Below are 68875 nucleotides of genomic sequence, written 5' to 3'. Positions count from 1 at the left end.
CGAGGAGTGACAAATGACAAAGTCAAGAATTTAACGAAGAGTGTAAAATTTTTTCTTTTCGGTTACAAAATTTGTACGTATCACGTGTGGTACAAAATTTTCAATAATTATAGGATACTACGAATTGAATTGTGCATGGCCAATAAGCCTAAATTCATGTGAAGTTATTAATGAACGCTTCTCTGGCAAGAAATGATTTTTGCTAAAGCCATTTATTATTTTTGGCTCGTGCTTTCTCTAGAACGTTAAGGAAATAATTAAGAAATTAATTGATGTCGACTTTTATTTCAATAATTCTGATACAGTTGCTATCTCAAATTTATAATTAATTATTTCTGTTGGTTTTATTTAATCCTATCACGTCAATTAAACGGTTGCAAATAGCATGCGTCCAAAAAATTTGTTGGAAATATTTTAGTGGAGGAATTTGACAGTTATAACTATAGTATCTTATTATGATGTCATATATTTTCTTGTTATTTATTCTTTAATAAATCTGTCCTTTTTATTTTTAATAGTAACAACTAACATGCGTTGTTTCTATTCTGTAGATAGGTAATGCAGAAGCAAAAATTGAATTAAAATTACATTTATTAAATTTTTGTGGTATGTTTTTGTGTTGATTTTTACAAGTAGTACATTACAATCTCTCCATTTCTTTTTATAGATATGATGATGTTTAAGGATTTACAAATCAAATTATCAATTAAATAAAGCATTTGATAGCATTAATCATACAAATTATTTTCCGGTTCTTGAATTGAATGTCTCACCAGACGATTTCAGATTTGAATCCCGAGTCAGCAAAAAAGAAAGACCACCAAAAGTAACAATCACCAAGATAATCCTCGAAGAAAGAAGTCATTTTTACGGTATTTTCGCTTCTAGTCATGTTGTGTTTTTCAAGAATCAATTTGACTAATTTTTAAAGCTAAATTACATTACATTCATTCGATATTTTAAAATTATTTAAATTTTAGATATTAAAAAATTATATGAAAAGTACTATAACTTGCAACTTTTCATATCAATATGATGAAAAAATATATCTTAAAGTGTTAATCAAAATTCATATAGTTTAAGTATCTTTATCTCTTCCTTAAATAAGTAAGTAATTATGAGTAGTTAATTAATACATATATACCTTCGTTAGAGTAGTAAAGTTGAAATAAAAATAAAGTCAAGATATTTATGTGATAAAGTTCGAATATGCTAGGATTTAATAAGGATTTTTATAGTTATATGTTCTTATGAAATTTATGTTATTAAAAAAAGTAGAGATTGTGGCCAAAGAATTTTTCCTTTTAAGTATTCAATAATATTTGTTAGGGTTATAAATTATTATTCTTTTTTAATAAATATGGAATTTAAATTTAACTATTAATAAACGGATAAATAAGAACAGAGCGACTACCAAAAAGTGGTAATGGTATTTATGTAATTTATTGGCGAAGGAGTGGCAATGATAAAAGCTTCCATTACTTAAACCCCCAAAACGCGTTGCTCTCTCCGTTATATTAGCACGGAACAGATTTAACGATTATCTCCCTCCGTTCCACCGGAAACTCAAATTCTTCTTCTCTTAGAAAGCAATTCCGATGGGTTCTCGTTCAAAATTAAGCTCCGGTAGCTTATCTATGAGAAGAACAAGAAGATCTACCACTCACAAAAAAACATGCAAATCTCAAAATCTTGTTGACGTTGACGGCGGTTCCGTTTCTGAAAAATTGGAGGCTTTGAAGCAGTTAATTCCAGCCAACAATGGTGAAATCAAAGCTGACCAGTTGTTCAAAGAAACTGCTGATTACATTGTTCTTCTCAGAACTCAGGTCTTCGTTTTACAGAAACTCGTCGATTTTTATGGATCAAATACCGATCAAAATCCTGTATAGTAACATTTAGCAGTTTTACCTCCCAAAAACTGAAAAACAGAAAGCAAAAATAAAAAAATTGCTTCAATTTTCTTCTTTCTTTTCCGTTTGAGTTAAATTATTTTTCTCTTCTTTTAATTAGATTCAAGCTATGTAAGGGTTAGGTGTGTTGCTGAATTTCAGGATTAAATAGTTATTACTAGTATATCACAAAAGTCTTAATTAACCTTTCTATATTAGTAGTTCAATTTTTAACATTTTGTTACTATTCAGCTCTGTTATAGCCTTAATTAATTGGGAAATTATGAATACCCAAAGGATTTGCATTGTTGTTTAGACATGAATAGTGTACTAATTCTTCAATTCTTTCATTTACTCCAAGTAGTAATTATACTTTATATTAAAAAAACAACACAGTTAACTTTTTAATTTGTCAATTTATATTTAGGTAGAAGTTTTAGTCACGAAAATATTTGTCTTTTTGTCATATATAGAATTAGAATGCAGACAAAAAATCTGAAGTCTTTCCATCAGAAGCCACGCCTTAGCTTCAGACCTGCTCACTGAATGTGAGAGCTGACAACAGATCAGCTAACTTAAATTTCAGATTTGATGAATTCAATATTTTATTATTATCAAAATTACTAAATTCAATTGATACGATAGAACATAATTTTTATACACTAAGTTAACGAATTAAATTAAAGAAAATGTGGTACCGGAAAATATGGCGGAAGTGGGGTGTAATTTTCTGAGTGTTTTCACATGATATCTCAGTGAAACAGACAGCTCTGCTCTTTCATGTTATGGCCTCACATGCTATGTTATGGACATCAGTGACAACTAGTACTACCAGTAGTAATACTATCGCTTTAAGGAACATGTGCACAACTCACAATCCCTACAATTTTTTTAAAACAAACAAAATAACAAGTGCAATTTTGGATTTCTTTCGTCTTTGAACTATCAAGAAGATTAAAGGGAATTTAACTAGAAGAGCCTAGTAACAGACAAATTGCAACTATTGTGATTCTAAATTAAAATTAAAAAAATAAGATCTCACTAGGTCTGTGTATCGGTCGGTTCGGTTTTGAAGTTAATTGGTTATCGGTTTGCAGAGATGCTAATAGAACCATTAAGGTATTGGCTTATTGGTTATTGGTTTATCGATTATTGATCGTTATCGGTTTAACCGTTAAGATTTGACACAAAAAAACATTTAAAATCACTTAAAACTAAGGTGACAAACCAAATGAACCATGCACATGAGTTCACAAGTTACATCTTGCTCAAAAGCAAACACTTTTATATACAAAATGGTATAAATATAATTATTTAATTTACTATCGGGTTATCGGTTAACCCGTTAAGAAAAAACTTCAAACTGTTAAGAATCGATAACCCGATAACAAAAAAATTCAAAACCGTTATCAAAACCGTTAAACCAATAATCCAATAACTTTTTTTGATTCAGATTATCAATTTTAATTCGATTTTAAACAAACTCTATCCTTCCAGATCTCATATTACAGTGTAGACGGTATAAATAAAAGTAGAAAAAACAATCATTTTAACCAGCCATGACTATATATCGTCTTCTTTTACTTTTTTCATGTATTTTTCTGTAATGGGATTTTCAGGGATTGAGCAGTTATGGAAGAGCAATAGCGATAACAGATTACACATAATTGGACATTTTTTTCTTTTTATTTTTTATTTTTGATCTTGTGGAACAAAGGGACCAAGTAGGTTCTTTTCTCAGAGAGATACCATAATGTTTTGTTTGATGAAATTGCAAACGTACCGTACCGACTCAACAAGAAGCTTCGTCTAGTATGGAGTCGGCTCGAAGCTCTTGAGCNAATCACTTAAAAACAAGGTGACAAATCAAATGAACCATGCACATGAGTTCACAAGTTACATCTTGCTCAAAAGCAAACACTTTTATATACAAAATGGTATAAATATAATTATTTAATTTACTATGGAGTTATCGGTTAACCCGTTAAGAAAAAACTTCAAATTGTTAAGAACTGATAACCTGATAACAAAAAAGTGTAAAACCGTTGTCAAAACCACTAATCCAATAATCCATTATTAATAAATTAATAACTTTTTTCGATTTAGATTTTCGATTTTAAACAAACTCTATCCTTCCAGATCTCATATTACAGTGTAGACGGTATAAATAAAAGTAGAAAAGGCAATCATTTTAACCTGCCATGACTATATATCGTCTTCTTTTACTTTTTTCGTGTATTTTTCTGTAATGGGATTTTCAGGGATTGAACAGTTATGGAAGAGCAATAGCGATAACAGATTACACATAATTGGACATTTTTTATTTTTGATCTTGTGGAACAAAGGGACCAAGTAGGTTCTTTTCTCAGAGAGATACCATAATGTTTTGTTTGATGAAATTGCAAACGTACCGTACCGACTCAACAAGAAGCTTCGTCTAGTATGGAGTCGGCTCGAAGCTCTTGAGCCGTGGCTTCTTTGTAGGAAAGGTCTTGGCTTGACATAGTATTTGAAAAATCGAAAAAGTATATATAAAAAAAATACTCTTAATACGAAATTGTATAAAATGTGAGTTAATAATTTGGTCTAAAAATGAGTTTGCCGCCTATACTTTGGTCCCGTTAATGTATGATTATCCAAGTCTGAGTGAGGCTTTAGGACTAATATGCCTACCAATTCCTTAATATTTTTGGATTGAATGATCAAATTTTTTCGCATATTTGTCTAATCACACAGGAGATTTTCTCTCAGAAAAAAAAAGAAGAGGAAACAGAAACAAAATTAACTTGTTGATACAACTTTTTTAAACTTGGACGTATCACAGAAATGAAAATTTTCTCATGGGGACATTGATTGAACCAAAAACTAAAGGAAATAAAAAAGTTCACAAGTTAAACAAGTACTAAAAATCGTCCATATTGTATTCTTGAGAGTTATCGTCCCTGATTTTCCCAATTAAATTGAACCTCTTTGAGTCTTGATCCAGTCAATAAATTTACCAAACATCTTGTTTGAATTCCCTCCTTCTTTGACACTAGAATTAACCTTTGCTTGAAGATCTAAAGCCCTTTTTTTAAATGTTTCATCTCCAAATAACTTGTCCATCTTATTTTTGAATTCTTCTTTTCCAATAACTCCAAATTCATTTTTGTTAAATCCCAATCCAACTTTCCAAACATCACAAATGTAACTCTGATTGAACAATTGGTCAGCAAAATAAGGCCAACACAAGAAAGGCACCCCATTGCTTACACTCTCCACAGTCGAATTCCATCCACAATGACTCAAAAAACAAGCAATAGAAGGATGTGCTAGCACTTTTTGTTGAGGTGCCCATTTCACTATATGGCCTCTAGCACCTACTCTGTCTTTGAAACCTTTGGGATAAGCACTATCGTCCCCATCCAAAATTAAATCTTCTCGAACCACCCATAGGAATCGTCGTTTGGATGATTCTAACCCCAGTGCTAGCTCCTGGAATTGAGTTAAATCCAAGATTGTAAAGCTACCAAACGCTACGTATATGACAGAGTTATGTGGCTGTTGATCAAGCCATTTTAGACAATTCGAGTCTTCGGGCCAGAAACTCCCTGCTGATGATCCTAATCTGTTGCTTGCCAAAAGAGGCCCTATTGGTGACACTTGAGGAAACATGGCAAATGCTCCAGGCTCCAGTTCCTTTGCTGAGTTACAAATGATCCAATCTGCGAATTTCACTCTTTCATTGTTGTCTGCTACGAGATCCATTATCATTTTCCTCATTGCTGGATCAGGGAATGTAGCCCATGTAAAGTCTGATGGATTCATCATGGGCATGTTTGGTGATAGCTTAATCCCCTCTGCCCTCAATATAGCTCCTGAAATGCAAATTTTGTTAAAGATCATACAACTAAATTAGATAGATACTCACAACTTCCTTCCGTGCACAAATATAGATTCATTCTTCGTCATTTGTAATTATTCAAACATACTTCGATTAATTATAAACAGAATATCCCGCAACAAACGTCTAATTATAGGCTTTCGTGATGTAAAGTATTAAAGTGCGATGAAAAAACTTAAGCTGTTAGAGAAAGGACGTAGCTCACCATCTTTATCTATGATTCCATCATCAATGAGTTTCGACACGCTAAATAAAGACGCTAGCGTAGCAGCAGCAGCAGGCCAGAATGCAGCGCTTCTAATGTTCAATTTTGCAGCAACTTCCAATGCCCATCCCATATTCTCATCAGCTATAACACATGAAATTTGTGAGTCATTACTATTAATCATATTAATGACTTCCATAAGTTTCCCAGGCATAACTTCATTAATTGATTCTGTTAACTTTTTAAGGTCTGTTCTGTCTTCATGAGGTTCTAATCCATCTGGGATTGAAATTAAACTTATCTTGTCTTGTACGTTATCGTTTTCGGATAATGACTTGATCACTCTTTTATGATTGAATTCAGAGTTAACAAAAGTGATTTTGCAACCAAGCTCTTTGATTAACCATAAGGAAAGTTCCATTAATGGAAGAACATGGCCTTGTGCTGGATAAGGTATAGCTACAATATGTGGAATAAATTGCACCATTTTTTTGGTTTTGTTCTTTCCTTAATTCTCTGAAGATATTAAACATCTAACTAGTTGGTGCTTTATATAAGGGACCCTAGAATCAAGAAATAAGTTTTTTTAATAGAATTCAACTTTATATTACAACAATAATATATTCAGTGTAATCCAACAAAGCAAGTTTGAGAAGAATAAATTGTACGCAGACCTTATCCCTACTTTGGAAGTTGAGAGATTGTTTTCGATAGACCATCGGCTCAAGGAAAAAATAATCCAAAGGAGGGAAATAACGGAAGTGAAGAAGTCATGATAAAATACAATAGAAAGCATGATAAATCATTCTGACTAGTAGTAATTACAACAAAATAATGTTATAGTCGAAGTACAAAAAACAACAAACTGTAATTGGAGTTGAATGCAATGAAACTACAAGAGTTATGCTACGACTACTAGTATGGAAGGATAAACAAGACAATGCTCTACTAGACTACTACATACTAATCTTCTACCCTAATCCGTGCCCTTCACAACCTCTTATCTACGCTCACGTCTCTGGTAAACTAAAATTACATCATGTACAATCTAATCATCTCTTTGTAATACTTCTTCGATCTGCCTCTACCCATCTTGAAACTATCCATAACATTTTATATAACATGTTGTAGTAAGTAATTCACTGCGTGCTTTATTTTTTAAGTTACTGATTCAACATTTTATGTATTATGGATGGTCACATACACAACAGAAGTCAGGAGCCACCAATATTTGATACTTATGAGTTCTGAACTTATCATCAAATTCATAGCTCATCTTAGTTATTGATATGTTCGCTTAAGTATTTGTACATATTTAATTATTGAATTTCCTAATACAAATACATATGGTACTTTAAGCAAAAGCTATTGCATCTACCTCCATCCCTGCACGTATATGTTACGTTGCTATTTTTTAGGTAATTTGATAGTATATATTAATATGGAGAATATGCTGTTTGCGCAGTTGCGCACCTGATGTATTAAAAAGATTGTATTTTGTTCTTGGAATATTAATGTTTACTTATTGTATTTTTCCAAGAGTACACAGACTTAGTGAATTACTAACGCTATTGGATAATAATATAATAGAGATATATAATAATTTGCTGATGTTGTTTTCCCAAATGTTTGATACAAAGCATGTCAATTGGCGTTATCAGAATGCCCCTATGTCTGTGCTTTGAAGTGAATGTTCTCATCGACTAAGCTCAAAAACTTCAATTTCATCGATCACTTGTTACTTCCTCTTGTTTTCTTCTTAGAGCACTGTTTGGTATATTATAAGCAGATATTTTTCGTCTGGTGTTTGTTTGGTTAGAATAAACAAGCAATATGAATTTAAAAATTAAGATTATTACTAGTACAATGAAATCTCATTTTCCCCCTTTTGATTTTTCCGTCATATCAAACATCAGAAAATAATTTCCTCTTAAATATAGTCTATGACATACCAAGTACACATTTTTATTTTTGTGTTGCATGTACATCTTACTGCGTGAAGTAATTGAAGTCGGCCAGTGACTAAGGGTGTGTTCGGTACGAAGGAAATTGTTTTCTGCTTTCATCTTGTATCCAATTAGATAGACGCCAAAATGTACCATGCCAAATATAGAATCTTTAAACAAACGTTGGATCTTTGTCAGATTATTCTTCGTAGGACGGAAAATAAACCAAATACTTGCATCACAATTTCAGTCGAATTTTTTTACTTCCAACAACAAGAGAAACTTGTTTTGGTGCGGAACTAAGAGTTTGAAGTTTTATATACTGTAATAATAAATAATCTTTTAAACAATTAGGTCATCATCCAAATGATATCTACCGTCTAAAACAAGTTAGTATGATTTTCAGTTTAATGTCACTGATGTGAGTTATTGTTCTGGTAGGAACTAAAACAAAAACATTAATTCATTAGCTTGAAATGTGAATTAGAATCGGACAAGTCCAGCTTTGTTCACTATGTGTGTCAACCTTGTCATGATAATCTCAAACCAACTGTATCCTAGATAATTAAAAGAGTACAAACTGATCTAACTGGATGGGAAACTAATCCATGGTTGCAAAATATACCATAGCTTTTTCAGCTCACTATCTATCATACCTATAACAACGTGAATTCATTATAAGATGTCAGTTCTCAACCAAATAGCTCTACAATGTCCTAGGAGCGTCACCGTCTCCTTTATTTTCAAAACAGAAAAGCTAGCCTTTGAGCTGGTTAATGCATGCTCAGTAACCATGAACCTCCCAATCACCAAATGCAGATTCTGTTACAAAGTCATGACCTGTTAGCTCCCAATCTTTGTTGCAAAAATACAATCAACGGATCTGTACAAGCACACAAAAGATAGGTAAGCTTTAGTAAGAAAGAAGGGCATTTCCTTCTCTGTCCCAAAACAAGAATGATAAATTGTTACTTAATACAAAAAAAAAGACAAAATTATGTCATCTCATCTTCAAATAGAGAGAGGTGAAGATGACACAATTCCATTCCATCTCATACAGTTTGAGATAGATGAAGGTTAAACCTCCAAGGGACTACATATCGTAGTATTAAGTATCTACAGTTTGCAGGTTAGTAGATGTTATTCACAACAAGCAGATACATAAATAACTAATTACGAGATAATTAAACCTTTCACATAGCGCTCTCCTAAAGAAAAGATATAACTTTTGTTGACCAAATCAAATTATATAGACACTGACAAATTAATACTAGTAAAGATCAGCTACATGCTGGGTAAAACTAATCAAACAGAAGTACTACCTTTTTGGTTATAGAAGATCAAACAAGGGAAAATGCACAGTGAAGTCAATAGTCACTTAAATTCTCCCACAACTCTGTATAGAAGATGCAGATCAAATTATAGAATTAATAGGGAGCTTGTAATTTTGGTTAGGGCCGTAAATTTTTGAAGGTGGCCAGCATGTCCTTAATGCTGAAGAATACAACTTTACCAATGTTCAAAAAAAAAAAATTCTCCCACTTGGAAAACTGAGAACATTTTCCCATTCATTTCTATTCTGCCAGTCCCCTTCAACAATTTTTTTTTTTTTGTGAAGGTAACATTTGTGTACATAGGTTGTACTGAAAACCATATTCACAATATGTCGAATCCACTTCAACTATTTTACCCTACAATTTATCAGAGAATCAGTATGTAATAAAGAAGCTTTTCATAGTCTTCAAGATGGGCTGGAGGAACATACAGGAAATATATGTGTCAACAGAGCTTCAAAGTGAAGGATAGCCTTGGTGCAACATTAAGAGTTGCCGTCATGTGACCAGGAGGTCTATTGGTACAAGCGGTGCAAAGAGCCATTTGCAGAAGTGCTAGTAGGTAAAGATGCATACAATCAACCCAATCTGTTCCGACCCACCACCGGACTCTATGCATAGTGAAAGCTTAGTGCACTGGGCCCCTTATTTTTTCAAACAACTCAAACTCTGAAACCAGCCTTCTAAACTTTGAGAGACATTACAAAATGTAGATCATAGCAAATCCACTAATCTTCGATCAGGCAGCATATTATGCCACGGAAGATCCGCAATTCATGCATAAAGTACTAAAAAGAAAAGACGACACACACCTAGTAAACTCAACCTTCCCTCACCCTAAAACAATTCATTTGCACCTAAAACCTAGTATCATATACAAGAAAGATTCAGCATTTCCAACTTATGCTTCTACAGAGGTTTGTACAATTGTACCTTGTACTAGAATTTTAAACTAATTCATAAGATACATTAGAATACTGAAAATACAAGCAAACCACGCAGTGCACTAACTATATTTTGGTGTGGGATGCTATTAAGATGTTGAAGGACATGCTTCAAAATTGTTATCGAAGAAAGTGCATCAATTGACCAACAAATGAGAAAACAGATATATGTTGCATATGAGACCAGGACATAAAATAATTATGAGTGTACTGCAAGACAACACAACCAAATTAGAAACCAAGATCTGTCTAGCTTCAGAAGGCATAACAATTATCCATATATTTGTAGAGAAAAAAACTAAACTACTGGTACAGTACATCTATTCACCTTGGCGCTTTCCCTATTACAAGAACTACATCCCATGATTCAAATTCATTAGCAGGATTTTGATTAAAATGGCATGAACAATTACCTCACTCCATAGTGACTTTGGCTCCAACCGCTTTCATCTTCTCAATAATTTTCTCAGCCTCCTCTTTCGTAACCCCTTTCTTCAAACTAGCTGGAGCCTTTTCCACCAAATCCTTAGCCTCCTTGAGTCCCAGATCAGTAAAAGATCTCACTTCCTTGATAATCTTAATCTTTGCCCCGGCATCGAATCCCCCTTCAAGCTTCAAATCAAACACAGTCTTCTCCGCCTTCTCTTCCGTCTTTCCCGCAGCTCCTGCACCCTTTCCCTTCATCCCTCCAGCACTAAATCCCATTCCGGGCATCATCATTGCCATTACAGGCATCTCTTCAATACCCATTTTCTTCCTTAGGACCTCCCCCAAATCCGATACTTCCAGCAACGTTAGACCCGAAATCTCATCGACTATCGCAGATACTCTCTCGGATGGAACCGGCTTCGACTCCTGAGCTGATGTTGTGAAATTTGAACTAATTAACGGTTTAGTGAAGCTGTAGAAATGGGTTTTGGATAAATTTTGAATCTTGGACTGTGGAATTCGTGAATGCACATAAGGTGTTTGACATGTGGAAATAGTTCTAGAACGGCGAGACAGCGAATGATTGATAAATCGATTAAAGCACCTCATGATTACAGAATCTTATAGCATAAGAACTTCTGCCTGGACTTTGTAACGGCGCCGGAGACGGTGATTACGGCGGGGGGTTTAAACGGTCTGGGAGAAATACCAAGGTTGGGGAAGTGAGGTTTTAGGCCTACTAGCATACACTTGGGCCCCTTAGGTTATGGAAACGCTATTCATGACTTAAAAACAACGGAAAATGATCAAAAATATTCTTAAACGATTCGAAATAGCTCAAATTTATCCTTAAACTATATTTCGGCTCAAAACTACTCTTCCGTCAAACTATTGGTTCAAAAATACCCTTCTTATTAACGAAAGTTGTTAGATACTATGTGGATGCCACATTGCATGTCAATACTAATTACTTTTTTTTTTCATTGCCAGATAGACTAAATCCCTAAATTTTAATTACTCTTTTTCCCCTTCATTTAATTATTTTCCAGAAACGATTTCACCCCTTCTCCCTCATTGAAGTATGTTATTGAACAAGTAAAGTTTATCACCGCTAACCAGAAAACATTCAGCAATAAAACACCAACAATCATAACTTGATAAACCAATTAGCAAAATGAGGAACTTTAACAGTGGAAGCAAATATTTGAACTTCACACAAAACATGTTGAGCACAAAACACACTACTCCAAATACAAAACCCACCACTAGCTTGTTGTTAGTTAAAAACCAGCAGAGTTGGTCAATAGCTGGAAATAAACTAAGTAAAGAACTAATGAAGAAATAGAGAAACTGAAAATAAACTTCACAAAAGCTGGACATAAACTAAGTAAAGAACTAATAAAGAAATGCATTACCAAACATTAAGTAAAATCTGGAAATAAACATCACAAAATTTGGACAAAAACGAAACTTCAATGAGGGAGAAGGGGTGCAATCGTTTCTGAAAAATAATGAAATGAGGCAAAAAAAAATAGTAATTAGGATTTAGGAATTTAGTCTATGTGGCAGTGGAAAAAAGAGTAATTAATATTGGCATGCAATGTGGCATCCACATGGCATTTAACAACTTCCGTTAATAAGAAGGGTACTTTTGACCCAATAGTTTGATGGGAAGGGAAGTTTTGAGCCGAAATATAATTTAAGGATAAATATGAGCTATTTCGGATAATTTAAGGGTATTTTTGACCCTTTTCCGTAAAAACAATGTATTTTCTTCCCGTGTTTTTGCTTTTACATTTATATTCAAAAGTAAATACTGTTTTGACTTGACGTGAAATTTAAGGAAGTTTAGAAAATTTTTACACAATCAAGAAAATATAGTCTAGAATGATTTTGTTGTACGTGATAGGTAGAAAGATCCCTATGGTATAAAATGAATAACTTAACCTCGTCTCAACTTACAAAGTGTAAAAAGAATGTTTTACGCAATCCTTCTTCGAAGAGCCAGGAATAGTTTAAATGATAACACATGTCCTTGACCTTTTCACATTAATTTCTTCAAGTTGGTAAAGCATGTATCGTTACTTCTGTCAATTCCAATATAATAACAGTTCAAACAAAATCACATTTGAGAACTGGCAATTATATATTTGAAGCTGAACTGAAAGCACCCTGTTATACTCAGAATTGGGCTGTCATTTATTCCTCAAGACACTTCTTCTTTCAAAAAATTGGCAGCATGTACAATGCAACTAGAACATTTTTTCCTCAGCCCAAAATTACAGAGCATCAATATTGCTATCGCAAATAAGAACAAAGATTAATCGAGAGAGGAAAAACGTTGATACATTTCTTCCACTCAAACCTTTCAAACAACCAACATGCATTTCAGTAACAAGGTTTACATACAGTATTATTAGGTGTCGAAGCATAGCTTCCATCAATTAATTCTTGCTACAGCAGCAGTTTAAACTTTCGTGAGTACTTGAACAAAGTCTCAAAAGATTATTTCTTTTCTCATAAATTACAAAGACTAGAAATATAGTACAATTACACCACACCAGCCATTAAATTGTCTCCTGTTCACATTCTCCTAAATGGCATCTTGTTTCTATTTGTACTCCTGTCAAATCTGTGAGTATACTTTTTCCAAAAATAGTTTCAATAGTGTAGAATCCTAATTGCTACAACAAGAAATGGGAGGCAAAAAGGATGGAAAAGAACTAATACTCTCTCCTAGACATTTTTAGCAGGTTTAGGACATTCTCATAGACAATGAAGGTAATCGAAGCTGCAGGGGCATTTTTCAGCACGTTTGCTGTGATACCTCTGTAGAAGCCTCGTATGCCCTCAAACCTGTAAGCTCAACAAGAAAAAGAAAACGAAATAAGAGGATAAAATTAAGGGGTAGTTTTACCAATAAGGGGGTTCTACTACCATTTTGATGACTTCTATTGTATGTATNACATAAACACAATGTATTTTCTTCATGGGTTTTTGCTTTTACATTACTATTTTGATTTGACGTGAAATTTAAGGAAGTTTTGAAATTCTTTACACAAACAAGAAAATATAGTCTAGAATGATTTTGTGGTATGCGATAGGTAGTACTAGTTCTGAAGGATCCTTTGGTATATAATGAATAACTTAACCTCGTCTCAACTCACCAGTGTAAAAAGAAATGTTTTACACAATCCTTCTTTGAAGAGCCAGGAATGTTGCTGTGATGCAATTACCTCATATCATATACGTAACTTTTTTTGATAGGTTAGTTTGATGTCTATTCTTTTACCACAGTTTAAACGATAAACACATGTCCTTGACCTTTTCACATTAATTTCTTCAAGATGCTAAAGCATGCATCGTTACTTCTGTCAATTCCAATATAATAACAGTTCAAATAAAATCAACATTTGAGAACTGGCAATTATACTCCTCAAGACACTTTTTCTTTCACAAAATTGGCAGCATGTACAATGCAACTAGAACATTTTATCCTCAGCCCAAAATTACAGAGCATCAATATTGCTATCACAAATAAGAACAAAAATTAATCGAGAGAGGAAAAACGTTGATACATTTCTTCCACTCAACCTTTCAAACAACTAACATGCATTTCAGTAACAAGGTTTACATACAGTATTATTCGGTGTCGAAGCATAGCTTCCATCCATTAATCTTGCTACAGCAGCAGTTAAAACTTTCGTGAGTACTTGAACAAAGTCTCAAACGATTATTTCGTTTCTGATAAATTACAAAGACCAGAAATATTGTACAATTACACCACTCCAGCCATTAAATTGTCTCCTGTTCACATTCTCCTAAATGGCATCTTGTTTCCATTTGTACTCCTGTCAAATCTGTGAGTATACTTTTTCCAAAAATAGTTTCAATAGTGTAGAATCCTAATTGCTACAACAAGAAATGGGAGGCAAAAAGGATGGAAAAGAACTAATACTCTCTCCTAGACATTTTTAGCAGGTTTAGGACATTCTCATAGACAATGAAGGTAATCGAAGCTGCAGGGGCATTTTTCAGCACGTTTGCTGTGATACCTCTGTAGAAGCCTCGTATGCCCTCAAACCTGTAAGCTCAACAAGAAAAAGAAAACGAAATAAGAGGATAAAATTAAGGGGTAGTTTTACCAATAAGGGGGTTCTACTACCATTTTGATGACTTCTATTGTATGTATTAGATGATGGATGGAGGCAGGATGGAAGAAATTTAGGATTGAGAGAAGACTTGGAAAATTTGAAACATACAATTTGCTTCCCCCGCGTATCCTTTTAAGTTGAAGTCTGCTTTTAAAGAGTTCAATAATCAACCAGAAACCTTTTTCTAAACTTAATGATCTTAAAAAAGAATTTTGAATTTCTTCAGCTTTTGTTTGTTAGTTTGATTCCCTGATACTGAAAGCCAGCGTTGCAATCGATGAACTTGCATTTAGATTCTGAAAACATTTCAAATATAAAGCAACTTAATGTTTGGCGTTCATGTATATTTAATCAAGTGCATAGGCTGTAAAGAAGGCTGAAATTCATCCTGACCTTGCAGTTTCCTTCACAACATGCCAGCTATCCATGTATCTTGGAACTCCAGTTGTACTTGGTCGTTGCTGTTAGAGAGAAGATAGGCCTTTAACTACTCTACAGAAAACTAAAATCACCACTAGATGCTTGTCTACTGAGAAGAGTTGTATCAAGTGTCACGTAAGGCAGTAATATGAAAGGCAGTTACCTGCAATCGGGATCGCACAACCTGAAAAGGTTTCATATAAATACATAATTAGTTAAAGAGAAAAGTGACGGAGCACAGGGTAAAAGATTGTTAGAACAAATTGGCACATGGAGATGAGTACTGCATAATGCTCAAAACTCTCCGAACCCATATTCCCAACAATAGAGTAAGAACAAACTTATCACACCCCTAACATACCTGAAATGGGTATGTTGTAAGAATGGCTGCCAACTTAGAAGAAGCTCCTAGTGTTGCATAGTCAACTGAATCCTGTGAAAGAAATGCAAGAGCAAATACTGAGGCGTAATGTTCCCTCTTATTGGGAACTGAAAAGGTCAACTTTCTACAACAAAGTATTCATATGAAAGAAACTAATCATGACAGCAACCACAATATCATTTGCATCTGATAGTGTTCTTGAGTAATGATCAACCTCCAGACATGGTACAACCAAATTCTTTTCCATTTACCTTGAGAGCCTTAATGAAACCTTGCTTTTCAGACTAAAAAAGAAAATACAGTAAATCACCATTTAGCAGCACACGGGTTTTCATAAATTGATCAATGANCATATGAAAGAAACTAATCATAACAGCAACCACAATATCATTTACATCTGATAGTGTTCTTGAGTAATGATCAACCTCCAGACATGGTACAACCAAATTCTTTTCCATTTACCTTGAGAGCCTTAATGAAATCTTCTTGCTTTTCAGATAAAAAAAGAAAATACAGTAAATCACCATTTAGCAGCACACGGGTTTTCATAAATTGATCAATGAGTGGCAGTTCACTGGTTCATAATAAATCACCTCTCACCACATAAAACAATACCAAGAACCTTATAGTCAGTTTGGAAAATAATTGAATCATTCTTCACTCGGATCTGCTTATCTAAGAAAAATATCCCCTTTTACTTTTACTCAAGTAGTTTTTTCTCTTTTCCTTTTTTCTTATTATATTTATTTTTTAATGGGGAGGGGAAGGAATTGGACAGGCCAGTGCCACTTTGATGCAGTAAATAAGGAAGATACAGTTGTTAAGGGACTGAAAAAGAAACCTTATGTGCCTTAGGATAATCATTGACATGATATACAAATAATATCTTAGTTGCTCAAGGAGAAAGGTTTGAAAAGTTTCCGCTTCCAAGATTTCCTAAGACACCTACTTAATGTTGTTAGCATGATTGGACAGATTCTAAATATCTGTACATATCTATGTTATAACTCTAAATATTTGTGTAATGATGATAGGAGATAACATAGATTAATGTAGCATATTTTCAGAGATATTATAATTAGGAATAGCATATATTTAGGGATATATAGCAGATTTTTAGGCATGGAAATCAGAATTCTTTCTATTTAATGGAAGAACTCTCATTTGAGAGAAATCATTCAGCAAAATTGACAAATGTTTCTGCACAAGTAACATGACGAAACAACAAGGAATGAGAGCGCATAATACAAGAGTTGGACAGCATATTCTCATCTGTGCCATTTGCCCACTAACTTAAAAAATCCTGCCTAACCTGTACTCATTCTTACTCGTCTAAGCACATCTGAATTCCAATATCTAATAATACATAAAAGGATCAATTTTGCTGGTCATCAAAAGATTAAAACAGCTATGGAATCGATTGCATACAAAGAAAGCAATACACATTGGTTCTAGAGCCTCACCAACAAGTCAGCAGCTGTGGCAAGAGGGTTTTCATTCTCCTGAGCTTTCGAACTAAGGATGACTTTGCGAAATTCCTCATATGCCGTGAACTGAATAGCACCATGTGTAATCTGCTTAAGCAACAACAGACCAGCATGTTTCATGAATGAATGGTGACACTTCAGCATTAAATTTGTTGTGTATTGTATAGATAATCTATCCAAAAAGTTAGATATACTATGATGGTTAACTTCAAAAAATTTATGTCAAGATAAGATCAAATTCATTTACAGGATGAGATTATGGGGAAGAATGGAAGAGAATGCAATTCTAACCAGAAATAGGCTTGGCATAAGCCCCTTGTAAAGTGCCCTCCATCCTTCTTCTTTGATTATGGTTCTTAAAGCATCTGATATCCATATACAAAAAAGTTCCTATGAAGTTAATAAGTAGGATAGTAAATACAAAAGAGGCTAGTCAGAAAACTGAATGTGCATGCACATACAAAAGAGAGCAGAAGTTGCAATAGAACCTCAGTAAACAAAAAGAGGATACACAACTATAGAACCTCAAAATTGCAGAAATAAAGGTAGGATTCTCATATAAAATTAAGATGGAAAGAAGTAGTCCTAGAGTGCTCAAAGTTAGATGAAAGCACAATGAAACAAGATGTTGACAAGTTAATACGAGAGTGAAGCAGACCATGAAATCCGGTGTATGGACGAATCTGATTAGGAGTCTGAAGTTGCAATCTTGTTTTCACAAGCCAAATAGGGTTGGTGCAAAAACAGACCTGAATTCCAACAAACACACCTTTTAAGATATGACATAGTCTGCAATATTAGAGGGATGTGCTTAAAGTTACTAAAATAAGCAAGCCACATATTTTTTCCACCTAAATAATAAGTCATCAATCTGTTGTCATCAGAACTGATAAAGCGGGGAAAAGGTTGTCCACAAAAAGCTCAACACAATCAAATTTGTTTGTCTATAAGGTTCTCCAGTTCCTATATTTAACTAACACCTAATGTGTGGTTTGCCAATGATGGGAATCAATAACTATTTTTTTTATGTTGGAGTCCAAAACAATAAGTTTATTACTCGACCTTGCCTTCCATTGAAAAAAGAAAGATTTCACTTTGGTCACACTTTTAAGTTTTATCAACAGTAAAAGTAAGGGATTCGTCACCAGCAAGCCAACTACAATTGCACTCCTACAAGGACTACGACAACAAATAAAGAATCACATACAACTATCTATATTTGACACTCCTGCCAAAAGCTGGTCAATTGAATGCTGAACATTTGAACACGTGAAGTACATTGTTATTTCATTAAAGCATCAGAAATTTGATTACTGACCAGCGCTCCTGCTTCTGCAGCTGAAGCAAGGTGAAGGCCTGGACTCAGCTCCTCCCTGTTTCTTAGATACCTTTGCTTAGCCTTGCTATAGCTACGAAAAGGAAATTCCAAAAAAGATGTTACAGTTAGAGAAAGATGTCTCTCAAGCTAGAAATGTAAGAAGCATCGAAGTGAAAGCAACCTAATATGTTGGTTGCTTCTTACAGGGAGACATTGTTTCTTACAAACAATCCCAACAACAACAACAAACCCAATGTAAGCCTGTGCTATAAAAAACAAAAAGCTCTAAGGTCTGTTGGGGCTTTAAGCGCAAACAAAGTGTGGGCTTTAATGAGAAAAGGTGCAAATGTAGAAAAAATACAAAAAATAAATGTTTAGTCCAACACTAATAATTATAAGCATGAATGACAAATATATGAACAAAGAAATTGAAAAAATTACAATAAAATGAAATATCAATTGTTAAATATAGCCTCTTCAGAAGAGGCTCATTGGCAAGAGAAAAACCCTAATGACAACATTGAAGCACACATTAAGCCCAGCGAAGTGCTCAACACATTTTGAGCCTCGCTTCAGGACTTAAGCGCGCCTTAGATAATACTAGTGTAATCCCACAAGTGGGGTCTGGAGAGGATAGTGTGTGTGCAAACCTTACCCCTACCTTGTGAAGGTAGAGAGGTTGTTTCCATTCGACCCCCTGGCTCAAATAAAGAAAAGATAAAGAAAGGAAAAGAAAAGAAAATAGAGAAAGGGAAAGCATTCCAAAGCAGTTATGAACACATAAAATACGAAAGTGAAGAAGCTGGTGGCAAATAATAGGAAAGCATTACATAGAATTCTGAATTAAAGGAACAGTAACCACAGCTAAATAACACTCTAACCCAGAACAAAAAACAACAAATAATAACAAAAATCGACAATCAAAAGCAACGAGAATAATACTAATACTACTGGTATGAAAGGAGACGTGGATACGGTGCTCCAAATTACCACCAAGTCTATCCCACCGGAAAGTGAGACAATACTCAACTACTAACTAATCGTCACCCTAATCCACGACCCTCCATATCCCCCCTCTATCTAAGGTCATGTTCTCGGTAAGCTGAAGATGTCTCATGGCAAAAGATGCTACTTACCAGAGCTTTGTCAACAAAAGAAAAAGATGTTACTTACAAGAAAAAATATAAACCCCATGAAATAGTTGACCCAAGAACAGCAGGGTAAAAGCCAGCATAAAGTCCTCTAAAACCCTGATAAGACAACATTATAGCTAAATAAATAAGTCATCTTGGTGGAAACGTGAGAACATATACGAGCAATAAGGCAAACATTCAACAGTCTGCAGCATAAAAACTCAATAGGGGGCAGCAAGTAAAGGAGTTTCATCTTCAAAACCATATGACAGTGGTATGTTTGATTGTGACTGACAAAGTGTGATGGAATTTCTCACTATGATTATGTCATGAGGCTGACTGAATAAACTCTACCTGTGAGAACAGGTGAATGAAACAAGAAAGGACTCAATCAAGATTTGAAGTAAATCGACGTGTCCAAGAAGACACCTCACTCAACTGTTGACATTCAAATTAAGGACTTAAACCATATTTATAAGAAAACAAAGGACCTCTCAAAGCTTTCCAGTTGGAGTAGCCATATACAAACTCTACTAGGACACGATTCCTCTCAAAGGTTCCAAAAAGATTCTTGAGGGAGTGAATGGATATTGTTACCGACTAACCGTGGATTGAATATCGTAACATAGAGAATATGATAGCAACCATAAAACTCCACAGTTATCAGTTGTACTAGCGCCAAGACGAACATGGTCTCATTTCTTCTTAGAAGGATTCTTACTGAAAACATCCATTTAGATACATGATACATCAAAGTAAGGGCATCCACTCAACAATAAACCATGTGTCGTTTCCTAATCGAGGATAGAACGTATTTGTTTAAACAGTGTTGCATATACATATTTCCTGAAGTTGATATTACCTATTTGAGAAACCAAAAATTTGTGAAACAAGCATCCTTAACACATTATATGATTTGTCTTTCACCAGAACTACCAACTATTTGAATTGAAAAATCAACTTCTTTTTCGAATCATGAACTAAAAGGTGAGTTTTGGAATAGTAGCAATGCATATGTAGATAAGCTTCAATATTTGAAGAAATTGGAAAGATTCAGAAAACACAAACCTCACTTCGAGCAATGGCAAACAAAGCGTGAGGAGTGTTCCGATAGGCCGGGACATTGGAGATTCTTCCATCGTAAACTATGATTAACATATACAACAAATCAAGCTCCAAAGAAACAACAGGAGATCATTCATTTGCTATAGCAGGAAAGCATAACACTTACCCTGGAACCGGGTACGAACAACATCAAGGGGATGAGAGAATGTGACAGTAGCAAGGCCCGCAGCAGCACCGGCGGTGGCATTTTCCCATTCCCAGTCTGCCGATGGCAAAGCTGCCATCTTTTTCATGGCTCTGTCAACCGTTGGCTTCCCTTTCCCCCTGGTTCCCAACGCTTTTCTTTTTGCCGTCTATGCAAAATGAAATGAGGTGGACCTTCCTACGCAGACGAAACGGTGTTGTATTGACCTACTGGTCCAACATGTCAACAGCTTGCGCCTGATCAGTTATTGTGGAAATTTTGAAACAAACAAGAAGTGTCAATTACAACTAGCATTATTATTAGAGTAAATTACATTAAACACTATCAGTTAGTACAACATACATTTTGTATTTAAAAGAAAAAAAATACATGAACGGACATTTAAATTTACCTGTAAAATTATTCACACATTGATTTTTTTTTTTATTATTATTTTTTTGATGACCGTGGTGTCCGGATATCTTCTACTCCCATATTTGTGTGGAATGGAACAAATACTCCTAATGAGAGAAATCCACATCCATGTTATTATCGACAATAAACACTACTCTCTCCATTCCCTTTTAAGTGCTTTTTTTTGGAATATAACACATCAGTGAAAAAGTCATTTAATAGAAACCCCACAGCAATACTTTCGGATGTTTCTATCATAATACTGTACTGTTAGTTTAACCACGGTTTATGAGGTGTTTTTCTAATTTCTTAAGCAGACCTTGACCCTTAGATCAATTGTGTACTGGTGTAATAAGATTAGGACTGCACTGGACAAACTGGTCTCAAAGTCTACTGGAGGGGAGCCATGTCCATAATTACACAAAACCTCTATAATAATTAATGCCTATTTATAAACTGATAAAATTGTAATCAATCTGCTATAATCAGTTGAATTACATTTACTCGTTTAAGATAAAAACTGTACACTATCAAGTACTCAACGCACTGCATGATTTTTCATAGCTTAGCATAGTGACTCACAACAAATTAGCATTTCCTTTGCCACTTCGAATGTACAGTCCAGGTTTAAATCCACTGCAACAGAATACAAAATACTTAGCCAATTTGACTATGAAGCCTATAACGTCAACGATGCCTTTGTCCTGTCATTAGAGAACAAATTCAAGCTCCTGAACTTGGCCAGCCAACTTAAGTTGCCCGTCTAATCCATCTAGTAAGGAATAGATCTCCTGTGAAGAATGGTGATAATTATCACAAGCTGCAAACTGATGGATCTTTTTCTCTAATTCAATCCAACTGGAACCTGGTTGTTCTTTTCCTACTCCTAGCTCTCTCAAGAATGCTCTGATCCGGGCGACTTCACTCCATCTATTTGCATTAGCATACATATTCACTAGGAGGGTGTAATAGCCACTGTTGTTTGGCTCCAAAACGCTCAACTTTTTGACTGCAACTTGAGCAATTTCCAAGTTCTTCTGAAGCTTGCAACCACCAAGTAAAGCACCCCAAATAACAGCATTTGGCTCCACTCTCATGCTTCTTATAATCTGGAGTGCTTCCTCTAGCAAACCGGCTTTACACAATAGATCAACCATGCACCCGTAGTGCTCCATTTCAGGAACGATGCCATAATCTTGAGTCATACTTAGGAAATTCTTTCGACTCTTCTCAACAAGCCCTGCATGAGTACAAGCTGTAAGAACACTGACGAAGGTAATACCATTAGGCTTTACCTTTTCTTTCTCCATCCTGCTAAAAAGAGCTAATGCTTCTTCTGCATAACCATGAACAGCCAATCCATCAATAACAGAATTCCAACAGAAAAGGTTTTTCTCCCTCAATTTATAGAATACCAAGAGTGATCTCTCCAAACTCCCACATTTTGCATACATGTCAATTAATGCAGACCCGATATGCACACCAAGATCAAAACCTTTTTGCATAACATAAAGATGCATCTCCTTTCCTTGATCCAGGACGCCGAGATGTGCACAAGCAGAAATAACAGTTGTCATTGTTACTTCATCAGGAGTGATGAAGTTACTCTTCATGTCATAAAAAACCTCTATAGCCAGACCATACTTCCTGTTCTGAGAGTAGCAGTTAATCATCGTCGTCCATGCAATCAAATCCTTCCTTGACATTTCCTTAAACAACAGCTCAGCCGACTCGACATCCCCTGTTTTTGCATACCCATTGATCATAGCATTACAAGCAACAGTAATTTTTTCAGGTATCTCATCAAATAATTTTCTAGCGGAACCCAAATCACCAGCGCGGGCATGGGCTGAAACCATTGCAGCCCAAGCAAAATTATCTCTTTCAGACATTTCATCAAACACTAATCTCGCTAAATCAACTCTACCCAAATTAGAATAAAAATCAATTAGACCAGTTTGAACAAAAACATGGGTTCCAAACCCATATTCCCAAATCTGCCCATGTATACATTCCCCTAATCTTAGACCACACGTCAATGTACAACCCTTAACTACTGACGAAAATGTATAGCTACTTGGAATATTTTGAGTTCTTAACATGTCTATAAACAACAGTAATGCTTTATGTGGATTGTGACAATGAACAAAAGTTCTTATTAGTGCGTTGTAAACGAACACATTGGGATTTTCCATCTGGGAAAATGCAAAGGATGCAAAATCTGGGTTATTAAGTGCAGAACATGTAGCAATGAACTGGTTCATCAAGAAACAGTCTTTGGTTGCACCATTCTTTAGCATCAAAGAGTAAAGGGATTCCAGCTGCTTTCTACTTGAACATACTTTCAGTTGGTTCACAATAGAAAGGATACTGTTCTTTGTTAACATTGATATTCCTGCTGTAGTTTCCCGTATAATTGTATAACCTCTGGTCTGTAGAGAAATGAGTATACTTAGAAAAGGTGTCATGAAGAATCTGGATTTGAAGCTTATAGATGCGGGATTCTTATATTTGGACTAAATGAATAATTTACACAAATTCAATAAATTTCTGGAAATAAAAACAGAGTTTCGACAAAACTATTGGATTCAACTGCACCCCTCGGTGGCAAGAGATATCATATATCCATCCAATAACAAAGGTTATTGGTGTATCAAAAGGAACGAATGGAAGGAGATGTATGTGCACTCAATCTTGATTCTTGACATATTTTTTTCAGTAGGCATGGTGGAGTCCGACATTAACATTCTATTTTTACAATAAAGGGATTACTTTTTTCTGAAATCCCAAAATAGCACAGCACAGCAAACACCAAACTATTGAAGGAATCAGAATACAAGAACAGTTAAGTTCCTAAATAGTCAATAAATCCAGCTTTTCGCAAAAACCCTAGTTTTCTAAAAAAGAAAACGAAGACATAATCGATCATCATCATCAAATATCAAAACACACAAGAAATTCAAGATTTTAAAATATATGCGGGGGGAAATGACTGACTTACTATAATAATCTCTTTCGCGTCTCCATATATATAATATGGTTGTTGGAGTCGCGTATCAAATTGTACTATCACTGTTTATAATGATTTAATCATTCGTGTGCTTTTCTAATCCAGTATCTACGGTTATTAACCCGGCTAGCTGTGCTTGTCAAACCACTTATGTTATATTCGAGAGTCTGTTGAAAACAACATCTTTACCTTCAAAAGGCAGGAATAAAGCTACATATACATCACCCTCCCACTTATGTGGTTGTATCGAATATGTTATTATTGTATTGAATGGCTAAGATTTGATTTTGGAGTCTGTTCCGAATTGAGACTGACTTCTCAATACTTGATTCTCAATGGCTGAAATCATTGAGTTCACTTTGATTAGACCACGGTAATAATTTTGCTTTGGCATTTTCTTAGGGACGGATTTTGAACAATTAGGATCTTATGCTAAACCTTGTTGCAATTATAACGATTACTCCCTAATTATTTTTTCAGACGAGCAAGTGTTTTTCTCCCCTGGCAAAAAGATCCATAAAATATACTCGAGTTGCATACTTTCTTCGGCGTAAACAATGCACATTATTGTTTTGCACCATTTCGGAATGGTACATACAACCAAATCCACTCAACGTATACGATGCCAATTGCAATACACAATATAAGTTGTAAGCCTTGGTAGTTCATACTGGTAGTAGCAGTAGTAGTTCCTTGCAATTTCTGAATAAATCGAGCTGGCTGCATATTTGAGAAACTCGAACCTTCCTAAGAAATATAAAAGAAAGGCCTTACTGCTTTCATATGTACTGTACATATCTGTTTTGGTAATAAAACTTACCTTCATTGCAAAAAAAGAAAAGAAAGAAGTGTGTTAAAACTAACCATTTTCACACAACTCAGGACTGTTTGAGGCACCTTTCAAAAGGAAAGGCGAAAAAATGGGCGTGAATAGTAACAGCTTGAATCTCTCAAATAAAATTTCGATAATCATATAGTTACTTCCAGATAAATTGGTACGAATGGTTGCTGAAATAAAATACAGTTCTAGGTGACCGTATAAGATCCTTTGAAAATTCTCTTAGGATATATATTTGTATTGCAAACTCACTAGGCACCCAAAAAAATGAGCTTCAAATCATTTTAGCCTCGCAGGAATATATAATACAAACCATTTCCAACTCTCCAGCTTGACCCAACCGATTCTCCCTAGGCAAAATTGCATCATCTTTTGGAGCACAATATCGGTAACAGGGGAGAATCTGTCCTGATAGAACAAAAGTTCTAATCATATACTTGGCCAATTCCTGTTCGCACAAACTACCTTGTCACCCGTGCCAAAAATACAACTTCTGCCAAATGAACAATTGTCACAATTACCATCAGGTCAATCAAATGATAGAGTGCTTCAAAGTATGCAAAACACATCAAGCTTTACTCTCTCTGCATACAATGTTACCTTGTCCTATCATAACTTTGATACACACAAAACTCAACCGTACATGGGTTATATTCCTTTTTTTCCTAATAACTTGTGTTCTACTCCACCTAACTAGGCTGTGAAAGAAATTTCCTCTTCAAACTCTACTACAAAAAGAGAGTAATTTACCTCTAATCACAACACACAAACATCGGAAGAGATGCAAAGCTTCGAGTCAGCCCCACCACTGATTACACTTTCACCTTTCCACCAATCCGCACACAAAACCTGTATTGACAGACTAATGTTTAGCAAATTCTAATGTGATAGAACAAATACTGTAAAACCAGTTCTTAGAAGGCAAACATTAGCACCTTGTCCTTGTGAGTATCAATGACAGCAAGGGGCCACTGCAATACAAATTGTTTTACCCATGAATGGAAAATGTAAGTGTTCATAAAAACATACTAATCATTATAGAGACATAAGAGGTATAGCACTAACCGCAGTTCTTAAGTCCCATAACATTACTTTCCCATCATAAGATGCAGAAACCAAGTGAAACCATGACTTTTCATGCCATTTGCAGGCGGATATCCAAGAACTGTGTGATGAGAACTGATAGACAGGAGCCGAAGAACCTGAAGTGATAAATGAAGGAGTTTTTTTCATATATCATTGTCTCATGTAAGGTCATCAGTTGCTTGAACAATATAAACAGAGAAAAGATATTTAAGCACAGAGAGACAGGGATTAAAGTTCAAGGGTGTGTTTAAAGTGATCTGCAAGTTGGACAGAAAAAGAAAGAAACCTGGTTTGCGAGGATCCCATATCCTAAGAACAGGGTCAGAACCACCAGCAGCAATGAGGGAAGAACCTTCACCTCCAACATCAAGGCAATTAACAACTTTGTCGCAATACTGTTGAAGAGGAAGGCGGTCATTATCCATACTTTTAGGACTAAACAGTTTCAAGCTCTCAACAAATAGACTAAAAAAAGCTATATGTCTTGGCATTAAAAAGGTTCAAAACCGGTTACTTAACATGATGAGGTAATTTTTAAAAATATGATTGTTGACCGCCAAAGAGAAATGTTATCTCTGACAGAAAGTGAAAGCAATATCACTAGGAAAAGAATATGTACGTGCTACACCTTCCACAAAATTTTCATAATTTCATATTCTGCAAGTGGGAAATTTGTTTCGCCCCCCTCTACAATCCATATGAATATAGTTTTAGGAAATACTAGCCTACGTGCACAGGACAGTAGAGATATGACTGAAAGAAAGGGAGAAAAGAGACAGCATGTCACCAGGTTCAATGAATCCTTGCCCATCTCAACATCCCATCTTCTTATAGTGTGATCCCATGATGCTGAATAAATTGTTTCATCTTGTGACCACACCACAGACGACACACATTGTGTATGTCCTACGAGTGTAGATTTAGCCTCCTCCTGTGATCATAAGATGTGATAGAACTTTTTGAGTACAAGATTATGATAACAAACATTACAAAAAAAGAAAGAGAAAACAATAGAAAAGGAAGAGGCAAAGAAAGAGAGAGAACATAGATAAAGCAACTTAGAGTGATATAATAAGAGATAACACCTCTCCTCCTAGTCAAAGACTTGACATATTTCAAAAATCAATTTCAAAATTATTTTGACCCTTCAATTGCATGATGAACATTGTCACTTGAGGAAATCAGAACGTTTCTTGTCATTCACCAAAACGTACACAAGATTTCGCTAATCGATATCAATTGTTAATGAGATACAACATAGAAAGTCAGAGACATATTTGCCTGGCACAAAATTGTTGCTGAAACAACATTGAAAAGAAGAATATAATGGCAACAAAGGTGGTAAATAAGGAACAAGGGAGGAAGTTAGGGATCAGAGAGGGATAGCAGGGAGGGGAAAGGAAGAAGAACAAATACTCCCTGTAGTTCCAGTTAAATGACGGTATGTTTAAGGCAACAAGTTTCAAAAAACTCAGCAGTTATGTCATATTTTAAACCACAAGTTCCTAAAGTCTTCATTTTTTTCTTAAACTGCATGCCAGTTCAAACTATGTCAATAATTTGGAACGGAGGAAGTATCAACACAAAGTTGGAGGCGCTGCAGGAAGAAGGTTGGGACAATTGAATGGGTGCAGCATATAAGAGGTAGGATGGAAAAGGATGTGAACTAGTATTCAGGGATGAAGAGGATTTGTAAAAAAGTAAAAGTAGATAGTTTTCTACGTGTATGTCTTGCACTGGAAAGTTTTTGATATCAAAATAGTAACTGCAGCCATGAACTGTTCTTTCCTCCTTTTTCACTGTTTTTGGGAACCTGACACATTATCTTTTTTCTGGATAAGGTAGAAGTTAGAACAGACATGTTATCCTTGTTAAACAGATGATGGATTTTTATACACTATGTGGAATGAAATAGATGTATCCTTCTGTCTTTAACCTAGAAGAAATGTAGTCATACTTCTGCTTGAGGATCCTCCTCATCAGCATTCTTCTTCCTTTTCTTGACTGAAACGATGTCACCTGTATCTGAGCCACTTGCTTGCCACAAAGCTATTTGAGAATCCCAGGACCCTGAACACACCTGTCAATGCAATAAATACTGGGATTCAGTAAGAGTTCTTAAAATCAATTTCATAATCAAAAGCTTTAAATGATCAATTAAGTGAAGAGATGCACGACCATATCTCCAGCAGGATTTGCTGCAACACTCTGGACAGAAGCATTATGTCCATGTAAAATCTTAAAGGCTCTAATCCTCTTTATCTGATCTGAAGACTCATCTGCATCAAACTTTTAAGCCAAACAATACTAATTAGGGGAAGATCACAAATTAGACAGTGAGTTATAAGTAGCACAGGCACATCATTTACCTTCCAGAGACGCAGTGTCCTATCCTTGGAAGCCGTAGCGACTATTTGATCAGAACCATTTTGAGCCACTACAGAAAATAAAAGGTATAAGCATGATAAACACAGACAGAATTCCAGAAGAAATGAAGCACAGAGAAGAAGATATCCAGGAGAAATTCAAACCATATCTCCATACTGATTGTAATGCTTGTAAAAGTTTTTGGTATCCAGTGTATTTTAGGCAAGTTAATAGAATGGATATCAACAAGAAATATTAAACCAGAAAAAGAAATATCAAGAGCAAGTGATGTGGAGTATGAACATGGTGTCAAGGTAAATAATAATGGCAGCAGACGATAAGGCATAATGCTAGACAATGAGCAACTGAGATATCCCACTGACACCTCTTGGTTTGACAACACAAACAGAAGTAATTGCATCAGTATGGCCCTCCAGTAGATGTGTACAAGATCCGGCAGCCTTCCATATTCTGATTAGCACTATCAAATGTTAGGTTGATACAATAACCAAAAAATGCAATTAGCATAAGAATAAACACTCAGTAGATTACCTTCCAAAACCATCATAACATCCAGTCAAAACAAACCTGTCAGATCACAAATATGCACATCTTGTCAATTAAGGCAATAGGTTGATTGTATGCAAAGAAGACCTTTAATTACATTATTAACAGTCACCATCCAATATTTTAGGGGGAAAAGCACATGGAGGATGAAATTCACCTTCAATCACAGGGGACAAAAGCAGCATCATGTAATTATATAAAAAATGTTGTCCTTATTAATGTAGTGAGTAAAGAGATATCTATGAGTGAAGTGAATGCACAACACCTGTAGTATAAGGTACAGAGAAACAATAACCAGAGAAATGCAACCATTCTATTTAGTTATATTATGCTGGCTCTATTTTTTTTTTGGTTGGGATAAACCAATATTGTCTTTCAGTAAAGAAGTTATGTTACAAGCATACACCCACCAAATCTTAAATATATTAAACAAAGAATGATATACAAGGCGGTAAAAATTACAAGGATCAAACTGAGATTCTAGAAAAACAAATTTCACACTCATGCTTACTTGGAATTAGAACCATCAACTGCACTGACCCAATCGTCATGCAAAGATGGCTCTTCTTCTTTCCTCGGAGCCACAGCTCTAATGTACTCAATCTCCAATATTTTCTCCTGTAAAAGATGTAGAAAACAGTTGGAAAAAAGATGAGTAGAAGAACCACTGAATAAACATATAGTAACATTAGTGAAATATATTGTCAAAAATCTCAATGATTTGTGACTCTGAAAATAAGCCACTTCTGGCTAGTGAATAAGAACATAAGAAAAACAACTAGGAGGGAACTAGAATTACAGAGTAACAGCACTTCTAGAACCTTCAGGTGTGTATATCTTTTTGCAATACGTACAATTATTTCAAACACCTCGTAAGTATAGCTCGGTTATCTAATGATTTCCAGAAAGAAAATGTTTTGTCATTAAACTACACTGACTACAATTTTTTGCATTTACGGTTACTACACTACCTACAATTTTAAAACAGAGCTGTTAATACTTTAGATTTTTCTACAACTTTGAAACTCCAATATGAGATACAATTGCAAGCATAAAAAGAATTAAAACCTACTAAATAATGCAAACAATCAAACTAGCAGCGGCCAGTAGATAGTTTGTGGAATTAGAAAGAAATCCAAGTAAGGAGGGTCAAAATTTGAGCTAATCCAACTGTTGGTACAAGTTCACCTCGAGCTTGGGCCACTAACATCAACCTTATCACTGGCTGGCTATTCATTATTTTCTAGAGCTTATTATTATCATCATCCATCAATCGTTTTGCTCAAACAAATTGAAGCAACAAACTTTAAAAAGAATGTGATTACACATTAATGGACCACACAACAAAAATTACACTTCTGTTTTCGTGTATAAAATCAAAGTTTACACGAATGTACAGAGTTCATTTTACGTTGTTTTTATTTTTTGGGAAACAAGATTAACCACTTTCCTAAGTATCTTTTTCTTTGAGTTGGTCTGAAGAGACAAAACAGTCCATTCTATAAGTTTTCTGGAAACAAGATTAACCAGCTTCCATAAGCATTTTTTTATTTTTGAAGCAACAAACTTTAAAAAGAATGTGATTACACATTAATGGACCACACAACAAAAATTACACTTCTGTTTTCGTGTATAAAATCAAAGATTACACGAACGTACAGAGTTCATTTTACGTTGTTTTTTTTTTTTGGAAACAAGATTAACCACCTTCCTTAAGTATCTTTTTCTTTGAGTTGGTCTGAAGAGACAAAACAGTCCATTCTATAAGTTTTCTGGAAACAAGATTAACCAGCTTCCATAAGCATTTTTTGATTTTTAAGTTGGTCTAAAGAAACAAAACAGTACAACTGGAACTCTGGTCACTCAAGCAGTCAAGAAGTGATTTCAGGAAAGAAACTTACAGCTGAAATGCCCTTGGCAAGGAGAAACTCTTCAAGTGACATGCGGACCAGTTCCCCATCAATGAGAAAATCAAAAGGCTCGGGAATCCAATCATCCTTTCCTAATAAAATCAAATGACATACAGGTAAGCATAATAGTAAAAACACAAATAGCAAAATCACTGGGCAGACAATACAGTGCTTGTCCATTATACATAAGATCAGGTCCTTTATTTAATTAAATATGAAACCCCCTCTTCTATATCTGATCAAATTTAGACACAATATACATTTTGATAGAGTAATTTCTAAGTTACTCAATTATGGCACCGTTAACCCATAATAACAAATCTCTTGTACCACAACCAACAACCTATTCAACTTGTCAATGTAGCTTAACAAATACTCATTTATAGCAATTTACTAGCTCGTAGCTTAAACAAGTGAGTTAAACCAATCAATTAAGCCAAATTGACAATTAACATTGAATCATTATTACCCACAATTCACAAACATCTATTCCAGTTTCAACAACCATATCACTGTAATTATAATTAACTTATCTAAAACAAAAAATTAATCCACTTCCATATAAACTCAAAACTAAATGACACTTCCATATGCACATTCCACTTAACAAAATCAGTTAGAATTAAAAGTTACCGGCTTTAAGGAGGTTGTTGACGATGGAAGAGAGGCCCAATCGGGTGAGATTAGAGGGAATAGCAATGGAACTAAGCGGAGCCTTAAAGGGGGCTTTCAACTTCGTAACGAACCGGACCTGTACACGCCTTGCAGCCTCTTCAACGTTCCCATCAATATCCATACCCGCCATTAAAAGAAAATATCACAGTTACAACGAATGTGTAGAGAGAAAAGGGATGGAGTGTATGAGGTAGACGTTCACGGGCAAATTCGTTGCGGGTGGAATTAGGGTTTAAGGTTTCATCGACGGGTCGAACTAGGGTTTAAGATTTTGGTTGGGTGGGTGGGTTAATTGTTGTCCATGAATGGAGCAAAACCAAAAGAAAAACGCTAGAAGGAGGGCTTGAACCTCCGACCTTGTGGTTAACAGCCACACGCTCTAACCAACTGAGCTATTCCAGCTTGATGATTATCTAATATTTTATCTCTTTATATATATGGAAAACACCCGCGGGGATGAACTGTCAATTTTTATTTTTTCGCTTATTATTAACGCTAGGTATTATTTTTTCGCTTACTGTTAACGCTAGGACTTAGGAGTACAACATACATATCCACTTGCTAGATTATGATGAAATTAATTAAAATTTTCACATTTTATCCCTGTAATATAAATAAATACTTTTTGGAAGTCTAAATAAATTTAAAAGTTCCAAAAATAATTATTATTTCAAGAGTTTATTATTACTCCCTCCGTCTCATATTAGTCGATCATCATACTAAATATAATTACTTGATCACCTTACTAAATCAAAAAAAGTTAACGAATCTTTTTTTCTATATTATTCTTGCAATTAATTTTTTTGAAAAGTATTCACATTTGTTTGTAAAATTTCCAAGAAGTTTTTTAAGGAATGAATTAGTAAAATCATCTTCTTATTTGTGATTTCTTAAGCACGATGAAAAATGGAAAGTGGTCAACTAATATGGAACGGAGGCAGTACTTTCAACTTTGTATCTATTTCAATGATATCTATTCATGTCTTATGCTATTAAGCGTATTTACAAATGATATCTATTCATATGTCTTATACTATTTTCATAAATTATCTTTATATTACCAACATGAATAAAGGGTATTTGACCATCTTATATTCTTATTTATGATTTTTTTAAGTATAGTAACGTACAAGAGGCAGATTAATATGTTCAACTTCAAATAGTTTTCTTACAGAGAATTGATTTTCTAACCTTTTACAACAACCAAAAAAAAAAAGCAATTTTCCAATTTTATGACCTTTTTACCAGAGATTTCATTCTTACATAGATTTGCAAAGACAACTTTTTTTCTTCTATTCAAATTGTGAGAGAGTAAGAGGTCTCATTTTCTCTTTTCTGGCAATTTCTGTATCTTTCGTTCTTTCTGCATTTTGTAACATACTTACGAAGGATGTCACTTTTCTTTAATCAATTTAACATCCTCAAATGAAAAAACAAATGCACTTTTTATGCAAATATTGCTAATAGTAATTACTAATACACATATTGCCAGTACAATTGAAAATGGGAATGACCAATTCAAAATTCCACCATAAAAATAAACCAGAGTATAATTGATACCGAAAGCAAAAATATCAATAGTACAGAATCACTAATCTTATTCACGCATGACTCAAACATATGTCCTAGACATTCTCTTGAAACCAAACATTTCTTCAGCCCCTGGTGTTGGCATAATCTTTTGGTTCGTCATCGTTATCCCTGTAGTTTCCTTCTGGTGTCTCCTGTCCAAGATGTTCATTTATAGATTGAGTTCCTTGATCTGCACTAACCTGTTCTTGGCTTCCATTATATGATGCTTCAGAGCTCCCACCAAATCCCGTGTTAGCGAAGCTATTATTGTTACTAGGAGCTCCAACAAAGTCATTCCCACTGTTGCCACCGCCATAACCACCTGAAAAACTACTGCCTTGACCAGAATAATTGATGTTTGGAGTGCTGCTTCCGTAGTTACCACCCTCAACAGGGGAACTGTTGTTCCCATAGTTGCTACTACCACCTCCATAGCTACCGTATCCTCCAGCAGAACTGTTACCACTAGAAAATCCAGTCCCTCCACCACCGTAATTGTTGGTTGGGTAACCTCCAGAACCTGCAACATTTCCACCTTCCCCACCATAGTTATAGCCACTACTGCTACCGTAGCCACCTCCTCCAGCAGAATTGTAGCCACCTCCTCCAGAAGAATTGTAACCACCAGAAAATCCACCGCCTCCACCTCCATAATTACTGGCTGCATAACCTCCACCACCTGCAAAGTTTCCACCTTCTCCACCATAGTTACCGCCACCATAGCCACCTCCAAAACCATCACGACGTTTTTCTGTGGCATAATTCACCTTTATGCGTCTTCCATGAAGATCCTGAAGAAGTTGTGAAGCATAAATCACTTAAGCGCCATTCTAAAAGAAATCCAAAATTGACCACTGATAGCATTAAGTTGCTAGGAAATATCACATTAATCAGCCAACCCATGATGGAACCGGTTGGAGGTTTGGTGGGACAGGTGCTAAAGGTAAGCTATACAGATATTTAAGTGAGTGGTATTACAAGAGATAGGATTATCTAAAAGATTCTCACACTCTGCAAATAGTTTTACTCTGTGAAGTGATAATGATAATTACTTCATGAAATGAATAAACAAACTAAAACGTGTCTATTGTTCAATGTCAACCTTTGCTTGAGAAAATGTTGGGGAGAATCAAATCATGGACAACTAAGTTTCTGTCATATGCAGGTAGAACCCAACTGATAAAATCCGTGTTGTTCTCTATTCAAGTATTCTGGGCACAAGTGTTTGTATTACCTAAGAAGGTGATCCAGATTATTGAGGCCACTTGCAGAACCTTCTTGTGGACGGGAGTTACTGAACTATCAAAAAGAGCATTACTTGCCTGGGATAAAGTATGCTATCCAAAAGTTGCCGGAGGTATGAATATTCTAGATGTGGCCACATGGAATAAAGCTGCAATTAGTAAGCTCTTATGGAACATATGCACGAAGAAAGATACGTTGTGGGTAAAGTGGACTCACTCCTATTATGGGAACATAGATTTGCTGATGGACATTCCCAACCAGGCATCGTGGATCATTCAAAGGATCCTTAAGGCGACTAAATACTTTTCTCAAGCAGGATATAGTGTGGATGACATATTAACTATGCCTAACTTCTCAATCAAGCAATTCTATGTAAAGCTGAGAGGACAGTTTCAGAAGGTGTCATGGAGAAGACTGGTTTGTAATAATAGTGGCCTTCCTAGATGGATTTTTATTTTGAGACTGGCTGCACTTGGAAGGTTAAACACTCGAGATAGATTAGTCAAGTGGGGTGTAACTACAAATCAGATGTGCCCTCTGTGTGAGAACAAGCCTGAATGCTTGAACCATTTATTTTTTGTATGTGAGGTATCTACTGAAGTTTGGAAGCAATTACTGAAGTGGATTGGCATAACGAAGGTCCCTGCTCAATTGTCAGAAGAACTGAAATGGGCTGAAGTGCATGCTAAAGGAAGGAACCCAAAAGATGAGGTTTACAGAATGATGTTGGCTGCTGCAGTATACTATCTCTGGAGGGAAAGGAATACTCGAGTTTTCAAAACAAAAGGCAGACTCCTCAGGCTATGATCAAGCTCATCATACAGGACATTCATGCTAGAGGCGCAAACCAGAATAAACTTGCAGCATGGCTGAACAATTACAATTTTTATCCTACCTAATTCTTAGACATTGATGTAATTAGGTTTTGACTGAGTCTTTTCGGCCATTTGTATCAAACGATCCTTAGTAAAGATAACTGTGGGGGCTATGTCCAACAGTTGATCTTCTTATATGCTTTGTAATGTTTACTTTTGGTAATAAGAATGATTAGTTACCAAAAAAAAAAAACTAAAACGTGTCACTGTTCTTCTTTGCAGATACAAAGTGTCATTACAAAGGAATTTGGTAGTAAGGTTCTGGGTGAAACATTGTCCTCTGAACTATGTGTTACAAGTAAAGATGTCCTTTCCAATGAAATCCATATTAGTCTATTCAAGCTCTTTCTTTTTCAGATATTGATAAAATATGTGTAGTTTGTGTTCACAAGGATACCTTCCAGCTAGAAATAACATCATACCTGGCCATCCATGGCCTGCATGGCACTTGTTGCTTCTTCACTTGATGGAAAACTAATAAAACCAAACCCTCTGGACCTCCCAGTTTCACGATCCAGAATGACTCTAGCTGCAAATGGGGAGGAAATAGTTTATTTCAAAGTTGAGTTAAACAACACACAGCAAAAGAAGCTGGCCTCAGAGAAATCTCCAGAGAGACCCCGCACATAGATCTGTCTCACAGATCATTAGAATTGAGACTTTTCACCAAGAACTAAATTGATAAGGGAACATGTCCAATTCAAACCAAATACGTCTTGTTTCATTAATAGGACAGAAATGAATTTGAACTCCAACTTTATAACTAATTCAAAACCACGGACAAACTACATATTCACTGGAGACCTGCTAGCTTGTTTCTATTGGTAATCACGGCAGACTTGATATTAGCTAATGCTGCTGCAACTACACAGTGATTCATCCCTTTTAAATGAAATGCATTGCTAAATTTTAAATCTACAGATGCCAAATAGTAACCCAGGTACCTTCAATAACTTCACCATATTGAGAGAATGTCTCTTTCAGAGAACTTTCATCAGTGCCATACGAGAGACCTGCAGTAGACAATACACAATTATAGAGTAAACAAACGAAGTGAAAAACTAACAAGAACTCCATACACAGGAAAGATCTTCTCACCCCCAACGAAAAGCTTAGACGAAGACATGCTTCTTATAGTCTGGAAAAGTGAACCATTTGAGGCAGAAAGTTCCAAGTTTGTGTTTTTACCTACTCCATGTTTAAGAATATTCCCAATTTTATTGAGAAAAGCCATCTTTAAACCTAGTAAACCAGGACAGAAAAGAGTCAGTTTCACACATTCAATGTAAAAATAAACAGTAAGGAGGAAAATTCAGAAGATACCCATTTCCTTTGGCGAAAATCCATACTAGCATATTAGTCAAAGGAAAAACTAAAGGAAGTCATCAACAACAGGGCATAAATAAACGGATTTGAAACTAGTTGGGATATGCAGTATGGATAATCAATAGATTCCGGTCTTATTCAGGTCCATATTACAATGAGAATTCATCACAGTCTGGGTATGTCACAACCATCAATCTCACTCCTTTACCCAAAAACCATTGAGATCATGCAACACATATCGAAAATGGTAAAACCCTAATCTTGAAAAAGCTTTAAAAAAAAAATGCAACTAATACACAAATAAAAAATCTGAACAACTCCTTTATTATATGAAGAAGAAACTTACCTTTGGTGGAATGATGCACTGAAGAAGAACACTTGTTTCCTCGTTATACCCTAGAAGGGTTTTAGAAGGAGGAGGCCATCTCTCATTAATATCTCAAAATAAATGTCGGCCTTGCGATTACAACTTAATCATTCTTGGCCGTTGGATCAAAATGAGGCGGTCGGTCACAACCTTCTCATTTTTTCTTTTTCATTTTAACCAAAAAAAAATTTTATGAGGGGGGGTTTAAAAAAACATCGCCTATTTTAACCACTTAAATTTTAAAAATTTATGCAAAATATGTGTATAATCGAGTATAATTACTATTCATATTTTATATATATATGCTAAAAAAAAAAGAAGTAAACACACGAGATGTAAAAATTTTGTTATATTTTGTCATTTATTTATAATTTGATTTTGTTCCGAGGTTAGTGCACATTGTCCTTTAATAATTATAATCCTCCCTTTTATGTAATATCTTTTAAATATTATATGATATTTTCACCTTGGTGCTTTACTTACAATTTATGTTATATCTTATTCTAACTGTAATCTGAAGTTCAAATTTACAATCATTTCTTGATGTTTGTTTAATGAAAAGGGATCTTAAACATTATATTATGGTACAGTTTAGATAATTTGAACTCATGGTTTACTACCTTCTTATGCAATGTTGTATTTGTATCTTTTAAGCAAAAGAGGTGGTTGAAAACCATAATTATACAAAAATAAATGTGATGAGCAAAAGGAGAAGCACTAATTTCATTTATGACCCAATGAATATGACAACAATCCAATCCACACATGGACTCTGATTTAAGGATGGTGGTCTCTATCAGACATAATATCTGTGAACAAGGTGATCCCATTTGTTTAAAAAGAATGTTGGCATGTTAATCAAGATTCAAGATATCAAATCTCCAAGCACAAGTAGATTTTTCCAGGACCCAACTAGGCCTAGAGCTAACAAAAAGCTACTAACATTCTCCTAGGTGACAGCCTTAAGCAAACTGGTTTTGATGATGACAATGAGGTTAGCAGGGAAATTAAGTAACAAACAGCTAACAAATACACTATTAAGGGATCTATGCATTTCAAAAGTACATGGCATTGACCTTTTTGCACACAACACCAAATTTCTACATTCAAGAAGTTATGAATTCATTTAGATTACAAAAATAGATATATCTAAATGTAAACCAGTATGATGATTGAGGATTAAGAATCTTGATTTCCTTGGGAAGAAATCCCTGATTAGCATATGAAGCTCACTTCCTGTGGGAACCATGTACAGATCTTGGAGATCCCTCAAACAGATCCAAAAGGAAGTTCTCCAAATCGTCCGCAGAATACTTTATGTGCTTGTCGCTTATATGGTTGGTGTGTCTTCCAACAAATGTCCTGTATCCCTGGATAACCTTGAGTGATGTTGAGATTCGAAGATCTTCACGAAGTTGACTATCTGGGATAGACCATCCTGTCTGGCTCTTGTAGACATCCTCAAATGAGAGATAAAAGTTGTTTAGTCTCTCCTTGAGAAGAGTTCTCGAGATAGAATTTGAGCCTGGATTATATAGCCCTTCATCTCTGAGGAACGAGAGGATAGAGCTCCAAGTAGCTCTCTCATAGCTCATTGCATGATGTTGGAATTTCCAATTATGTTTTCGGATCCAACCATCACCTAGTATTGTTCTTAGATTGGAATTTTTGACCTTTTCAGCCATGTAATGAATATTATTCATTAAGAAAAGGTGACCTAGTGACTCATCCTTGTATAACCTGGCCTTATCCTCAAGGTTGCATTCCAAAATTGAAGTGAAGGATCGAAAATGTTGAGCCAGCGGAGAAATGTAACAGCGTCTGTCTGTGTTATCTTCTTCTCTATCAGGTGTCATGTCTGGTAAAATGGTCACTGAATCTTCCTTCTCATGGCCCTTCAGAAGCTCATCAAGTGTCTTGCTATAATCAATAAGAGTTTTCATGTAGTTCATGACATACCTCGTGAGATGGTGTATCCCGCCACCAGGAAAAGGATTGGCAGATATGCTGGAAGCAACAGCATTTTCAAATTCCAGAAAGGTTGCCTTTGCACAATCACCCAAGCTTCTAAGAATGTCTTGGCACTCTCTTCTAACGCATAACCCCACCTCATCAGAGTACATAGCATCAATATCTGGGATAAGATCTGCAAGCACCTCATACATGTCAAGAATCCGAATCAATTTCTCCGGTTGATGAGGGCCAATAGCTATGGCTTCACCAAAGTTCAGAAGCTGCAAGATTGAAGCTTTCGAGGCCTCAGCAAAGCAAACTGAACCAACTGCTTCCAGCTCACTAAAAATCTGATCACTTAGCCATTTTTCACTGGCAAGATAAATGCGCACAAAGATCTTCATAGCCCGTATCCACCTCCTGATTTTGGAGTTCAACGAGTTCCATTCCAGCTTCAATACATCCTCGATGCTCAACTTCTCTACTTCAAGAATGAAGAGGCAATCATCCAAGCCATCTTTTCTGACATTGATAAATGCTTGAGAACATTCCCGGCCATAATTTGAATCAAACATCAAATTGGCAATGCATCTTAGGTCAGGAATAACATCTGGATGCACCAGTTCAATGATGTACTCCCCTGAACTCCTACTCATGCTATCTCTTTGAACCACATCCTCAATCGAGTCATCCCCAAACGACACAATTGAGCCATCATCCAACGTATCATCTTCACTGGAACGAAAAGACATATGCTCCGGCTCAAAAGGCTGCCTGTTCTGAACAAGCAAATGCGTAAACTCCTCCTCAAGACGATTCATTGCAGTTTGCAGAAGATCATGAGCCCTACGCAGAAGCTCATCTTCTTTACCACCTTTAACCAAGTTCAAACTCTCCAATCTCTCAATCAATTTTCGACCTTGATCCACATATCTCAAATACTCATATGCTTCTTCCTGGCCACAATCCCATATCATTGACTTACCCACCTCCCAGTTCATGACTTTACTCTGCACTAAATTAAGCTCCTCCTCCAGCTCAATAAGCTGCTCCTCAATTTCACCAGCTCCCTCATCTTCAGGTTCACTCACTCTAGTTATAGAAGACAATTGGGAGCCTAGATCAGCCAAAATTTTCCTAGCATCATCCGTTAAAGTCCTATTGGACCCCAACGCTTTCACAATGTTCTGTGCAGCAGCTATCAGGTTTTCTTCTTCTTCCATTAGGGGGGCTGAAGATTCACAGTCTCCCATATAAATTCAAGAACCAAAAAACTAGCTCAAGGTTAATCCCAAACAGGTAAAGATTGCAACTTTTTAACTTCTATGAAGTACCCAAGAAATTACAATCAAGAAAGAACTTCACCAAGAAAGATTATCTGTCACCTGCAAAGATCAACTACTGTAAGAGTTAACCCAAATCCCATTTGAGGGCAATCTAAAAAATAAAAAAAGAGGCGGCGGGGTATAAGATAAGAAGACAAAAGCAGCAAACTTTAGGTTAACTAAAGTGGGAGATTTGAGGATCAAGAAAACATTGGTCAGAAGTCAGAAGTAGAAGCAAGAAACAGAGGAAAGTGAAAATGCACAAACCTCAAAGCTCAAATCTTGAATATGCAGAAAGAGAACAAATCAGCAAACAAGATCCATATATGAAGCAGAGAGGAACTGACCCTTTTTAGCAGAGTGGCAATAATTGAACAAAGAATGAAAAAAGAAAGGGGTGTTTTCTTGGAGAAATGAAGCTCAAAATTAGTGCAGAAAACCGACCATCCAAAAGTATATGTGCATCATGGGAGTTGCTCCTTCCTATTGGAATAAGCGGCTTTCCTTTTTTTTTTCTTTTTTATTTTGGTTATGAATTGAATAGCTTTGGCCTTGGAGAATGACCAGGGCTGGTTTGACCTTCAAGTCTTCGAGAAATATCTTGGCAAATTTACCTGACAATGGGCCTTGCGTGTATTGTATTCCGTATTAGTTTACCACTTTTTTTTCATTAGTATATTATGAAAATAATAAAAGATATATATTAATTTATTCCTCAAAAAAAAAATTGAAAATTTTACAGACAAAAATAAATATTTTAAAAAAGTATTTATTGCAAGGATAATATAAGAAATTTACCTGACCCTGGCTGTAAAACTTTTGATTTACAAAAATTTACTCAATTACAAGTAAAATATTTAATACGCCACCGCTCACTTTGTAGGAGATAATAATGGTCATTGAGTTGAAAAATAAAATAATGTTTTTTTCTATTGGCTAGTTAAAACTTAAATACATACGATATATTAAAATATTGCGATCTTGAATATGGTGTGTTATTCCAATAAAATGGGAGAAGTGATTTTGTAGCGTTTTATGAGTTTTTTTTTAAAAAAAAAAAATATGCCTTTTTTATATGCAAGTTTTTTATTTTTACACATAAATTATTTTAAAATGTCATTTTCTCTATTCAAATTGTAATTGTAAGAGGATAAAAGATCACATTTTCTTGTATAAAATTATGTGAGTGTGATAATATTAAAGTTTACAATAAAAATATTTCTAGTAAAATCTTACCGAGTGTGGTCTGGAGAAGGTAGATTGTACGCAGATCTTATCACTGCCTCATGGAGGTAGAAAGATTGGTTTCAAAAGATCCATGGCTCAAGACTCAAGTGCATCAAACTCAAATAAAAGAAGAAGAAAACATAACAGTTAATAAGAAAAGCAGTGTAAAGTCTACTTGAAACGATAATAATAGCAAAATAGTGTGACACTCGAAACACAATAAACAACATGTGGCAAGAACTACAAAGATACAACAGACTATTTAAGTTTAAAAAATTCTAATACAAAACTGTTACGATATTTTAATTGAAGCATAAATTAACGAGTATGGTATAAAATGGAACTCAAATGGTACAAATACTCATGCACCAAAGAAAAATAACATGACAAAGATTGAGTTTTATGCGCTAACAATATCAAGAATTTTTACACAGTTACTTTTTTTCTAGGAATCAATAACGTAATATTAGGTAACTTTAAAAGGACAGTATATAATTTCAGGCTTCAACAATCAATAAATTATTATTATTTTTAAAAAGTTTATCAAGGTTGATAACTTCAATTCATGATGAATTCAGCTAGGACTTTAGGACGATGGTTTAAAATTAGGGAAATCTTATTAGTTATCTTGGTCACGTTGATTGCTTCTAGATTAATTAATGCAACAGATTAAAATGGTGAAAAATTTTGGCTTTTAATGTAGTAAAATGGACAGATGGAAGATAAGGGGAAGAAATTAAAAAGCGCAACTTTGATTTATTTATTTTTCTTTTTAGACAAGTACTTTTATTTTTGACAAGGCATAAAAGGGAAGAAAAGTCTTAAAGAGTCCAAGACCAACACTTTATCGTAAATAATTGAGATTTCATAATTTGTAAAAAAAAAAAATCTTTCATCTTACAAGTTCAAGAACTATAAAAATATATTTAACTAACTTGGAACTTTGTACTTTAATATTTTTTTGCCAAAAGAGGTGTTTAACTTTTATTATATGCAAGACTGTTATGTATTAGTATTATTTTTTAATATAGAATTGAAATTATAAGGGTTTTGACAATATTATCCACTTAATATGTTAATTCCCTATAATTTTCGTATTATTTCAATATAATAAGATAAATCAACTATCTATAGGTGTAAAAAAAAGGTAATTGAAATTTATGTCATGGCGTATAACAAAATTAAACGAGGGAAGGTGTTGGGTGACAACAATCTTAAATGTTTAAAATATAGATCAAATGGATGTGGTAAAATTATTTAAAATAGTTATAAGAAATCAAGTTGTTTGTTTTTTAAAAATTAATAAATACATTACTGGAATAAAGGTTTTTCCAGTCACAAATCAGTAATTTTGTGCTATAAAACATGATTATTTTTTCACTCATTTTTCGTCGAATCAGCTAAAAAATGCATGATGAAAAATACTCTCACTTAAATAGTAAGAATTTTTTTAATTATTTTCCTATGAAAATATTATTAATTTTTCTTTTTCACGTATTCAATCAAAATATTTATGTGAAAATAGTCATTACACATATTTTTTTAATATACATAATACATGAATGAGTGTGACTTGTGAGGGTGAGTCACTATGTTGCCAACCTATAGTGTGAACGTTCTTGGCAGCTTCATAACAGTTTTATTTTCCGTATAATTAGCAGCCACGAAAATACTGTTGTGCGTGTCAAATTTGAATTTGATAGTTAGACATATCAAAACAAGACACACATAGATTAACTGATTGAAGACAAGTTAGACATGGCTCAGTAATGCGACATTAGTCCCAACACATGATAAGTTTTGTAAATTGCAGCAAATGTGATAATTCGTCCGTTAACAAATTTCTATGAGCCCGAATTTAGTTAATTCTTTCGAACTAACAAATCCAACTTGGATTCCATATTAGTTTAATTAATCTTAAACTACATTTTAAAATACCTAATATTATCTTGGTATAAAGTATAGTACAAATAATTATAAGGCTAAACACATATGCAAATCCTTAAACTTGTCCTTAAATTTCATTTTGGCACTTCTTTCTAAAGAATCAACAAAGTGGGATGTGTGTACTTCACATGCCATCATTGTGTTAAAAAATAATGGATGAACATCACTTTTAAAAAAAAAAAATTTTTTAGAGTTTTTGTACATTATTGTGTGAAAAAATAATCGGCGAAAGTGTGTTGGTTTTTTTTAAAAAAACAATTAGTTAATCTAAATAACATCACATATATTTTTTTTCATATCTAGTCTACTTGGACTAACTCAAATATCAGTTTTCTAATTTTTTTTCATTCAACTAAATACAAGTAAAAAAAAATTCATGTTCATTGCTAATTAATAACACTACAAAAAAATGTTGAAACTCAATAGACTTCGTTGGATTGTCATTGATTTTTTTAAGAAAGAAAATCGTGCACTTTCATCGGTTATTTTTCACGCGAAAAACTCTTAAAAAGATATTGTTACTTTTTTTATAAAAAAAAAACAATGATAATCCGTCAGTTTTAATTTTTTACAATAATTAACAGATGATCGTCGATTTTTAAAATGCAAAATTGCAGTTAAATAACATATATAGAAATAAAGAAATCATAAAATTAGTGTTTTGTGTTAAATGGTACATAAAAGAAATAGAGTTGAAGGGTAATCTTTTTATTATTTTTTAAAAAATACTTTTTTTTATTTTTTTTAAAAATATATTTTTTTTGTCTTTCACTTTCTTAGAGAATGTGTGGTGCACACCCTCTGCCACATCAGTTAGAAGTGCCAAAATGAAACATAAAAATTAGAGTTAAAGGGTTAAAATGGAACAAAGTTGAGTTGGAGTGTCAAAATGAAATTTAGGAACAAGTTTAAGGGTCTGCATATGTGCTTGGCCTAATTATAATAATAATGAGCCCACGTTGTTGGTCCAAAATAGATTAGATGAAGGACGACATAAATGTTGATCAATTCTGTCCTCTTCCCTAGTTTGTTAAAATGTCTCTTTCGTTTGATCAAGAAAATACAATAAAGATCTCCATGTTTCCATGATCCAATTCGACCAATTAAACACTAAAATTCTTTCTTTCTTTCTTTCCTTTTTTTTTTTTTAATTTTCTTCTCATGGATGATGGATGGCAGATATTTAACAATTTTTTTTTTTACTAAGTTCGATTTAGAAATTCTCAAAGTACCTTTTTGATATCACAATAATAATTAATTAGCATAAAAGTATTAAAGCAAAAAAAAAACAATTCTGGTAAAGTAGACATTAAATTTGGGCTTCAAAGGAAAGTCAACAAAGAAGACAGAATTTTGGTAGCCCAAAAGTAGGCACTAAAATAGTCATGTGCTTTGACTTTTCACATTCAAATTCCTAATTTGAAGACCGAACATAAACAATTTTGTTTTAATAATTCCTTACCATAATTTTTGTGCCTTGTTCATAGAAATTATTTGTTTGGTTATTTTGTGGATTAAATTTCACCCTACAAAGGAATTGAATCAAATTTATTACTACTTTTTTTTTATTGAAGGTCAATTTAATTAAATTGTTGAAAATAAATTAAATTAATTCAATATTTAAAAATCAAAAAACTATATGAAAAATACTAAGTTCTTGGTGTCAATATTGTATGCCAAAAGAAGAAGATTTCAATAGTATCCCATTATTTAGTGGAGATAGAATTTATTTTAGTGGCCTTTAAAAAAGGACCATTTGTGCAAATATTCGAATTCATGATGGGTCCACATTGTGATGAATACACAAAGAAGTTTTAATACGGCAATCGCTGAAGACCCAAATTCAATACTGTCTTTATAGTTGGATTTGAATAATTAAGAGATTATTTATTATTTTATATTAAGTAATTTAAAATCGAATATAAATAAGTAAAGAATATTTCAAATCGAATATAAATGAGTAAAGATGGATTGAAGAGATTATACTACGAATAAGAATTCAACCCCTTTTTATTGAAATACGAAACATAAAGAAAATTCATTTTCCTAAAACACGTGGAGTAGAATTCAAACCACAGCTACCTAATATTGTTACAACAAATTGATACCTTTTTTTTCCCAACCAAAGTCCTAATGTAATCTCCCTTTTTCCCATCAGTTCTCTTTTAAAAGTTGAAACAATTCTTCTTTCAACTTGGTACTCTTTAATTCTTGGCCAAGAGTGGAAACAATTGACATTTTTGAACCATAGATAGTAATAATTATAATGTCACAACTATCATGACTTGGGAAGTGGCTCTCCTTTTAAAAATGATCTAAATAGTTGATAAGCTGCCCTTGGCTTGAATAATGGCACTTCATGACCTGCCCCTCTTACTGTTGCAAATGTTAGACCTTTGTATACCTCTGTCCAGCCTCCCACCTTACAATAACCATAACATAATTACATACGTTGTCAGTGCATATACGTTAAATTTAAATGGACCTTAAAAAACTAGAATTCGGTTTTTTATTACTGACCTGTTTTTTGACATACCAAGGGTACCATGGAGTTGTGGTGGATAACTTGAGCTGTGCTAGTGAATACCTTGTCGCGGTAACGGGTACAACTGAGTCTACATCACCACTGCAAAACAAAAAATGATCAAATTGAGTTGCCCTGGAATTTTGGGAATAAGTTTTCAACTCAATATCACATACCTGAAAACCCAAATTCTCAATCCAGCAGCAATTAGTTCCCGGTAGATTGGGAGAATCGAGTCATCTGTATCGTTCCAGTTTCGATTCAATGTCTCACTGTAAACATAGGTGCAAGATCAATCAGTTGCAAGATCAATCAATATAGTGGGAGTTTGAAAAACAAAGTATTTACCTGCAGGCTGTCCATTTATAAGGAATTCCTGTTGTATTCGCGTGCATAGCCTTCTGCACATCAGGCCTGTTGTAGTAAATTTCTGCATACTTCTCTGTGCAAGGATCATAACCTGATAGCTGCTTGAACATCTAATTGATGGAAATCCGAAAAATCAAATCAGAAAAATCTCTTGAGTATACATTATACCACTATTAATACCTTGTAGATGTTATAAAATGTTGCATTTTTCATACACATATGTACCTTGTAAGGTCGGTGGGGTAAATTCATGGTCTGCCTAGTTGAACTGCTACCATCAGAATTGTTACAAGGAGGAGCATAAATATTGTACTGATCGATGTTCCCAAATTCTTGATCCATCGCGTAATAGTACAATGATTCACACTCGTTTGATTCTTTATGGCGTTTGAAATCACAAGTGTTCACCAATTGCTTGTATGTCTTATCAGAGATCATAGCATGGCTCCACCAATATGTCACAGTTCCTAAGTTGTCATAGTAATTATCTGTCACAGCATTTCCCACCTGCATTTTGATAAAAATCGAAAATTCATCTCCAACAAGTTTCAAGATGTTATTTCAATTAATTAATACTCCAATATGTAGACATTGAGAGATTACCATGAATCCTTTAAGGTTGATTGGGTTCTTAGAATTGGCATTGTAATGAACTATTTCTCTGGCTAGCTGAGGGACATAATGACCAGCATAGCTCTCTCCGGTGATGTAGACTTCACGATTTCTGTAGCGTGGGAACCGATTCATCCAGTGGATAAGGAACTGTAGTGAGTCCTTAGCTAATAAAAATACACAAAAGAGTCATCATCTTATTCAAATTAGACATGTATGAATTAATCACTTGACTACAATGAATTAACAAAGTTAGTGCAAAAAACAGGTGCGGATAAGGTTTTTCCAAATCGATTGGACTAGACAGAACAGAGTACTAATAAGATCAAGCACTCAAGTCATATAATATTTTTCAACGATTAAGTCATCCATTTCTTGGAGAAGATTTTTTTTATCAGTGGCGAATATTTAGCTGTTTGATTGATTGAATAGTACTATAGTGGTGATAGTAAAATTGACTCCAGATAGCAAAACATGTAGGGTAGCTAGCAATTGCAGCATTGACTCCAAAAATCTGAAGGTAGGCCACATTGCAATTGAGTGCTAAAATGCACATTCTCATGTGCTCCTAAAATGGGCACTTTGCCACAATTGATTACACAGAGGAAAAGTCATCAGCAAGCATGCCACCATCACTTCATGTTTACTAGATTACTAGTTATTAGAGAATAAGCAACCAAATATGATTAATTTGTTTTAGTAACATGTTCCATCCGTCCAAGTTTAAATGGGTTGCATTATGATCTAGTCGTAATCGTTGACTTGACTAAGAGCCCGTTTGGATTGGCTTAAAAAAAAAAAACTTTTAAGTCAAAAATAAAAAGTCAAACTGAAATGACATTTAAGTCAAAAAATAAAAAGGAGGGAGAGACCTACTTTTGATTTCTGACTTATTTTAAGTCATTTTAAACTTATTATAAGTCATTTTTTACTTTGTCAAACACTCCCTAACTTATTTTAAGTTATTTTTGACTTATTTTAAATTATTTTTTATATTTGTCAAACACTTTGAGAAGTCAAAAACTGACTTAAAAGTAGATTTGACCAACTTTTAAGCCAATCCAAACAGACTCTAACATGACTGTTTGGATAGACTTATAGCTTATGACTTGTGAAGCAATAAGCGGCATATAAGCCATAAGTTAGAAATCCTAACTTGTGATTTTTCAGCTTAAGCTTAAAAGCACTTTTTTGAATTTACACAAACTCTACAAAAATGGTTAAACGCTATTTTAGCATAAAACCACTTAAAATAAGCCAATCCAAATCGGGAAAAGAGAGAAGTTTGGGCCACACATTGAGCAAATTGCGTTATGATCAATTAACTAAAACCCATTTAAATCCAAAAACTTGTTCATTTGTCACGTTTAGTCAGAGACAGGCATGCATCACTTTCATGTTTACTACATTAGGAGTTAGAATAAGCACCCAAATATGACCACAAATTGATGGTCAATCAGTCTACAGATTGAGACATTTCTAAGCCAAGAAAAAAATAATTGAATTAGCAATAAGACAAACAGAGAGGGCCTAATCTAAGTCAACATCATGTTCGTACCAGTGCGAAAATCCCCGGTGTCAAGGAGATCAGAGGATCTATTGCTGTAGGAAAATCCAACTCCTGCTGGAGTTTCAAGGAATAGTAAATTTGCCAATTTGTTCCATGAAAACTTGTTCACATACAGCCCTGAAGCCGTCTTGTTTATCCTGAATGGCCCTATTTCTTCAGATGCACCATAGGCCACTGAAGAGCATCCGGGACCTGTTTTTTCCAATGTAAATACTCAATTTTTTGCACAATCAACAAGCTATTTCATCCAGTTTTTCAGTATATCAGGCTTATTACAAAGCGAACTAAGATTTGAAACTTACGAGTTCAAGTATCTTGTCCTTCCAAGTCATAGTGCTCTAAATTGATTATTCGTTAGTAGATGTTGATGAATATTTTATACGAGTAGCTCAGTTACTTGGCTACATGAATTTCCACTCATGATTAAAATTTTCAAATTTAGAATGAATTAAATATTTAGAACTGTAAAGTTTAAAGACGTCACTTGTACATGTTGAATTCACCTATGGTTGTAAAATTTATTAGTGTCAGCCCAGAAATCTGAAGTAGTAGCAGAAATTACTAGGACTATATATAAGGGGTCCCCGCAGAAGGGTGTGTCTCCTTTATCACAGATGGTTGAGATGAGCACATGTATCTAATAATGAATAATATGGTCAAGAAATTGAAACCTCATTTATAAGAAAATGACGACAGATCCCAAACAGTACTAAGTTTAGTTGGCTACAATTTAATGTTATCAACAGAATTCACGGTAAAGAATCTTTCCTATTCTCACTTGAAAACACCTTATTTCTGAGGTCAGGGGCAGGGGTGCAACGGGGTCCAACTGAACTTCTTTTGTTGAAACATTATATAATTATGAAAATAGGGTAAAAAATATTACTACTCCTCATCCTTCTGCATATAAAAAAATTGTTGAACTCCATTAGTTAAAGAATCCTTACCTTAAAAGAATGGAAAAGTTCCACATGAGATTAAGGCTAGTGTAATCTTTCTCCTTTTGAACTAGCTTTCGGGACGTGAATACGTCCAATACATAATTTTATAGATATCAGAGGACCCACATATTAAGTACCAGATGTCCGGCATGAGGGGGATGTTATCATGTTAAAGAATTAAAAAGGCTCACATGGATGGGCTCATTATAAGACTTGGTAATATTTTTGATAGGTAATGGTTTAGCTTATGAAATTTAATATTTGAATATGTTTTTAACGAGGCAGTTGGGTAGCTGACATGAGGAAGGTGGTTGCGGAAGCGTTATTGGTGTGGGCATCTATCTTAGACCAGTCTGGGCACGAAATGAAGTTGAAAAATTAAATGAGGACTGTATTTTAAAGGAGTTGGTTGTAACAGCATTGATTTTCACTGCGTGCAAATATTAATATTAAGAGAGAGAAAGAGAAAGAGCAACTGGCAAAGGTAATGTCTTATCTGTTCATGTATAATGAACGATATCAGTCAACAGTTTAGTCATGACCCCCCTATCCCAGTACTCAATTAGCTAAAAACCCTCAATAATTAACCGACAAAATGACTTTTAAATGCACAACACATGATGTATGTATGAGTCAAAATACATAATCAATGACTAATTTCAAAATAGAGTGAGATTTTTTTCCCTCTCTCCTGTTTCAATTTCGCATTAGAGTCCAACTAATCGAATAAACGATTTTCTTCCACATACCTACTGAGTTTGAAACGGAAACATATAGTTACAAGAAATACAACCCTTTTTTCTTAAGATCTCCTTTTTAGTTACAGGAAAAGGAAGGATGAATAAAACAGTAACCAGAAGTTCACGTAATCATAATTAGTGTTCCATTTCCCGAAGAAGTTATATATGTGTCAGACATTAGCCACTTTTACTTTTCATGTTTGGCTTTATCAAAATTAAATGGATCATTTTAAAGTAAAAAGAGAAAAAATAGAAGGCAACTTTCACGTAGAAATTTAAGAGAGAGATCTGACCTCCATTGAGCCAAATAACCAAAGGCTTAGAAAGTGGTTCATCAATAGCTTCAGTAAGCCAGTAAAATAGAGCTCTTCCAGCAAATTGATTGACAGTGACATACCCTGAGTACTGATGGAACGAAACCTTGGGTTGTCCAGGTAGCGATATTATTCTATCAGCGTCTTCTTCATCCTGATGTTTGTTTAAATTTGCAGCACTTACACATACAATTGTTGCTAAAAGCAAAAGCAAAGCTAATTTTCGTTTGGCCATATTGTTGTTGTTGTAGTTGGGTGGGCCTTAAGAACGAAGGAAGAAATTAGAGGTTGCTAGTTGGGGTGTGTGAATAGTATGATATAGGTCATCAAGGGCGGGAGTGTAATGTTAATGGCCGCTCACCCTCCAATAAATAGGAGAGAGAGAAATTACTTATTGCATGAGTTGATGATATAGACGCGTTCGTCATTTGCTTGTGCTGGGTTTAATTTCTCTATACTGACTGACACACACACTTAACATACATAATTCCTTTCTTTTTTATTTGTCTCTCATATTTTTATTTTTGTCAATTTTAGTAAAAAAAAAAAATCGTACAAATTTAAGATCAGACATTCTTAAAAAAAATTAAAATTATTTTATGTTTTTTTTAAAATCTTGTTTGGTTGGTTGATCAAAAATATTTTTACTAGAAAAACAAGTTTCCTAACCGACATTTCAAGTTCAGTGTCTTCTCCCTTATACACTCAACTCCCCAACCCTAACCCTCCACCACCCTTGAACCCCTGTCCATGCCACCGTCAAACCCTCCTCCCCACTACCCCAGGTCCTGATCCCATCCGATTTGAAAGTAACTAGGGCGTTATGCAGAAGCTTACAATTGCAAATCAAATGAGGATAAATTAGACGACACATAAAACTATACTAAAAGAAACACATATTATTATACGATATGACCAATTGACCTACATATTTAAAAAACTAATTAAAAGCATAAAACTGTAGAGAGAAAATCTCCTCATAAACAAAAGTTTCTAAACAACTATATTGTGGATGCTATTGTATTATGCTATAAAAATATGATCTTTAATTTATAGATCTCCAAACTTTTCTTCTAAGAAGGAATAACTCAAATATGAAATAAAGTTATATTTTTCTTTCAATAAAAGTTAAAGCATATATGGTAGTAATACTTTAACTTTTCTTTTTTTAAGGAAAAAAAATAAATTTCAAATAAGATAAGAAAATAAGGGAAAAACCCTAATACCCACCACTCCTCGAACCCCATTTTATTATCATAGTATTTTATTAGATTGTATATAAATGATTTCGAAATAATATATTTGTACTTACTTACAAAGACTAACAACTATAAATAAGGAATACACTTAATTTTCAAAAAAAAAAAAATTAGAAAAATATTTTTCATTAAGAAAAAAAACATTTTCTGCGTACCAAACACATCACCGGGGACAGTACGGCTTCAAAGTGGAACAACATAATGAACAAAATATTAAGAATATATTACTATTACATTAATGTCCCATGCATACATATGAAAAAAGAATTGGCTGAAGCCAAGTCTTGTTAATTTGTTGTTGTAACTTGTAACTTGTATCCATGCTGCGCATCATTTACGTACTTACTTAAAGTTAATTAAAAAGATAATACATATTATTTTTATATTATTAGCTTAAATGAAAAAACTAGTTGATAACTACATATAACTATTCAAAGTAATTTCAATTAATAACTATTAAAAGTAATTCAAAGTTATTACTCCTTTTACTCCCTTTTACTATTCCGGTATTTATTTTGCAAAATAAATAAGTTTATGAAGAGTTTATTTATTAAATTCCCTTATTTAGGGATACTAAAACTGAGACTCTAATAAATTTGAAAAGTATGGGTACTTAATGATAACGATTTCATTGATAAAAGAATGATTAAAACATGAGTCGTAATTATTTATACTTTCATTACATATAAAGTTAAATTATTCCACTACATCCTTACTCATGTAGGGCACAATTAGAAATATTTGATTTTGTACCTCTTTACAATTTAATACATATACACAAAAAAAAAAAAGATTTATAACAAATTTCTTCTCTTTGTAGATGATCATAAGAAATTATTTTCGCACAAATAATTTTGATCCGTCAATTAGAATATTTGTTTGTTTTTTTTTTAAATAATTGTTTGAGGACCAAAGTCAAGTCCAAGCACTGATTACATGATGAGAGAACATACAATTATTATTGCAGATGATGATAATACTGTAGTTAGGTACATTTATATTTATTATAATAACAAGACACTTGACTTTTGTTTTAATAGGTTACACTATAGTTTTGAAAATTTGAATAAACCAAATTAGTATTCCTTCTTCTATATAATTGTGGGCACACATAATTTCATTATCTATCAAGGGCCGCAACCCACCCCCTCCTCTAATTATATAGAAAATAATTAACACATTGCATAGGTCCAAACTATATTTGTAAAAAAATTATTTTATTTTATATCTATATTAAGTATTCATTTATTGTCACAGAACAAGTATATTATATTAACCGACTTAACATTTGAATTTAATCGCACAACATGTCCTATCTACTCTTGTCTTGCTGATGTAAGTGAGCCAAAAAAAATAAAAATAAAAATTAATTATTAATAATTGTAATAACTAATAAAGAAGTAGATATTTGCACGAATGCTTTATCATATGATTTTATATTGTATATTATATATTTTTGTTAGGGTCAAATAGTGCCGAACATCTTGCGTTAATCCCTCTTGTGATTATTGGACCACCCCATTTATTGCAAATAGTCAAAATTAGAAAAATAATAAATATGATTGATATAATCAAAATTAATCGTCATCGAATCTCAAAACATTCTTTAAATTAATAGATTAAATAATATATTTATAAAATAATAATATTTCATCATCCCATCTATATTAATTTAGTGAAGTTTTAATTTATGTTCATTGTTCAATACTAATTTTCTATTTATTTACTTTACTAAGTTACTTTTATTAATTATGTTTCAAATTTAATTACGAGCACTGCAATAAGTTTGAAAATATTACTTACTGATAAGAGATTTTTTAACCAATCTCTCCTAATTTAGATAAATGAATAAATAAAAATACTTTTAACATATTGCACTATAGACTGGATTATCTTCGTTTCATATTTTACTTGTCCTGCATTGATCAGACACACTTCTTAAAAGAAGTTTTAATGTAGGTATATTTTACTAAATTAATCTTATTAATGATATTTTGAAATTTTAATTTTTACTTCTATCATTTTATGTAGTTATTAAATACAAACGGTAGTAAAAAAAAAAAAAAGTTAAATTTTCTTAATTTGCTTAAATAAATATTTAAAATAAAAATAAAGAATATAATAAACCTCTTCATTTTAGAAACTTTGGAGAGTCCTTAGTTGACATAATGTTCGTGTAAGTAGGCATCAATAAATTCCATAAATTAAATTGCTGGAAACTCATTATGAATCAAAAGCTAGTAGTACATACTCGTTAGTTATATGTAGAAGGTACTACTCATTCCATTTCATTTTACATGTCATATTCTGTTATCGAGAATTCAATTACATGAACTTTCATTAATTTTTTAATATGTAATTTTTTCATCATATTAATATGAGAAAATTTACAATTTACAGTAATTTAAAAATTATTTTCAACCATCTAGTGGTCTAAATTTAAAATATTGAATCAATCAATTTAGTTTTAGAAATATGTGACAAATAAAAGAAAACGGCCCACAAAATTCTTAAAAGTAAATATTATTGTGAATCTATTGTAGTATGTGTTAGTTTGGGAGTGGCAAGTGATGACCACACAAATAATGCATAGGCAGTTGGATTAACTGAATTCTGAAAAGGATCAATCTTAAAAAGAATACATAGTTACGTTGTCATGGTCATGATCATATATTATATAAGCAATTTTGGTTTTACATTGCTATAATTAAAAAGAAGTTAGTATAACAATATATTGTTTGATCGATTATAAACGGAATAAATTGATCAAATTCAAATGGGGTTTCNTCTAGAAGGTACTACTCATTCCATTCCATTTTATATGTCATATTATGTTATCGAGAATTCAATTACATGAACTTTCACTAATTTTTTAATATGTAATTTTTTCATTATATTAATATGAGAAAATTTACAATTTAGAATAATTTAAAAATTATTTTCAACCATCTAATGATCTAAATTTAAAATATTGAATCAATCAATTTAGTTTTAGAAATATGTGACATATAAAAGGAAACGGCCCACAAAATTCTTAAAAGTAAATATTATTGTGAATCTATTGTAGTACTCCCTCCGTCCCTTTTTAGTTGTCCACTTTAGAAATGACACACAGATTAAGGCAACAATGATTAGCACAGTGAAGTTACAATTTTACCCTTATAACAACTTTTCACTTTAAAATTACAACCACTTATTTGAATTCAAGTGAAATAAATTGGAGGGAAACAACATACACTTTTACAATTTTCAAGAAGTGTAAATAAGGGTATAATAGGAAAAATTTTGTTGTCCTTTCTTGATTTGTCAAAATGGACAACTAAATAGGGACAACTAAAAAAGGAAATATGGACAAGTAAATAGGGACGGAGGGAGTATGTGTTAGTTTGGGAGTGGCAAGGGATGACCACACAAATAATGCATAGGCAGTTGGATTAACTGAATTCTGAAAAGGATCAATCTTAAAAAGAATACATAGTTACGTTGTCATGGTCATGATCATATATTATATAAGCAATTTTGGTTTTACATTGCTATAATTAAAAAGAAGTTAGTATAACAATATATTGTTTGATCGATTATAAACGGAATAAATTGATCAAATTCAAATGGGGTTTCTTTTCCCCTAAATTTAGCAATTTGTTGATGAAAATATTGACTAACATCACTTTGTGACCCCTCTCATACAATTTTCTTACGTTTCAATCATTTGGCTTCTAATGATATATAGTGCGTGGATATGAGTTGTTTTATCATCTCATCTGTCTTTTATTCTCCAATGTTTATTTTTCTACTTATAATCATTCATTTGACATAGGATAGATGAACCATTAACGATGGTCGTCATAAATGATTATGATATTTTTTTATTATTAATCAAAGACTTTGACTATTTAAGTATCGAGCAAATTATATTAAGGAGCGTTAAGTTTCTCTTTTAATGGGTTTCACACGACACAGATTTAAATTAATTCATAATTTTTTGCTACTTATTCTTTTTGGAATAATTATTTAGTAAATAACCTACTTTTTCCTTATTTCTCTTGCCAACTGAGTATGACCCTTTTACATCATAAACTAATTTTATTTTATTTGAGCAACCACAACCTAAAATGTTGTAGATATTAGATGACATTTATTGTGTTATCAGTAGAATCAAGGGCTATATTTATATAAACTTTTAAAAATAGGGATAAGATCTAAATAGCGGCATAAAAAGGAGGTATTTGTATAAAATCATCAAATTGATCAGAGTTTAATATGAATATCAAACAGAAACAAAGAAAACACCATAAATGGCTTCATTTGATAAATCGATTTTTTTTACAAGAATAACATTTTAAAAAAAAAAATATTATACTATACTCATAAGAATCATCAACTATATCTAAGTTTTCAAGCTACTTGATACTCTAAGACGTGAAAAGTAATGCGGATAGTTGATTGAGCAATATTAATGATGGACTAAGTTGGAGGAACTATTTGGAGCCCACAAATAATTTGACGTCACTATTGAAATATCCTTATTTTTTTATTGAAATTTTCTGTTGAAAAATATTCATGCGCTATTTCTATAGATATTTTGATTGGCTCGGATAACAAAAATAAAAAAGAAAAAATGCAATTTTTTCATTAAAAAAAATTAGAAAATTTCCACTATTTTGGTGTGAATCAGTTTCTCACTGCATTTTTTCAATGATCTGCTTTGATGAAACTATGTTCTATAACACAAATCTTTCACTGATTTGCAGCGGAAAAACATTTGTTAGTGCATGAATGTCATGGCTGTGACAAGATTAGTTATGGTTTAAATATTACTAGGGGAGTCCACATAATATATGTTCATAGCTTAGTTTGAATTGGATTGATTAGGTGGTGTGAACTATTTACTCATCATTTTCCTGTTCGTTTACAGCTTTTTTCCTGAATTCATTTTCATTTCCAACGAAACAAGAACAAATTTCTTCAAGTCTCTCACTTACTTTCGGGGTCGTTTTAATTAAGAAGTAAGTCATTCATGTATAGTATATACAATTAATATGATGTTTCATTTAAAATTCAGTCACTAATATATATATAAGTTATGATGAATTAATATCACATAATTCTAACCAGCTATCAAACGTTCCCTTAATTACTTCCCTACCAGTTCAACCAAATCATTAATTTATGAGAAAAAAATGTACTAGTAGAGTAAATGATTGGCAAGACTAACGTAGTAGAAGGTGTAAAAGATCGTAATCCATGAAGGGACATAAAGTTTGTGCAGCCCAAACAAGTGAGTGAATTTGTGGTCACAGTACTAGTGATAATGCCCATGATTTGGCATCATCATGAGAATGCCCAACCTCATGAAAGTCGGAATATTATAATAATAACATATTCATTATATTTTTACAATTGAGATATGAAAAAAATAATTGAATAAGTAAATAGTATCTTTGATAGATTCTCAGCTCGTAAAAATCAGTTTTCAAAATAAATTTAAAAGAAATACAACAGCGCAAAAACACACTATTATATTGTTGGAGAACAAAATTAGTATAGTTGTATAAATTAAATAAAAAAAAGATATACATGTATATAAATACTTTTATCACAGTGAAGAAATTTGCAAATCATTTAAAATAAATAGTAGTACTAATTTAGAAATTTGTTTAAGTAAACGTTTATATATCAAATTATTTGAAGTTTGAATAACAAGTTTTAATACTTTATTAAGTCATTTCACTTGCAAAACTTTATGTGTTTCACGTCAACTTCAAAATACCCCTTTTTAACTTCTGTTTAAGATACTCCTTTTTTTTAAAAATAAAATAAAATAAAATAAAATAAAATAAAAGAACTAAATCATTTTTCCTAGATATTTGGACACTCTTGGTTGAAGCATGAAAAAGAAGGTACTTGGTAGTTGGTGCGCTCCTTGTCTTTTATAATTAAGGTGAAGGATTTAAATATCGTCAAAACAGAGAATTTGAAATCTAAAAATCTCTTAAATTTGTATAAAAAATTTCAAATTCTATTTCAAGTTAATTAGTTGAACAAATAAACCTATTTGACAATCAAACACCTTTGATTTTTGTTTATTCATTATTTATTTGAAAAAAAAATGGGTTTTAATGGATTAATTGATATAGATAAATTATTATTTTTCAACTTAACTACAGCCTGCAAATATATATTTTATAATCATTTAATTGAATGACATTTAATATTTGCAAGTACAGATAACACTTGCAAATATTGAAGTCATTGTAGTTTGTATACATATATTGGAATAAATTAATATTTTTGACTTCTTCCTATGGCAACTTGTAAGAGTCATAAAAAACACAATAAAATGGTGTAATGAATATTGAATAGAGCTAGTAATGAATTTCTGGCAATTTTAGGTAGCTCTTCATCTCATCGATTCTGGTGGTGTCAAAGTGTTACCTGCTCTACTGTTGTGTTGACTGCTTGAAATTAGTTGAATTGTTGCAGAAATTGGTGTAAAAGCTATAAAACCAGTGGTCCTCTTACTGAGTTATTATTTTCTTCGTCTCATTTTACGTGATACTGTGTGATTTGATATAATGTTTTAAAAAAAAGACTTGGACTCGTCTAAAAAAAACCTAAGGTATTTATGTGGTTGTCAATTATTTCATTAAAGATAAAAAATGAATTTTAAAATTAAATTGTTCCTAGTTACATTAAGATGACTTTTTTTTTTTTAAACGAATTAAAAAGAAAAAAGTGTTATGTAAAATGAGATGAAGAGAGTAGCTTTCTTATTCATTGGGAAAAGAAAAAACTAGATTTGATTGATACACTCTTCTCTCACTCTTTCTAAGAATTAAATTTCCTACTATTGACCTATCATAATCTTAAAGCAATCTGATTGCAGGATAACGATCTCAGTTCCCAACCTCAATTTTTTTAATTTTTTTTTTAATAATCTAGGTGTTCGGAAATTTGTCACCTTTCATGAACAACAAATGTCAGCTAGAATTTTTGTCTCTGTTTAGATTTGAACGTGAAAATATTATAATTTTCAATCGATTTTATTGATTACTAGATCATATCCTTAAGTTCATTTTTTGAGATTGCTTTTATCAAACTTAAATTAATGATATATGACAATATTTGTAATTATTTTTCAAGAAACTGTACAATTCTGTTTTTTTTTTCTTTCCTTAAACAATTGTGTTGTTTGCAAGACACATATAATGCATATTGACTTGTTAAAATGGAAAGACCTAAAACAGATAAACATCACTTCTAAAAGTGCGCACTACCTTTTACTTTCCATTAAACTGTGCTGTACTATAAAAATGTTACGCACTTAATTTTAAATTTAATTCAATCTTACTACAAAGTAAAAGAAAAAAAAGATTACAACTAGGAGTGACAAACGAGCGAATCGAATTGAATATAAATCGATCAAAAAATGAGTTAAATAAAAATTGATAAATTACTTTATTCGACTTACATTTTAAATGGATAAAAACTATGAATATTCATATTTACTCATATTATAATAAAAATCTTGTTAAATGCTTTAAAACAATTTTTTTTTTATCACTTCACTCCACCCCCTACCCCTATCCCAAAAAAATGTAATAATTACAAAAAAAAATTACCACCCAACCCTACCAGCCCCATCCCCCTACCCCCTACGAACCCCCCCATACCCCCTTACCCCCCTACGAGCCCCCCCTCCACATCCCAGCCAAAAAAAATTAACAAAATTTTAAATTTTTCATTCAAATTTTTTTAAAAAAAATTAACACCCCACCCCTACCAACCCCCTACCCCCGTACCAGCCCTCCTCCTCCACACCCCATCCAAAAAAAATTAACAAAATTTTAAAATTTTTCATTAAAATTTTAATTTTTTTTTGAAAATTACCACCCCATTCACCTACCAACCCCCACACCCCCTCCTCCTCCACACCCCATCCAAAAAAAAAATTAACAAAATTTTAAAAAAAATTACCACCCCCACCCCCTACCAACCCCCCACCTCCTATCCCAAAAAAAAAAATGTAAAAAAAAGTTTCATTTTTTTATAATTATTTTTTTAAAAAAAGACTTTCTTACTACCCAAAAAAAAAAATGTAAAAAAAAATGTGATTCACAACTGTAATATTGGTCTTACAAAGAATGCTACAAGTAAATTAGATTTCTTTTTTTAATAACTATGGTGTCAGGTAGAGATGCTTATTGGGTTATCCATTTGAATATTTGCGCTTAAAGATTTAATGAATCAATTTTTTATTTTTAAATATACTAATTCACTAATGAGATATGTCGATTGAATATGAATGGACAGGTAATTAGATGACTATTGATCAGTAACATACCAATCATTAATTTGATAATCTAATAATCAATAAATCAACAAATCAACTTAGCGGTTCGATTACAATGTGATTTTAAATCGCACTAGTGTTAGAGCTACTTGTGCACCTTCACTTTCTACCAACACAATTATCAAGTAATTTAAACATTTAAGCTTAGACGATTTTGAAAAATTACATACTCATATTTTATTTTTATCTTTATAAGATTCGAACTCTAATATTTTTTATTGCACTTACTTCATTGATCTAAATCACACGTGAAGTAGAAATTAGAAGTAGGAGTCCTACATAAAAAATTTCCAAACAAAAAAAAGTTTTTTTAAAAAAATAAGAAGAAAAGAACTATTTTCCCGTTGGGATATAAAAAGACATTCTAGAGTAGTCTAATTATCTTCTTTTTATTTTAATCAACCACTCTAAAAAAAAAAAGAAGCAAAATTGCGTTTGTCTCCACTTGACCCAGCACCAAAAATTCGACCGTTGAAACCCCTATTGCTGAACGGTCGTCTTTCTGAATATAAATTAAAAATTCACTCCCACTTTCTTCTTAATTCAATTGTTTGTTCTGTCTATCTCTCCCTGAAATTTCTCTGCTATTACAAATAGTTTCATCAATGGAGGGAATTTCAGAATCGGTTATTGTACCAAAATCCCTTGAGGAAACAGTTGCACCAAAAGCTCCGATGAATGAAAAGATTGTTGTTGCAGCAGAACCAAAAACACCGCCATTAAATCGACCTACAATTGTTCTTCCCAATTCTCCAATCAACACCACACCTGATCGACTTAAGGTCCCCAAGCCATTTAAATATCCTGAAAGGTATAGTAATTACTTTTTTTCTCCTCTGTTTGAACTGAACTATATTTGGACAATTGAAATCGTAAAACTTGTGCTTGATTCAGGCATAAGAATTGTTACAGAAAGTAATTGGTTTTGTACAGGTACACAAGTCCAACTGATCAAATGATGTCTCCTGTTTCGAAGAGGCTTTTAATTGGTAGAAGTAGAAAGGCCAGTACACTGTTGCCGCCCTCCAAAAATCGACCTCTTCATCAACATATGGTTCAGGAGTCTGGTCTTTGTCAAACTTTGAATTGTTGATCATGTTATTTATTGTGACTTCAATAAACTACTTCTAGTAGGGGTTTATGCTTATTTTTACTTTCATATCTCAACTTCCAAATGTAAAAGGGTTAACAGTATTGTTGTTTCTATACTTTATATCTTTCACCAGACTTGATCTACCAAGTCTTGTAGGGCTTGTTTTGATGTTGATTTCACCTTTATAAATCATCCTGCAATCACAACATTTATTGGAAAATTCGTCTATCATAGCAAACAACCTCTTTGTTAGGACTGAAATAATTAGGTGTGATGCGGAAGCTAGCAAATCAAATCTCAAAAAATCACGAGGAAGAAGACAAACGAGAAACATACCAAAAGACACAAAGATTCAATATGGTTCGGTGAATGGACTTACGTCTACAAAGGAGATAAGCAATTCACTATATAAATATGAGAGTACAAAATATAAAGAGAAATAACACCAACTTATTCACTCGGATACAAGGTTCACTATCACTTGTGTCCCTCAAATACCCCCCTAACCAAAACTCTCAAAATCCCTGAGACTACATTGTGTCCCTCAAATACCCCCCTAACCAAAACTCTCAAAATCCCTGAGACTACATTGTGAATGCTACTATGTGAACAAACTTCTATTTATACCGTCCTAAATCTTTTCCTATAAGAAAAGGATTAGCCAAATAAAAAGATTTTTTGATTTATGATAAGAAACTCGGGACAAATTCCTAACACATCTTAAAGATTATATGGCTAATTTAATGTCATAATCTCTCTTCAGAAGTGCGTATTGCACATAATATGTCACATCTTAAGGATTGTCGCAACTTCTTTTGTAGTGCCTAAGTTTATATTTTCGTATCATAAAATCTCTTAAGTTTATGCTCAGACAATGAGCGTGCGACTTCAACTTCTAAAATATATACTCCAATACAATTTTCAAGGACAAAAATCGAAGACCAACTTTTGAAGGATTAAAATTTAAAATCAACTCATTTGAAAGACAAAAGTGCAATTTTATGACCAATTTAGTGTATAGGGCCTAGGAAAACTTTGGTGATACATGACCAATTGGCCCAATTATTCATACCCGGCCCAATTACTGAGAATATCTTTGGAGTTAGATAAAAATGGCGCCAATGGTTGGTTAAACGGAAAAACTGATTAGACATCACCGAGATCGACGCTTAGCCTTCCTTTCTGAAGCAATGATTTACCTAAAATAAAACCCTTAAACCGCTCTTTTTTTATATTTTTTTTCCTTTGTTTTTTAATACTTTTTTTCTGAGCCCTAAATCTTTTTTCATTTTGAATTTTCCCATTCAAGTAATTAATCATCCTCTCAAGTAAATTAAAAAAATTGAATTCGTGGAATTATTCTCTCTTTCTTACCCCCATAATCTTGAGGGGTAAGTAGCTGTATCTTATTATTAGATTTTTATATCTTTGGATTATCATTATCATTAGCAAAACAAGATACTGCTAGTAATCAAGATTTGGCTTTTATGATTGGTGGAATTAGGTAAATTCAATTGGTGTTGCTGTGTTTAATTCATAATCAGCATGATCTTCTGTTTTGTTCTTTCGAATTAAAACGTGAAATTCTGATTAAACCGGAATCTGTAAAATGAACTGAACGTTTTTTTTTTGGGTTATTGGAATGAAACAGGTTCAAATAGAGCAGAATGTATACACGAATCATATAATCGACCCCAACTAGCTTAAGATTGATGTTGTTGAGAGGATTGTTTAACAAGGACGATTAAATTGCTCATGAATCGATGCTTTATTTTGTTTAGCAGATTCCGAGTCTGGATATAATTGTGTTTGCTATCTCCTCCAAGAATTTTAGAGATATAAAATGTGTAAGCTTTTTGTCATTTTTTATGCGTTTATAACTTTGCAGAATAATGTGAAAATGACTCTTTCATAATTATTTTAAGTTTCTGTTTTAATATGAAGCGGTTGTGGTTTATTATGCATTTTGTTGAATTGTTCTTGTTCTGCAGGAGAACTATTTACTCAAACTACATTAAGCGTGGAATATTTCTGTTGATTGAAAAATGGAGAACTGGAGTAGTGGTAATAATAAGTCTTCAATGCAACAACCTGAGACGAAACATGACGATACCAAACCACTTATGAAAGTGAAAATATCCGGTTTATCTCCTTCCTCATCACCTCTTTCATCACCTACTTCATCCGAATCATCACTAGAACTAAGTAACAGTGGAAAGGATCCTCTTGGAGACGCGGATGCTTCTTTATCAGCATCTTCATCTTCTCCTGATCATGTTCCTAATCAGACACCACAATGGAGTATGATAAGTGCATCTCCGCGTGGTGAAGAACCTCCACAATTTCCTGATTTCTTCCCACAGAATCCTGAATGGAATGTAGCCAACCCTGCACCAATGAAGTCTCCTCCGATGCATACCATGGGTCATCCTCCAGGTTATGATCCTAACCGGATTCCCTCGTCTATATTTTCAAGTAAGCCTAATAGCAGTGGTATGGAATGGAGTACTGCATCAAATGAATCATTGTTTAGTATTCATATGGGAAACAACAGCTTCTCTCGAGATCAATTCAACATGATGTATCGATCTGGAGAACTTATAAAACCGGAGGAATGGAGTAATTCTCCATATAATGCACCTGATGTTAAATCCAATGACAAGAAAAACTTGCCTCCTAACCTTCCTCCTCTTGTCGAAATGGCAACAGATAAAGAGGTAAAGAGTGAAACTAAAATGGAGAGTCCTCGTAAGCAAGAAAAGATTGTTGAATCTCCCAAAATAGTCCCAGAGGAGAATCATGAAAATAACATCAAAGTGAAGAAGACATCTAATGTCGATGAAGTTCAACATTCTCCCTCAGCGCTCAACAAGTCAGATGAATTTCTACATTCTGCCTCAACGCTCAACAAGTCAGATGGTAAAGCCGTTCCTCAGTTTGAGGCAAGTTATGCTTCCTCGCCCCGCCTCTCCAATGAGAGTGGAAACAGCAGCAGCTCCTTTGCTTTTCCACTGTAAGATCTCCTTTTCGCAACTACCATATACACTGCACTATGGTTTTCCTTTCTTTATGTTCTGGTTTGCTTTTCCACTTGTGGGATTACACTGGATATGCTGTATGCACAAGTTAATCTCTTTCATGGTCCATGCGTTTACTTGCTTGATGATTCATATATATTTTGGTTCTGTGTTGTATTACAAGGTATCAGGGTTAGCATTCCTGGTTTTGTGAATAGATATGAAAAAAGTGTCGATCATAGAAGCAAAATATCAAATAACACAAGCTAGCAGTTCTAGTATCTATCTTCTTGTTTTTCTTGGGTGAAGTCTGTTCTGCTAGTAGTTTGTTCCATGCATGATATACACTTGGATTGTTTGTAATCACTTTTGGTTCGTTGCAGACTACTAAACGATGCTGGGAAAGCCGGCTCACTCAAAGCTCCCTCTGCGAAAATGGAGAGACCTCAACCTCAGCCTCAGCATCAGCCACAGCAACAGCCACAACCACAACCACAACCTCAACCCAAGTATGAACCAGATTCACAACCAGAAATGCAGCCTCAATCACCGCAACAATCACAGCCATACTCGAAGTCAGAGTCAAAACAACCGGAGTCACTGCCTAAACTGGGAGCGACTAGTTGGTTTTCTTGTTTCTCTTGCTGGCCTCGATGTTGTTAACATAGGCTTCATCCTTGTCCATTGTATGTATGTACACAAGAAATACTAATTCATTTGGTCTTTGATCAAGGACGACTCCTAGAAGTTAGAACGCCTGTCTTCACCATAAATTGTAAATTTTCTTTTGCCATGTGAAATACATGAGAGGGCATTCGGTGTTACATATATTACACGGGTGAAGAACATTAATGAAATAGTCCTTAAATAAGTTTAGTACAAATAACTTACAGAAACATCTTAACCCAGTAGTTTATCCAGGATGATAGCTGAAAACAGATACCATCCAACAGACATGATCACCCCCAACAAACTACTAACTAGTATAAAAATGAGACAGAAATAGAGGAAGGGGAGGCACTATATGAAAACAAATGCAAGTGCCTGCCAAGTTAAGCTACATATACTCTTATCTACAAAAGTACTTTATAGTCATAAGCTCCAAGAAACAGAAAGAATAGGCGAAAGGACGAGGTTATCAAAAAAGCCTGTGAAGTAAATCTACATATTCCATTTGACAAAGCTTAAAAAACAAGGTTACTGGATCTGTATTCTAAACCACTATTCTATATTTATATTCTAGCTAGAAGAACAGTGACTACAAAATATTCCTGTCAACCTGCAACCCAACCTTTGTGCTTCTGGCCAGTTCTCAACTCACCAGGGTAACCGAAATACATTCTGCATATTCCTGGATGCTCCAAATCCTAGTAATGTGAAAGCAGTAGTAGACTTTCTGATGTAAACAAAATTTCCAGCGAAAAGGAAATTTTAAGATAAAGAAATCGAAGATAGCAGCAACCATGCTGCTGTAATGAAAGATTACGAGATCCATCAGCATAGCTAGGTCGATAGAAGCATGATAACAATCGCATCCCTTTAGCTGCCCACTTTATCAGCTGCAAGTGTCTTGAAAAGAGGTCCACAAAAGTAAAAAAGATCTCGCTCCTATGCTGTCATCGAGTAAGCACTGAACATACCATCTTATACAAAATTAAGCTTCTTTTAAAATCTGCAACTCCAAGATATCGAATCCATTTCTGAAAACATGTCATGGCTATGACATGCTAAAAAACTGAAAGAGATCTCTCGGCTAGTTACGTGTTCTGGTATCCTTATCATTATTAGTTTCTGGAAGAGTAATAGTAATCGGATGCCAATCAGAGCGAGTTTTAATCCAACGCTTCAGAGTGATAATCATATTCAGGATTTGAAGTACTTCACCCAATGTAAGGTCTTTAAGGCATGCATTTCTAAGAATCAAAGCGGCTTCATACCTGGAAGGCAGACAAAACATGAGGAAAAACTCTGAGAATATCATTAAAAACAATGCAGCACAAATTGTTTACCTGCATTCAGATGCTGCTATTGCTGAACGTCCAACAGTTGAACAAAGAAATTTCTCAATCACATTCCAAGTTGCATTCTGATATTGGTTAGGATTGCCACCAAGTGGATTCTCACATTTCCAAATCCTCTCAGTTCTACCAACATACAGCTCAAAATCAGCTTGTTTTAACTTAACTATCATCTGTTGCTCTAGTGCAGCATTTAACGCTACTGTGACATCAATATGATGATATTTAGGGTTACCATAACGTATACAATAACCAATGTTTTCTTTGGTAGGCACAATCTTCTCGAGCTTCAAACTGTTCAACGAAAGAAGGATGACCCCTATAAAACCTTGAATGAGTTCAGGCAGCTGGAGATCCAAATCTGAATAACCACCAACAGATTTAGAAGTACCCGATGAGGATGGAAGGAAGGAAAACTCAGGACGTACATCACCCTTGTTCATAGACCCACATAAATCACCCCTACCTGCAAGAAAATTACCACCATTAGTTGTCTCAAGAAAAACTATATGGCCTAGTAAACTTCAACTTCGGTAACAATACTTCCCAATTTTGTCAATCTAAAATTAGGAGTGTAATACAAGTTTATGGGTTTATCAGACAAATTATGCATGCCAGGATTAGGATGATGTTCAAATGGTGTAGAAAAATCAGCAGAACCTTCAGGTAGTTGAAGCGGAGGTTGCAAATTCTTCTGGCGAAAGTTCAATTTCACAAAGTTATCTCGAACAAGAGGAGGCTGAGATTGAGTACGCTGAGCTGGCTTGTTTTCTATGAATTTACTGTTATGGTTCTCTGAACTATCAGACTTTGCGAAAAATTTATGTGGTGCAAACTGCACTGGTGCAACAGCTGGTGCGTGTGGGCAATAGCTGCTACTAGTTTCTTTAATTCTAGCTGGCATACTTGACATGCCGGTCATAGTCAGTTGATTCGAGTTCTTTGGTACGTAAATAGCTTTAGTTTTGGTATCAAAAGTGCCTCCAGGATTAGGTAAACTTTGGGTCCCGGAAGCATTAGCATGGGTATTGGCATTGGCATTGGTATTAGCATGGGTATTGGTATTGGTATTGGTATTGATATTGGTATTGATATTGGTATTAGTATTGGTATTAGTATTGGCATTGGAATAAGCAGGTTGGTTTGCCGATATAGGTTCAGAAACTGGAGTCGGTATAGATTCTTGACGTAATGTGTTAGTACCAAAAGCAAGTTCTCGTGGAGATCCTCCAGCAGCAAGGCTTATCCATTGCCACACATTTGTGGCAGCAGCAGCAAGAGCAGGAGAAGCCTTTAAAGGTTGTGCTAGAAGAATATTATATCTCCTCATCCGTAACTGATGAATGGCATTGGAGAAATCCCTGTCTCCTGAAATGAGCAAATAATTGGCAGGTGCAGGATTGTCCACTGCCCAAAATAGCATATCCACCAAAATTTTCTTATCACTAGCATCCTTAGCCCCTGTTTATCAAACAAATTAAATGCATGAATTTAATTAGTAAAGGATAAAAGTTCTTGAAAGAAAAAAGTTTCCATTAAGTAAGAGTTATTAATAGGTTCATGAATATTATAAATATAAACATATATCTTCCAAGAACCTAATCCTAAAACATAAAAACTAAATGAAGAAGGAATTATTAAAAGTTCATATTCATTTACTTTGGAAACCGAGAACTTTTATCTGATGAACTGTTTCAAAATTAATTGAAACATTAATTCTAATAATTTGCATTGGGCGTGCAATCACTAAATGATGATGTCACCAACAATTTCCAATCCCAACCAAGATTAAGCTGTTAGGGCAAGCTATTAAATTTCTCAGAGGGGGAGTCTGGTGTCTGTAAAATCTATAACGGGTAAAGAGATTGTTTCCAATAGACCCCATTGATCGAGAAAATCATTTTCACCAAAGGTTTCAAAGAAAAGCAAGATTAAGCTGTTAGGGCTAGCTACTAAATTTCTTAGAGGAGGGGGAGGGCGGGGTGTAGCAGACGTAAAACCTTTGAAAACCCCTCTATACTCAAGAAAATTATATTGAACAAATAAAAAAGTTGAAGGAAATAGAAGAAGGTTTGTTAGTGTACCGGCCGGGACGTGATTGAGACTGATTCCAGTACTAGAAAGGGCTCGTTGAATGTATGAGGGAATACGATTAGTGTCTCCATAGGCGGAAATAGTGACTGGTCCATTATAGTTCATCTTCATCAATGCCGCGTTTATATTCGGAGCGATTGCATGAGCGTCGCATCCCCTGGGCACCTGACAATTCTCTATATCCCACCACACCGATGTTTTTGCCGTCTCGTACTGCGGTTCCGCCGCTTTTCCGCCAGGAAGACCCGCCTTCAACCCGTCTCCGGCCATCGACTATAACGCCGCGAAGGTTCTCTCTCACTCTGCTGCCATTAACTTGATTTTTAACAAAAAACTTTTCGGTATCACTTCGCACTTGGCACAATTTGAACTTTCTCGGACTGCGCGCTTTTTAACTTATTGAAAACACTATACAGACAACAAAGCACTATTTATTTTCTTTCTTATTTCTCTTTGGAATTCTATTAAATCAAGTTCCATTTTCCTGGGAA

General features: G+C 33.8%; 12 protein-coding genes and 1 non-coding gene across 22 annotated transcripts; 3 read left to right on the top strand and 10 right to left on the bottom strand.

The window, feature by feature from the left end:
• Positions 1-1598: 1598 nt before the first annotated feature.
• On the top strand, positions 1599-3559 carry LOC125847480 (uncharacterized). Its single transcript, XM_049527090.1, has 2 exons — positions 1599-1886; positions 3512-3559. Exons 1-2 carry the CDS (start codon positions 1599-1601, stop codon positions 3557-3559), a joined length of 336 nt encoding a protein of 111 aa, XP_049383047.1.
• Positions 3560-4840: 1281 nt separating this feature from the next.
• LOC125846503 (UDP-glycosyltransferase 83A1-like) lies at positions 4841-6486 on the bottom strand. The gene is made up of 2 exons (XM_049525945.1): positions 5981-6486; positions 4841-5749 (listed from the first exon to the last, which is right to left on the bottom strand). The coding sequence occupies exons 1-2, from the start codon at positions 6465-6467 to the stop codon at positions 4848-4850; spliced, it is 1389 nt and encodes a 462-aa protein (XP_049381902.1). The 5' UTR covers positions 6468-6486; the 3' UTR covers positions 4841-4847.
• Positions 6487-8392: 1906 nt separating this feature from the next.
• On the bottom strand, positions 8393-11429 carry LOC125846500 (uncharacterized). Its single transcript, XM_049525942.1, has 2 exons — positions 10618-11429; positions 8393-8809 (listed from the first exon to the last, which is right to left on the bottom strand). Exon 1 carries the CDS (start codon positions 11240-11242, stop codon positions 10619-10621), a length of 624 nt encoding a protein of 207 aa, XP_049381899.1. The 5' UTR covers positions 11243-11429; the 3' UTR covers positions 8393-8809; position 10618.
• A 1612-nt stretch (positions 11430-13041) lies between these two features.
• Positions 13042-20997, bottom strand: LOC125846497 (folate transporter 1, chloroplastic-like). 5 transcript variants are annotated; one of them, XM_049525935.1, is made up of 12 exons: positions 20759-20997; positions 20596-20672; positions 19568-19644; positions 18395-18485; positions 17735-17825; positions 17368-17441; positions 17053-17163; positions 15569-15640; positions 15371-15391; positions 15181-15248; positions 14555-14717; positions 13042-13323 (listed from the first exon to the last, which is right to left on the bottom strand). In XM_049525935.1, exons 1-11 carry the CDS (start codon positions 20883-20885, stop codon positions 14585-14587), a joined length of 942 nt encoding a protein of 313 aa, XP_049381892.1. In that variant the 5' UTR covers positions 20886-20997; the 3' UTR covers positions 13042-13323; positions 14555-14584. The 5 variants fall into 5 exon arrangements, with proteins under 5 accessions (XP_049381892.1, XP_049381891.1, XP_049381893.1 ...); XM_049525934.1 differs by lacking the exon at positions 14555-14717 and having other exon boundaries at positions 13047-13489; XM_049525933.1 differs by lacking the exon at positions 13042-13323 and having other exon boundaries at positions 14275-14717.
• On the bottom strand, positions 20944-24083 carry LOC125846482 (pentatricopeptide repeat-containing protein At1g06143). Its single transcript, XM_049525914.1, has 2 exons — positions 21773-24083; positions 20944-21033 (listed from the first exon to the last, which is right to left on the bottom strand). The coding sequence occupies exon 1, from the start codon at positions 23656-23658 to the stop codon at positions 21901-21903; it is 1758 nt and encodes a 585-aa protein (XP_049381871.1). The 5' UTR covers positions 23659-24083; the 3' UTR covers positions 20944-21033; positions 21773-21900.
• A 1049-nt stretch (positions 24084-25132) lies between these two features.
• LOC125846492 (ribosome biogenesis protein WDR12 homolog) lies at positions 25133-31844 on the bottom strand. Of its 3 annotated transcripts, none has more exons than XM_049525924.1 (14): positions 31602-31844; positions 30960-31060; positions 29570-29676; positions 29044-29079; positions 28877-28962; positions 28494-28561; positions 28303-28413; positions 28082-28204; positions 26912-27055; positions 26411-26519; positions 26104-26240; positions 25974-26009; positions 25789-25887; positions 25133-25398 (listed from the first exon to the last, which is right to left on the bottom strand). In XM_049525924.1, exons 1-13 carry the CDS (start codon positions 31771-31773, stop codon positions 25795-25797), a joined length of 1323 nt encoding a protein of 440 aa, XP_049381881.1. In that variant the 5' UTR covers positions 31774-31844; the 3' UTR covers positions 25133-25398; positions 25789-25794. The 3 variants fall into 3 exon arrangements, with proteins under 3 accessions (XP_049381881.1, XP_049381880.1, XP_049381883.1); XM_049525923.1 differs by having other exon boundaries at positions 25134-25531; XM_049525926.1 differs by lacking the exon at positions 25133-25398 and adding an exon at positions 25602-25620.
• Positions 31845-31971: 127 nt separating this feature from the next.
• Positions 31972-32045, bottom strand: TRNAN-GUU (transfer RNA asparagine (anticodon GUU)). Its single transcript has one exon. It is a non-coding gene; the product is annotated as a tRNA-Asn (tRNA).
• Positions 32046-33086: 1041 nt separating this feature from the next.
• LOC125846495 (glycine-rich RNA-binding protein 3, mitochondrial-like) lies at positions 33087-37141 on the bottom strand. 2 transcript variants are annotated; one of them, XM_049525930.1, is made up of 5 exons: positions 37008-37141; positions 36434-36577; positions 36280-36348; positions 35758-35864; positions 33087-34006 (listed from the first exon to the last, which is right to left on the bottom strand). In XM_049525930.1, exons 2-5 carry the CDS (start codon positions 36567-36569, stop codon positions 33299-33301), a joined length of 1020 nt encoding a protein of 339 aa, XP_049381887.1. In that variant the 5' UTR covers positions 36570-36577; positions 37008-37141; the 3' UTR covers positions 33087-33298. The 2 variants fall into 2 exon arrangements, with proteins under 2 accessions (XP_049381887.1, XP_049381888.1); XM_049525931.1 differs by having other exon boundaries at positions 37004-37016.
• Positions 37142-38087: 946 nt separating this feature from the next.
• LOC125846479 (exocyst complex component EXO70E2) lies at positions 38088-40894 on the bottom strand. 3 transcript variants are annotated; one of them, XM_049525905.1, is made up of 2 exons: positions 40654-40894; positions 38088-40366 (listed from the first exon to the last, which is right to left on the bottom strand). In XM_049525905.1, exon 2 carries the CDS (start codon positions 40232-40234, stop codon positions 38258-38260), a length of 1977 nt encoding a protein of 658 aa, XP_049381862.1. In that variant the 5' UTR covers positions 40235-40366; positions 40654-40894; the 3' UTR covers positions 38088-38257. The 3 variants fall into 3 exon arrangements, with proteins under 3 accessions (XP_049381862.1, XP_049381861.1, XP_049381860.1); XM_049525904.1 differs by having other exon boundaries at positions 38088-40379; positions 40574-40813; XM_049525903.1 differs by having other exon boundaries at positions 40574-40813.
• A 4576-nt stretch (positions 40895-45470) lies between these two features.
• On the bottom strand, positions 45471-50946 carry LOC125846488 (serine carboxypeptidase-like 25). The gene is made up of 8 exons (XM_049525920.1): positions 50530-50946; positions 48544-48747; positions 46977-47152; positions 46599-46880; positions 46353-46483; positions 46181-46276; positions 46001-46106; positions 45471-45902 (listed from the first exon to the last, which is right to left on the bottom strand). Exons 1-8 carry the CDS (start codon positions 50783-50785, stop codon positions 45759-45761), a joined length of 1395 nt encoding a protein of 464 aa, XP_049381877.1. The 5' UTR covers positions 50786-50946; the 3' UTR covers positions 45471-45758.
• Positions 50947-60720: 9774 nt separating this feature from the next.
• LOC125846501 (uncharacterized) lies at positions 60721-61455 on the top strand. The gene is made up of 2 exons (XM_049525943.1): positions 60721-60973; positions 61096-61455. Exons 1-2 carry the CDS (start codon positions 60768-60770, stop codon positions 61253-61255), a joined length of 366 nt encoding a protein of 121 aa, XP_049381900.1. The 5' UTR covers positions 60721-60767; the 3' UTR covers positions 61256-61455.
• Positions 61456-63285: 1830 nt separating this feature from the next.
• Positions 63286-65106, top strand: LOC125846493 (uncharacterized). Its single transcript, XM_049525927.1, has 2 exons — positions 63286-64268; positions 64656-65106. The coding sequence occupies exons 1-2, from the start codon at positions 63301-63303 to the stop codon at positions 64933-64935; spliced, it is 1248 nt and encodes a 415-aa protein (XP_049381884.1). The 5' UTR covers positions 63286-63300; the 3' UTR covers positions 64936-65106.
• A 182-nt stretch (positions 65107-65288) lies between these two features.
• On the bottom strand, positions 65289-68710 carry LOC125846483 (uncharacterized). The gene is made up of 4 exons (XM_049525915.1): positions 68375-68710; positions 66951-67751; positions 66282-66756; positions 65289-66209 (listed from the first exon to the last, which is right to left on the bottom strand). The coding sequence occupies exons 1-4, from the start codon at positions 68652-68654 to the stop codon at positions 66026-66028; spliced, it is 1740 nt and encodes a 579-aa protein (XP_049381872.1). The 5' UTR covers positions 68655-68710; the 3' UTR covers positions 65289-66025.
• Positions 68711-68875: the final 165 nt, after the last annotated feature.

The sequence above is a fragment of the Solanum stenotomum genome, chromosome 12, assembly GCF_019186545.1.
Source record: "Solanum stenotomum isolate F172 chromosome 12, ASM1918654v1, whole genome shotgun sequence".
NCBI lineage: Eukaryota > Viridiplantae > Streptophyta > Magnoliopsida > Solanales > Solanaceae > Solanum > Solanum stenotomum.
This window is presented reverse-complemented; position numbering and strand designations above follow the sequence as displayed.

Coding starts and splice junctions, on each gene's coding strand:
- LOC125846493 (XM_049525927.1), top strand. CDS start 63,301: ATGGAGAACTGGAGTAGTGGTAATAATAAGTCTTCAATGCAACAACCT. Junction 64,269..64,655: donor AGCTCCTTTGCTTTTCCACT/GTAAGATCTCCT, acceptor GGTTCGTTGCAG/ACTACTAAACGATGCTGGGA.
- LOC125846492 (XM_049525924.1), bottom strand. CDS start 31,773: ATGGCGGGTATGGATATTGATGGGAACGTTGAAGAGGCTGCAAGGCGT. Junction 28,414..28,493: donor GGACACTGCGTCTCTGGAAG/GTAAATGATGTG, acceptor TTGGCTTAAAAG/TTTGATGCAGATGAGTCTTC. Junction 26,520..26,911: donor GCAAGGATTCATTGAACCTG/GTGACATGCTGT, acceptor CCTCTTCAACAG/TATTGCGACAAAGTTGTTAA.
- LOC125846483 (XM_049525915.1), bottom strand. CDS start 68,654: ATGGCCGGAGACGGGTTGAAGGCGGGTCTTCCTGGCGGAAAAGCGGCG. Junction 67,752..68,374: donor TCTCAATCACGTCCCGGCCG/GTACACTAACAA, acceptor TTTGATAAACAG/GGGCTAAGGATGCTAGTGAT. Junction 66,757..66,950: donor TCCGCTTCAACTACCTGAAG/GTTCTGCTGATT, acceptor ATTTTCTTGCAG/GTAGGGGTGATTTATGTGGG.
- LOC125846501 (XM_049525943.1), top strand. CDS start 60,768: ATGGAGGGAATTTCAGAATCGGTTATTGTACCAAAATCCCTTGAGGAA. Junction 60,974..61,095: donor CCATTTAAATATCCTGAAAG/GTATAGTAATTA, acceptor GGTTTTGTACAG/GTACACAAGTCCAACTGATC.
- LOC125846482 (XM_049525914.1), bottom strand. CDS start 23,658: ATGACACCTTTTCTAAGTATACTCATTTCTCTACAGACCAGAGGTTAT.
- LOC125847480 (XM_049527090.1), top strand. CDS start 1,599: ATGGGTTCTCGTTCAAAATTAAGCTCCGGTAGCTTATCTATGAGAAGA. Junction 1,887..3,511: donor CAAATACCGATCAAAATCCT/GTATAGTAACAT, acceptor TGGGATTTTCAG/GGATTGAGCAGTTATGGAAG.
- LOC125846500 (XM_049525942.1), bottom strand. CDS start 11,242: ATGAGGTGCTTTAATCGATTTATCAATCATTCGCTGTCTCGCCGTTCT.
- LOC125846488 (XM_049525920.1), bottom strand. CDS start 50,785: ATGGCCAAACGAAAATTAGCTTTGCTTTTGCTTTTAGCAACAATTGTA. Junction 46,881..46,976: donor TCAACCTTAAAGGATTCATG/GTAATCTCTCAA, acceptor ATCAAAATGCAG/GTGGGAAATGCTGTGACAGA. Junction 46,484..46,598: donor TACCCCACCGACCTTACAAG/GTACATATGTGT, acceptor TCCATCAATTAG/ATGTTCAAGCAGCTATCAGG.
- LOC125846479 (XM_049525905.1), bottom strand. CDS start 40,234: ATGGGAGACTGTGAATCTTCAGCCCCCCTAATGGAAGAAGAAGAAAAC.
- LOC125846497 (XM_049525935.1), bottom strand. CDS start 20,885: ATGAAAAAGATGGCAGCTTTGCCATCGGCAGACTGGGAATGGGAAAAT. Junction 20,673..20,758: donor TGTTCGTACCCGGTTCCAGG/GTAAGTGTTATG, acceptor TGTTAATCATAG/TTTACGATGGAAGAATCTCC. Junction 19,645..20,595: donor TTGCCATTGCTCGAAGTGAG/GTTTGTGTTTTC, acceptor TTGTCTTATCAG/GGTTTTAGAGGACTTTATGC.
- LOC125846495 (XM_049525930.1), bottom strand. CDS start 36,569: ATGGCTTTTCTCAATAAAATTGGGAATATTCTTAAACATGGAGTAGGT. Junction 36,349..36,433: donor GTCTAAGCTTTTCGTTGGGG/GTGAGAAGATCT, acceptor TGTCTACTGCAG/GTCTCTCGTATGGCACTGAT. Junction 34,007..35,757: donor TGCAGGCCATGGATGGCCAG/GTATGATGTTAT, acceptor CAACTTCTTCAG/GATCTTCATGGAAGACGCAT.
- LOC125846503 (XM_049525945.1), bottom strand. CDS start 6,467: ATGGTGCAATTTATTCCACATATTGTAGCTATACCTTATCCAGCACAA. Junction 5,750..5,980: donor TGGAATCATAGATAAAGATG/GTGAGCTACGTC, acceptor TTTGCATTTCAG/GAGCTATATTGAGGGCAGAG.